This window comes from Mixophyes fleayi, chromosome 10 (assembly GCF_038048845.1).
Source record: "Mixophyes fleayi isolate aMixFle1 chromosome 10, aMixFle1.hap1, whole genome shotgun sequence".
Classification (NCBI taxonomy): domain Eukaryota; kingdom Metazoa; phylum Chordata; class Amphibia; order Anura; family Limnodynastidae; genus Mixophyes; species Mixophyes fleayi.
In genome coordinates, this window is record NC_134411.1 from 2,445,760 (window position 1) to 2,517,848 (window position 72,089).

Below are 72,089 nucleotides of genomic sequence, written 5' to 3' on the forward strand. Positions count from 1 at the left end.
TCTATCAGTAATGTACCTGTCTATGCCCTGAGATAGATGATAAGTAATGCAGAACTCCTGGTTTGTTCTTTCTGGAGAGGGAAAGTTCCTAAATAAAGTTTTGCCATAACATCAGTTTCAGGTGAATTGACTTCTATCTTACAATGTGTCTCTATTTCTGACTTCGTTATAGAAGGTGGCAGCCATTTTACTGGAGCCCATAATGCACTGAAGCTTATGCAAATAGCTTAGTCAATATGGCTTCTGCACCGTAGACAAATTTGATGGTGACAATTGATCACTAAGTGGTGAGTTAGACTGAGACTGGCCCACTCAGATCACTGAGTGCCCCCATGTACATTACTTTCTGTGCATTGGGAAGTGGTCATCTTCCTGTTTCTGTGAGGTCTCTCTGTTTATATTATTGTGCTGATGGATTTTTCGGATGTAGACTCGAAATTTGAGCTTCAAGTAAAAAGGGTCGATCTGAAATTGTTCCAGAACAGAGGATGATGAGGTAATTTGTTCAGACACACAGGATCTGATTCAGATTCGAGCAAATCTTGCATATAAATCACATTTAAAAAAAGAGCGTGGAACTTGTCCGCATTCAAATCCAAGCGGATCTCACGGTGCGTTTCCATTTGAGTTTGGGTGTAAGTACACGCTCTGCGTAAACGTTACTTGTCGTACACGGGCACAGAGAACAGAGTGCGGAACATGCACAAGTGTATGTATAATAAAAGGTCCCATTAGTACACATAAAAAATACACATAAAATAAAATAACAACTCCTAACAGTAAAATCATTTGTAGAAGTATTTATTTTCAAATGTAATTTTTATATTAATGACATAAATAAAGATGATTTCAATGCGTATTGTAATTACAATGCAATCAGTCCACAATCCATCCACCAGTGTGTATAGTCAACCCCACCCATTGGACACATTAGCTAAATCAGACAACAGAGTCACTGGATTATGTGGGAGCAAACCACACAAGATTCTAGTTACTCTGCAGCCCATGCGCCCCGTTCTGTCCACTGCAGCACACGACGTGTTTGGTATAAATGTTGATCAATTGACTATCATGATATAACAGCTCTCGTAACTACACATGGCTGATTGTGCAACAGTTTTGGGAACAAGATGATGTAACTTTAGATTACTGCGGCTGTATATATTAGTTATAGTTAATAAGCTTGTTTATCAAGTCATGGTTGACGAAGTTACATTAATGTCTATGGACATTATCTAATTGTATATATATAATTTGCAACCTTGTATTGCTGTGGTATTAATTAGTCTTGGTCTAAGCAGTCAATTATTAACTCTATCTTGGTTATTGAGCCCTCAGTAGCTAATGATTTATTCTTACCAACTTAACCAGCCATTGCATTAGTGCAGATAATTAACAAGTCATACACCAGGGTTGCAATAAATTTATTATACTAATGAATGCGTAGCAATGAAGAGTGCGCTATAATATCACACTATGTGTGACTTAGTGACGTTTTTTGAAACCATATCAGGTAAAAACACAGATGCTCCCTGGCCAATCAGACAGTGAAAGAAACCGCCAGATTCACCAATAAAATTACAAGTGGTTTCATTGGCCAATTCCACCTGTGGTTTCATTGGATAGAAGCTGTATGATTTAATCGGATTGGATGCTTCCTTTTTATTGGCTGTCCACACTAGTAGGGACATGTGATAGAGAGACCACTGACCACCAAACACGGGGGCTACAAAAGGTAGATGGGGTAATTCAGTTTATAAAGTAAGGTAAGAGGAGGCTGATTTTTGTGAGGGTCCATACATGAATTGGGTGTGTTCAGTGACCACTAACGAGAAGGGAATTATAAATACTGTAAATCAGTGGGGACAAATTACAATGGGAAATCTAGTCTGGATTACTGGTGCCTGAATCCCCCCCTCTAGCTCAGATTACTGATTAATCATTAACCATTATGGCGTTGTAGCTCTTTGACACAACTCATTATTCGACATCTTACTGCAATTTCCTCCATCTCTACCGGATCCTTAATGACACCCAATCATATAACATCACTGCACCAGTTCCATGCTGACAGGTTACCCTTCTATAACGTCACAGTGCAGCGCTCAGTGGCCCAATGTCCGCACCGCTTTCATTATTACGGAACAGGCAGCACTTTATCTATAATAGTCGCCTCCTCTGAGCCTGGGATATTTATACCGCTGCCACTTCATATGGAAATTCAGGATTTTCAGTGCTGCGTCTAAACCTCAGTCCTTAGTCGTCTGCTCTACGGAAACCTGAATAATTCCCATCAGCACAACAGATAAATATTATATTCCGTATAGTTCTTACTTAAGATTCATTAATGTGACAACTAGATTTACTATAACCTCCATCTTCATCAACTTCAAGTCTGCAAATGATTTCCAACTGGTACTCCACGCCGGGGAGTACTCCCTTCTACACTTCAGTCAAATTCTATCTATTGTAAGCATAAAGATCTAAAGAAATTCACAATAAAATAAATTACTGGAGACATTGCCATGTAGCCATACCATAGAACAGCCGATGTTTAGATACCTCTTTCATGCAAGTGGATTCTGTTAATATTTTGTATTATTCTGTCTAAAATAAATGGTATTACAAATAAGATGAAGAGAGGACATCATTTAACCCAGTAAAAATATAAATAATCTATATACACAGACCCCCCCTGTTCCCAATACTCAGTGTCAGCAGTTTTAGGGTCTCACGTTGTCTTTAGCTCAGGTCAGTGAATACTGTCAGCGTTACTGCTAGACGCGTTTTGAGGTGAGATTTAGATTTGAAATGCAAATTTCGCATTTGACTTATTCAGTTCAACCAGACGCAGGAGCTTTCTATTAATGCCGGTTTAGGAATCCACTGCCTTGATGTGATTTGATTGTAAAGTCATTCAGATATCTACTTACAAACCAATTATAATATTTTTGGTTCTTGCAGGAAAAATAACACATAATTTAAATGCAAGCTGGGCCGCAATGACAGAGCAGCTCGTTAATGTAATTAACTTCTCAAAATTTTACATGATGTGTACTGAAAATAGCTCAGTGAGGGGAGTTTATTTTTAACGCCATCAAGATTAAAGTTCCACCTTCAGATGACTTTAATGTATTTGGTCTTACTATATACATTGCCTTCCACCTGTTCTGGGTAGCCTTGTTTTATATCATCAGATAAACTTCTGTATTGGATACAATTGTATCCAGACAGAGGCTTTGTATCGTAACCGGAAGTAATGATGTAAATTGCCCTGAATGATAATACGATTTATTTATATAGCGCCTACATATTCCGTAGCACTTTACAATTGGGGACAAGCATAGTAAACTAATAAACAAACTGGGTAAAACAGACAGAGAGGTGAGAGGACCCTGCTCGCATGCTTACAATCTATTGGGCAATGGGAGTTTGACACATGAGGTTAAGTCTACGTTTTGCATTTCGGTCCAGCCAGACTGCAAAGGTAAAAGTGACCCTCTCTGTCTTTCCTTACACTGGCTCCCCTTCCCTTACAGAATCCTTTTCAAACTCCTCACCACCACTTACAAGGCTCTCTCTCAGTCTACTGCCCCTTATATCTCTAACCTCCTCTCCATTCACACTTCCGCCCGCTCCCTGCGCTCAGCCAATGATCGCCGCCTCTCCTCCACTCTGATCACCTCTTCCCACTCTAGAATCCAAGACTTCTCCCGTGCTGCCCCCCTTCACTGGAACGACCTCCCTCGCTCCATTCGTCTCTCACCCAATCTGTGCTCTGTCACACAACAATGTTGGTCAAGGGGTAGTTGTCTTGAGTGAAATTGTGTAACGGGTGCTAATAGGGTAATGTAGTGAGGTTAAGAGGGTGGTTGAGGAATATTATAAGCTTGTCTGAAGAGGTAGGTTTTCAGAGAAAGCTTGAAAGCTTGTAGACTAGAGGAGAATCTTATTGTGCGAGGGAGAGAATTCCATAGAGTGGGTGCAGCCCGAAAAAAGTTCTGTAACCAGGAATGGGAGGATGTAATGAGGGTGGATGAGAGATGCAGATGTTATGGCTAAACATCACACAAGCAGAAGAGAAACAACAATCGGCCTAATGCAGAGATAGGGGCATGTTGGGCGTAATTTACTCTAAAAAAAGCAACTGTCTATAACATTTACGCCCATGTGCTGAGTCTTGCGTACTTCAAGATGCATCTGTCTCTGCACCTGCAGCATATAATGTCATCATCATCAGCGTGTAACAGGTGTTTAAGCATCTCCGCGCTGGCCTGCTTCAGCCACATTTGTGCTAACAAACTCTTACTATAGGCCTATGTTAGACCGGCCCCTTCCCTCCGCCATCCCATCTCTCTATAAGTGTCAGGCGTGCATGCTTTCGTAATTTCCGCTATGAAACTGGCACTAGTTCAACTCTGCATCAGACACAATGTATTCAGTAAAAGTTCCAGGAAGACGTCTGAGCCTACAGCCCACTTTAACTGACACCCTGCTAAGTTCTACAATAAAATGTCCTGTTCTGGTCTACTCTATATAGGCTGCTAATGTCAGCACAATTGTATATATATTTTTTCTACTGATGGACGAACATTTCGCCTTCATTTTTACCAGTTGTCAGTAAATGACCTTATGATTACACACAGGTTTGGGAGAGTAAGAAGGGACCAGTTCTGACATCACTGGGTTTTCTCAGAGTGTTCAAAGCTATGTACGCTGCTATCTCATCACCCACTGATGCCGGCTACATGAATGATGCACAAATGTTTTTAGAGCATTAGAAATTAGAAATAATTACTCATCCAACCACTGCGAATATTGCAGACCGGCTGCCTTTAGATAAACTCTAGGGGCCTGATTGATTAAGGATCTTAACTTGAGAAACTTCTTATTTCAGTCTCCTGGACAAAACCAATGCACAATGCAAGGGGTGCAAATTAGTATTCTGTTTTGCACATAAGTTAAATACTGACTGTTTTTTCATGTGCACACACATACTTGATAGCTTATTTGTACACTGAAATTTAAAGTTGATATTTGTGTGCTACATGAAAAAACAGTCAGTATTTAACTTATGTGCAAAACAGAAAACTAATTTGCACCCCTTGCATTGTAACATGGTTTTGTCCAGGAGACTGAAATAAGAAGTTTCTCAAGTTAAGATCCTTAATCAATCAGGCCCATAGAGAGGAAAAGCCACCAAATAGAATCTTTTATTTAGCATAAAAAAAGAACAAACTGTTTTATATTAATATAGTTTAATGAAGGCAGTCTCTTTACTTTAAATTGAGGCTGTTTCTTATATATTGAAGCATTTCATATTATTTTATAATGACACATTATTTTGGAGTTTTACTTTAATTTTGTGTCTTTAATACTAAAAGTGTGGTTCGATTTTATTACATTCACAATGGCTGACATAATGGTGCCTTTTTCATAAATATTAGGGGTTATATATGTAATCATCCCCTTTTAATGTCTCTTACATACCCGGATCATAGGCTAAGAGAGCTGAATCCAGTTCATAACTCCCACCTGTCCCGAGTTTGACCTTAAAGAGGGAGGTTGACAGAGCTTCAGCAATAAGTTGGGGGGCAGATCGTGGGTGGGGTTTGGGCAGACAAGAGGAGGGTCTTATTCTTTTTCGATGTTACATATAGAAATGTTTGGAGGTATGTAGTTATCACCCCTCCTGCACAATATGGACCATGATAGATGTAACCTTGCATTCACTTTGCACAAAGAAATATTCTGTGACAAGTAGAAAATACATTCCATAAAATAACTAGGAATATATATATATATTTTAATCGTTTCATATTTCAGCTGAACCCTTCTGAGATACGTTGACACTTTGGGAGGTCATTTACGACGCGCAAAACTGCCAAGACATCATCTCTGATGACATCACTCACCTCTATATGGGCTGCTGCTTCTAGATTTCCACCAAAGCGTGTGGGGTTTCTGGGTCAAGATAGCGGCACTTAGACCGGCTGTTGGGACTTGGGTGGAGTGACGAGCGCTCCTCGCAAAAATCCAACAATCTGCACGTGTGCGCATAGTTTTGCCGTCCCATGAAATGCTGAGATTTCGTTTGCTGAGTGTGATTATTAACATGAGATAAAGGGACGGAGATAGATTGCGTGTTTAGAGGTTATTCTTTGCTTTGCAGGAGAGCTGTAGCCATTTCCACTCTTGAAAAACACTTGAATTTTGAAGACGGTGAGATGATTTGTCATTTATCGATTAGAATCAGCGAATTGAAGAGAAACGCTGATCCTGCCGTGTAAATCGTGATTTAACATATTTGGTAAAATTTGTGAATTTGGCATCCAAAGAACAGACTAATTAGCTCATTAAGGATGTAGTATAAGGAAATAAGTAACAATTATGCAACAAAATGCTGTGTAGTACAAAGCTTTATATATGTAATATGAATAATACTATCTCTATTTATACAAAAATATAAATTATCAAAGGTGGGAACTTTCCCCTGGAGATTTCGGCAGTATATGGAGAGCTGCACACACTGGATCTGATTGATGTTCGGACGTAAGTTCGTTAGCATGCGTATCTTGCATGAAATCGCTCTGGCCATGCTCAGAAATGGACAATAAACCTAATTGCATGTAATTCATGTCAGAATGCAAAATGACACTTACGACTGCTTGAGACTTTAGAGGCGGAACGGGGGAGGGAAGGATGGGATGAACCTAGGCCATGTACAGCCATGGGGTTCTGAAGCAGATGCACTTCCTGGGGTCCTCATCAGTGCGCCTAGTTTCACCCATATCATGTGCACCCACTACAGGGCAGGTGTCAGTGCTGACTGATAGTCATTTGATTACAGACTGCATATATGTGTGTCAGTAGTTGCAGAGAACATATGTATGCAGGATGATAGACTATAAAAACGCATTGTATGTACAGTGCGCATTAAAAGCATCTTTATGTATTTAATGTAAAAAAATACTTCTAATACTTCTAAAACAATGAAATCAAAGTTTTATATATAGGCTGGTTATTGTCGTCCTATCCTGATGTCATATCCTGTGGTTACACCCTGTGATTCTTCCTCCTGCATTGTTCCTGTGATTCTACTGCATTAGGATCTCATCATTCATTCTGCTGATCTGTTTCATATGTGAACCTGGGACTTACCAGTGCATTTCCCTGTATATGCTGCCTGGAATCTTCCCTCACCTTCCATTTACCTGCAACTGCTGAATATCTGGACCCCAATAATCCAGGATCAGACAGCAACTGAACTTAAGACATCAGCAGCAGCAGGTAATAAACAGATGAGCGGATAAGTTTGGTGTCGCGGTTGTTTTAGAACATACATTTTATCCATCGCTAAGGAGAATTGGTTGCAGATCATACTCCGGGATTTCTAAGGAGCTACTATACAGATAAGCGGTTTGATTTTATATATCTGGTACGCACACCACTTCTATTTATTCTGCACGATCAACTTTTGAATATATTTACCCTGTACTACAGTGATTTTTAGTTACCTGCGGTGCAGATACAGACACCGTCCTGTTCTAACTCCTCTGGACTATTTCTGTGTACATTTGTGCTTATATGTTTATATACACTGTATACACCTGAAGGCGCCGCCCTTTTACCATTTATATCCTACTATGTTATCGGACTAACCATCCGCTTTTAAGGTTGGCTGCCACACGCATGTTGTGGAGGTGTTGCTTTTACTATTATATATTCATCTATTTATTTATTTATTGTCATACACGCACATGCAATTTTGTATTTGTGTTATCTTCCATATATTGGGTAAGCGCCATCTGTAGATATCTTGTTTGTTCTCTCTCTCTCTCTCTCTCTCTCTCTCTCTCTCTCTCTCTCTCTCTCTCTCTCTATATATATATATATATATATATATATATATATAATAAAAATTGTATACTTTCTGATGTGACCTTATATTGTACATATACATGTGCGTATACTGCAGTCTTTGCTGTGTCTTTACATACGGTGGTTTAGGTAGGACGTACTTACACCCAGAAACAAAAGGAAACGCCTCTTGTGATCTGCTTTGATTTGAATACAATTGGAACTGCGATCATTCCTGTGCTCTTTTTTGAAAGGGTAACTGGAGAACTGTTTAAATCAAGCAATTATAATGCAACAATTGTGGCATGGGCGGTACAGTACTAATTCTCAGGGCGAGGGTAGAGCTAATTATTTGGGGAAATACAATATATATTTATACAATTACAAATCAGTAAAGAGATTTTCACTGTTGTAATACAAATCTCATCCAGGGTCAGCTTTCAGGATAAAGTGGGATTCTCCGAGAGAGGACACAAATTGGATAGTTTAATAAAAACATCCTTTTTAAAAAATGTTCAGAAAACAATGGTTCAGATTAATAAACTCTTGCACTCCCAGAGGGGAGAAGTATAATCCAGTTATCATTTTTCTGAAATATGTTCAATAGAATATATTTATGAACTATATTCCTGTGGGTAATCAGGCACAAAACGTGGGGTGCAGGACTGTGGCTTGAGAACCATCCAGGGACCTCGGTCTTCCTAATCTGCCATAGACAGTGATCCAGCACAGAATCTACACATATATAAGTACACAAATGTATCATGTAAATATGACCATTGGAAGCACATAGCTGACGAATATCTCTGTGGATACAATGTTGCACAAGTTGTTACAGTTTTATTGTTGGGTCGGAGCTGTTAGTTGATGCCACTTCTATACAAGTTTCGAAATGTGATATGACCACGCCTTCTCCAAAGGGGCGTGATATTGTCTGTTACCTAGGCCGTGGTCACATCTCATGGGGGGCAGGTCTAGCACTTCTGAAGCACCGCCAAGCAACCTCCCCTCGCTTAATCACCTGACTCTGGTGTATGTGACATCCTCTTACATTGGTGAACGGGGACATGACTTCCAAATTTTCAGGACAAGCATGCCAACTGCATCATGGTGGTACAGTCGTGGGTATGGAGCAGGAGTTATCCCAAAGTGAGACCTCTAAGGATGTATACAACATAATTCCTGGCTCCTCCCATGGCCCTCCCCCCTGCTGACACACATGCTAAGTAACACAAAGGAAGCAGAAATGTGTCTCCTTCCTCCATTTTTTCCTTAGTACATAGACCCCGAGGTATTTAATAAACGCTGCAGGAGTGCTCACAAGTCAATCAATTAAAGTTGTTTGGTGGAAACCTTCTTCTCTTTAAACTTATCTCAGCCAATAAATACCATTATGACGTATATTTCTCTTTGCTTAGTAATGTACTAATTTATGCTATTTATCCATGACCAATGTACCAGTCAGAACAGTGTTTCTACTTCAACGTCTGTTTCAAAGAACTAAATGAAAAAATATACAAACACCTATACAGTTTAAAGGGTGAATTGTTTATTACCATGGCAATAATATTGCCAAATGCTTGGATTTTATTTTTTTTAATTATAAGTTTTATGAGCATCGAGCCATGCCATTTTCCCCTAAACGCCTGCCAAGAAAAATACATGGATGACACATGTCAAAATAGTTTTCAAATTAAAAATGTATTTAAAGTAATAAGTCATTAGTTTGTGGAAGCCAAAAAAGTTGACGTGCTCACAGTCACGTAGGAGTCGGGGAACGAAATTTGCTATTTAGAATGAAGATTGAGGCAGCTGAGTGTTCTCTGGAACCAGGGAACATGTTTTGCAGAATGATGGGTACACAGATCTCTGAGTGACAATATTGTAACAATGTATTTTTAGACCCAAAAAAAAACATATCACTTCTCATAAATGCTGATTTCAAATTCACAAATTCCACTAGTTTTTTCGTATCAGACAACTACAGCTTAATAACAATTCCTCGAACAGCAGATTTACAGGCACTAATGTTGCTATAATTACTAATGTTTGCCACTATAGTCATCAGGAAGGGGCATCAGGGGGACTGAGGTCCAGAAAGACAAATGGGCTAAAATACAAAGTGTTGATCTGTAGTTGCATTTTATATAGCTGCAAAGTCTATTAAGCTCAACCAATTCCACAGATAACAAAGTACTATGAATTTCACATAAATTATTTTCATTTATGGGTGGAAATCTGGACTCTATGCTAAAAAGCTGCATTGTACATTGTCCATTGTATAATTGCTCTTTCACATCAGCATTTTTTATTTGCGCCTCATGAAATGTTTAAATGTTGTATATAAACTTGATGTCAATTATTAGTTTCCTCCTGTGATTTTGCCCATTTACGTTGGTTTTCTTTTGTGTTGCCTAAATTGTGAAAATGTTTCAGACATTTCATATGTCATCATCGTCATCATCATCAGTTATTTATATAGTGCCACTAATTCCGCAGCGCTGTACAGAGAACTCATTCACATCAGTCCCTACCCCATTGGAGCTTACAGTCTAAATTCCCTAATATAGACACACAGACAGACAGAGACAGAGAGAGAGACACGAGGGTTAATTTACCTACCAGTATGTTTTTGGATGAATTTTTGGTGAGCCAGCCCTGTTGCTCCAACAAAGGGGCAGATTCTGGACAGTGTCTTTGTGAATTTGGTGAGTGGTTTGGAACGATCAAGGATGGCTTGTTTTGTCCTAATTTGGCCTTCTCAAATTTTGGTCAGCATTTACCATAGAACAATCTGTAGGTGAAAATTGGAGTACAATTAGCTTTTAGAAAAAAGAACAAGTGTAAAAATTGTAATACACAGTGGTCAAAGTGTGTGTGTACGGGGGTATACCATACCTCCACTTCTAAATGTCCAATTTTACCATTGGTAATACATGTAATACAAGCAATACATTATGTATATTTTAATATCATTCTATCACTATACTGCTATAATAAATAATGTCACAGTTAATTTAACTACTCCTCATTGAATAATGATGTGAGGAGGGGAATGGAGGCAGCAGGAAGCCACAGACTGAGAGTTATATAGTGGAAGGAGCAGTGTCCCCAGCAGCACAAAGCAATGATACCAGGGTTACTGTTGCACTGAAGGGGAAGATTACTTGTGGGTGTGGGTGTGGGGGGGGGGGGAGTTGGTTGTTTCAAACAAACCCGTATATGACTCAACCTATATATATTCAGATAGTTTGCTCACTCAACCATCTTGACACTCATAATTAGAGCATAAATATATCTACACCCATATACCCCCCATCCTCTATGTATTATCTTGTGGCGGTCCATGAGCTGGAATAGACCTAGGCTGACATCTACCTCTCAGTATTCTGGGTGTTATCCCGGCTCAACACAGGTTGAAGTTGGGCTCATGTTTTGTTAAGGGTTCCCTGCAGTTTGCCAGAAATTGAATTATTCTGAAGAAGGACGAGAACAGAGAAAGTAGATTTTATATTCTGTGTATGGTCTGTGGTGAATATGGATCATTTCACCTTTGAAACTATTGAGCATTAGAGGTCGGGTTTTACAAATGAATTGAGATCACAGCTCCAGTTTCCTTTTATCTAAGTTGCTGACGGATTGTGGAAACCTTGTGTCCTCCGATTTAGTATCTCCGAACAGACGTATAATTAAGTGTATAATGTGCAGATAATTCTGATCAAAGAAAAAACACACAATATTCTCAAAAGAAAAATGTTTTGGTATTTGGTATTTTAAAATCTGAAATTTTTAACGACTAATTCTCATGAAAGATTAAAACATTTTTTGAATGTAGAAGGGACTTTGGAAGATCTTTAATTTGCTGCTAATATGGACTAAAATGAGCTTTATGGTATTGGGCAGACAGATATTTTTAATGATGTTTCACTGATTTATAATTTTCTTTTACAGACCTTCTCCTCGTAGGTGCTGCATACTCAGACTCAGGTTTTAATTGTGTCATCCTAAATACACTGACTAGGGACTCACCTACAGGAGACGCCTTGATTTTGGCAGGTGAGCTTACACTTACCCCAACATAGCTATATGGTGCACTAAATGCTCCTACTTATATATATGCTGATACATGATGATTTATATATTCTTTGTTTTAGAGCACTGGACTATGTGTTGTTTTCATATATACATTTAATGTTTATATTAAAAATAGGAAACTTGGATGCAAACTGTGAGCAGGGCCAATCTGTTACTGTACTCCACAACGGAGGTTGGTCTTGTCTATTGGCTTCAGATAGTGTTAGCAGGGCAGGTTTCGCAAGCAAATAACAGAGACGAGAGTTCACAGCAAGGAGTCGCATCAATTTTTGGGGGTTTAATTATATATTAATTACAGTGAGACTTGAACACAAAACATTATTTCTGCTACTTTGGTGAATATGTTTTTTTGTAAGAACTGTTTTTGGACTTTGTGGAAAGTTTTTACTCTGCTTTTTATTTTGTGTCAACTTCTGATGTGCGTCACTGCAGTAACAGTGACTTTAACCAACTAGATATCTGCTCGGCATTGAAGAAAGAGACTGGTGACTGGTTTCTTATATTCATTATGGGCCTGATTCATTAAGGAAAGCTAAGCAAAATATTAAGTAAGTTTTCTTACTCAAGTTTTCTGGACAAAACCATGTTACAATGTAAGGGGTGCAAATTAGTTTACTATTTACCTCCCCCTCCAATGCAACATGGTTTTCCCTTAATAACTCACTGTTGCTTAACTTCCCTTACTGAATCAGGCCCTATGACTCTGAACTGTTTCTTCCCCTTTTGTCACTTTTGTTGAAACTGATCTTCATCCCCATTATTTAACTTATATCCTGTAACTGATAAAGATAATTAGCATAACAGTGTAATTATATTTACTGCTGCCTCATGGATGGAGGAGTTGTAATCTGCGCCCCAGAGTGTAATATCTGAGTTACAATCGCCAGCGTCCTGTTAATGTCTGTTGTCCAAAATGATTTGAGAGGAGGCTGAGAAAAGACAAATATCTTTTAAAATTCACTTAATAAAGTTTAATTGGGTTCCACTTAAGAAAACGTAATTTGTAGATGCTTTGTTTCAGCCAGAAGACAACAGAAAAGTAAGAATGATTTGCATATAATTTTATTTAGAATTATGGGTTATGGAAGTAAACGAAATGTCTGGAGTATCTTTTTTAATCAAACGTTATCCAGTGGTAATTGGTCCAATGTTCCCGTATAAGTTGTTTTGTTCTGGAAGATGAGGTTTCCTCTATTTGAAGAACGGAACTGTGACATATTGATGTACAACAAAAGGAACATGTATGTGTCTTCTTGCTGTGGTGTTTGTGATTTTGGATCCTTACTGTGAGGATACCACCCTTAGCTGGGATGGCAGGTACCCTCTGTGGGATGCAACTCTCTCGGGTAGACCAGAATATATCCAAAATAAGGCATTATTATGACAGCACAACACCACAAGACACCATATTATCCCCACATAGTAGTGACCACAGAGGTATATTTATCAAAAGGAGAAAAACCCTATGGGCCATCGAAAACAGGTATGTCCAGCAGAAATAGGGCTTTTCTCTATACATCAAGGTGTTAACCTTGGTGAGACTGTCTGCAGATAGAAATTTAGTGCTGCAGTTTATACTCCAATATTGCAGTTATGTTATATTCCTGCATTCAGTGCTGCAATTAATGTTTCAGTGCTGCAGTTAGCGGTTCAAAGCTACAATTAGTGATTCAGTGCTGCAATTATTGCTTTAGCGCTACATGAAAGTTTCAGATCCTATAAATTTCTGTTTTTAGTGGCTGGACATAACGTTTTTAAAAAATATGATTCAGAGCCTATTCAAAGTGCTGGATTCAAATAAATTATATAAATTAAAAAAATTAATAAATTGAAATTACTAGTATGTTTTTATGCTCTTTTTAATGTTTTAACTGTTTTATATGATTATATAAAAATATATTTTAAAATAGTTCTAAAAATAGAATTTGTTGCCTTATATGCAAATTATTCCACAAATTAAAATGAAGAGAGTCCCTCATCTCTAATTCTTCATTCTTAATTCATCGTGATTGCTTGCAGTCGGTGGGCACATCAGTCGTATGGATCCATGTAAAGTCTGTGCTGTGGTAGATTGGCCTATACCTAAAAATGTTAAAGATGTACAATGATTTATGGGGTTTGCTAATTTTTATCAGCGTCTTTTATAGAACTTTTCTGGAATTATTGCCCCCCATTACTCAACTCACAAAAGAAGTTTCTTCTTTTCAATGGTTACCAGCAGCTGATAAAGCCTTTTCTATTTTGAAAATAAAGTTTACGTGAGCTCTTGTATCAATTCATCCTGATACTACACTTTCATTTGTTTTAGAAACTGATGCATCGGATTCAGCTCTAGGAGCAGTAATATCACAAAGAGTAGGAGAAATGATGTTACTTCACCCCTGTGCTTTATATTCAAGGCAAATGACTGCTCCTGAAACAAACTATGATGTGGGAAATAAGGAACTTCTTGCCATTATAGCTGCTTTTTCAGAGTGCAGAGATCTCTTAGAAGGTGCAAAGCATCAAGTGATAGCTCTCACAGGTCATTGAATTTTTGAATTCCTTAAATCAGCAAAGAGATTGTCTCCCCAACAAGCTTGATGGGCTCTCTTTATGAACCATTTTGATTTCCTAATTTCTTGTTGACCTGGATCGAAGAATGGAAAAGAAGCTCTTTGAAGAGCCCATTGTGAGAATCCTCAGGTAGAGCATGTTCAAACAATAATTCCTGAAATTTTTGGGGGTTCTTTGTAGCAGTGAGCTATTAACAGATATCAAGAATAGTTATGATACTGATTGTACCCTCCTGGATTCTCCAAAAGATTTAAAATTAACCTATAATAACAGAGTCTGGCACCTGACACATCAACTATGTTCCAGAAAAGACAAAGATAAAAGTTACGCAACTATTCCATGACTCTAAATTAGCAGGTCATAGAGGAGTCCAGAAAACTCAAGAACTTTTAAGTTGTCCATTCTGGTGGCCCAAGTGTAAAGATGATGTAACAAAATATGTATCATCTTGTATAACGTGTGTCAGATTTAAGACTCCTCGTACTTCTCTTTTCGGACCCTTACAACCTTTGCCAATACCTACACTTCCACGAGATTCTATTTCTGTGGATTTTATGGTAGACCTTCAAGATCTAAAAATATGACCACTATATTTGTGGTAATCAACAGGTTGACAAATATGGCTCACTTTACACCCTGCCCCGGGGAACTCCAACAGCAAAAGAAACAGCTGATTTACTTATAAAAGAAGTGTTCCGTCTCCATGGAGTTTCTAATAATGTGGTGTCAGACTGAGGGGTTCAACTCATGTCAAGATTTTGGAAACAGTTTTGTAAATCTCTTGGCCTTTTGGTGAACTTGTCCACCACGTTTCATCAGCAGTCAAATAGACAAACAGAGCGAACTAACTTGGATGTTATATTTGTCACCTACAAGATGATTGGGCTGATGTCCTCCCCATGGCTGAATTTGTGTATAACAATTTACAACATTCATCTACTATTTTTAGCCCTTTCTATGCTAGTCTAGGATACCATCCAAATATATTCCCCAATCTACCTTGTGACTCACCAATTCCTGCTGTGGATGATCGACAGACTCTAATGCAAAATAATCTCAAATTATTAAAGGACACATTGAAAATTGCTCAAAAAAAGTTATAACGTGATGTTAACAGATCGCGAAGAGCTGCGCCTGGTTTAAATATCGGTGATGAATTATGGTTGTCAATACAACATTTAAGGATAGGGTACCATCTCCTAAATAGGGTACCAAGTCTATTAATCCATCTAAGATCCTTGCATGGATTAGTTCAGTGGCTTTTCGATTGGATCTTCCTGATTCCATCAAAGTACATCCTGTTTTCCATGTTTCATTACTAAACCTTCAGTTGATAATTCATTTGCTGGTCGCTCTTTGGCCCCCTCCTGAGTTAATTCAAATTGATGATCATGAGGAATTCATAGTCGAAAAGATCCTGGACTCTCATATTTTTCAAGATCGACTACAGTGTCTGCTTCGTTGGCGGGGGTATCGTTCAGAAGATGACTCTTAGCAATCTGCTGAGGATGTTCATGCTCATCTTTTGGTAAAAACACTTCATCGATAATCGATAGTATCCTGGGAAGCCTGGTCCTAAGCCGTCCGGAGGACGTCAATGAGAGGGGGCATCCTGTTATGAACTTGCCGATAGAATAGTCCTCCTCCAAGATGGCCAGTTATGTTTCATGAAGATTACATTTTGGAACTCTGGTATGAAATTTGCCCTTAGAATATCCCTTATCCAAGATGGCCAGGACTGCTTCATGAAGATTTCATTTTGGATATCCTTTTCCTGTGTGGGCCTATAAAAAACACTTCCTGTTTGAAGCCTGTGCTTGTGTATTGTGTTGGCATCTGAACTAGATGCTTTCACTGAACCTTGCTCCCTTTGTGATTTGGATTGCAATTGTTTGATACTTGCACCAGACATTTCTCTGCCTTGAGCTTATTGACTTTGCCTGTTGGATACTTCAGATTTGTATATTTAAATAAATCCTGTTTACATCAAAACTACCTGGCTATTGGATCAGAAGTGTGGCAGATGTGGACCACGTTTCTATGATCCCCTTCTTTAACTAGCAACTACCTATGTACATCTTCAGTTGGGTGATGCCTCAGCCTGCTCGGGACTCTAGTCTTTCTCATATTGGAGAAGGAAGAGAAGACAAACCTTCACTACTGGTTGACTGGATCCATCATAGCTATTGGAGCAGCGTGGCACAGAGTAATCAGCCTCTGTCCAATCAGGTGACGCAACACACCTCTGGTCCGGGCAGCTTAATACTTCCGCTCAGCCGTAATAACAGGGCTTTATAACCCAAGTTACGACAGAGGGTCATGGCTGGATACAGGTAACATGGGGGCCCCAAGAAGAGCCATTGGCTTAATGGCTCCTTGAGGGATGGGTAATAATAGGCATATGGGTTCTTCAACACTCAGTATACATCTTATTTTCCGCAACCACAAAAGCTAATGGGTTACCCTAACAAACTGCCATTATTCAGGTCTGTTGATATAATTTCAATTTCTAAACTACTAAAACTTCTTACATTGTGGCATTATTTTCCACACAGTTCTCTAATTTGCAATCGCATCCTATGACCCAGCCTATATCTACAGCTCTAAACCTCATCCACAGCCACTTAGGAGTATTATTATGTAGAATTACCTGTATGACTGTAGCAACATTAACCTTTATTCCTGCTCTTAGTAGGAAACTTCTCTCATGTGAACTGATAACATTGTGAGACCTTCACCACATCCAAATTCAGCGCTACTCACTTTATATTAAATGTACTTTCCCCAACAAAAGTCACCTCTACCGCGTTACACATTTGTCTCCTCCTGATGTCATATATCAATATCTCATTATATGCCTTTCTGCCACATCCACCAAAAAAACATTAAAGTACACAGGCAATTAATATGAGTTACCATAAATAGACCCAGTGTACAACAATTACATAGGAAAAAAAATCTTTCCAACCCAACATTTAATCCTACTTTAATCCTAGTCATTAGGAATTAGGCATGCAGAGCTGCCCGGCCGTGCTTCTAAATTACAATCAAACAGTTACCAATTACACAAATTATTGACGGTAGATCCTCTTTTCAACTGCAAATTAAGGCTATTAAGAAAGGCTCCTTTTTAATGCAAAAGTGACTAATTAACCAACGGATGGGAAATCGTCAGCCCAGATATCAAAAAAGTGCTCGGCGCACATTGCGGAAACACAAGGGAACCAATTAGTTTAATTATCAAAACAGCTAATTAAAATTGCACAGTTCCTAATTACTTCTTTGCTTTTCCCTCTAATTGACAGCATGGAGATAAATGGGTTGGCAGTGGAAAAAAAAAAAGGGAGAGAAAAAAAAAACAGGGAAACTTCAGCGAATATTTGTGCTGACTTTATCTCTGTCTGTGTGGGAGCCCTTGAAAGTGGAAAATTAATGACCTTAATTCTCAAAGAGTTTTTCCTCTAACTGAGCTCCCCTCTGTGCTCTCTCCGTAGCCCCCCATTCTCTCTCAACTAACAATTTGCAGACTAGAAGTAAAGTGGGTTTTGGGTGTAGCCTTCAATTCACCACCTAATGTCGTAGCCTCTCGCCTAAGGGGAGAGATGGGAGAAGCAGATGCAACTCGGAGGTGAAATGCATCATGGGCCGGCCGTGCAGACCTAGTTCTCCCCTTCTTCTTAAAACCACATTTTCCTTTGCAGATTGGGAGCCCGGTGACCTTTATATGAGTCCCAAATGAGTTGATTATTGAAACAGCAAAAAAAAAAAAAAACTAATTACAGTGGAGTGATAGAGGGTGTAGGGGAGAGATAAATAGATTAAAGTGCTAATGAGTATTCCACAGATATTCAAGTGTGGAAAGAAAAGGAACATATTCATGGCGGGGAAGCGCGCTTGTCTTTATGATAAACAAGGGAAGAGGTAGAACAAATGCTGACATTGGATCATTTATTGCAATGCTAAAAAAAAAAAAAAAAACATGGAAGTCACCAGGTTCCAGTCGTCTGTGCTGATTGCTGAATTTAAACTCTGTGACGTGATTGGGGAAATGTCACTTATGAGTTTATTTGTCGTTTGCTGAAAATTGACCATGATATTGGCAGTATTTGTCTATATATCGCTGCAGCTTATACCGTAGCGTTGGCCAATGAAATGCAACTGCCAGATACCGGGTCCTGGACTATACACTGACAAGTAAGAGGTATTTGTCAGTCACAGGAATGAAATATCCACCAACCAGTGTAGTTACTACGGTTTATCAAGCTGCATTTAGAGCTTTTGTATCCTGTCAGAGATAGGCAGACAGGGACTTGTAGTTCCACAGCTGGAGAGCTGCAGGATGCCAGCAATAACTGCTCTAAATGAATCATTGTGCTGAATACCTGCTCCTCTATGGGTAAATGCAGGCGACTAGCAGAACATAAGAGGTGAAAGACAAACCACATAAACATGAAGCCTTCTGTATGCTGCCCCTGAACCATGTAGCTGACTTTAGGGGACGAGAAGAGAGGCGAGTTTTAGCTGTGTGGTGGAAATGACGAAGCTGGAGAAATTGGTAGAAAAGTTTAGAGGAAATATCCATTCGTGATTGGATGTCAGTAAACAAGGGGAACACTACCGTGGAGGTGAGATGATTTAAAAAAAAGTACCCCTTGTGAGGTCCACGAGGAGAATACTTTAGGAGTAAAGCCAGGGGTGAAGTCAGAGGAGTTAAATAAAGGAATTAGGGGTGAGGGATGGGGGGAAAGCCAAATTTCTAAGAAGATGAGTCCCAGACCACCAGGGAGTGTATAATGATCGGATGAAGCGAGACACGTTTTGGTCGACGAGCCCGTGGGAGCCATAGGAGAGTGGATAAAGATAGCATGCCCAGACTTTCAGCCTCTATCTCAACCCAAACTCTGGAGGGTGTTGAACTACACCACAGAACGCATTGAGCAAGCTGAGCGGAGAGGTAATAGCGTCGGAAATCGGGAATTCCCAGTCCCCCTCCCCGCGGGGCTCTCTGTAAAAGTTTGAAACGGACTCGGGGGCGCTTACCAGCCCAGATAAATTTGGATCATGTAGCTGACTTTTAAGGCTGTTCCAAGGCCTCATATTTTGGCTGCAGAATAATATTTTATCGTTAGAGAGATCTTGAGTGTAACTGGGGTGAATCGCGTATAGATTGGGCATTTGGGGTCCTCCATAACATGCTAGGGTGGTCTAGGGGTGTGTGGCCTATTTCTGACATTGAAGACGGTGTCTGTTTGCCTCCGACCAGTCCCACCTGCTCCTTTTGACTCAATCTCTCCTTCACACAATCTTTTTTTATCAGTCAGTTTTTCTAAAGTTCAAGTTTGCCCACCGAGAGGTACTGTGATATCTGCACAGGATGGAAACGGTCACTTATTCTCTTAATACGAGTATTTTAATTAGCCCAGCAGGGTTTTTGTACTAATCTCAAGCTACACTGGCCTTTGGCTAATGTTATTTAGATCACAAACAGGAGATTTTTCTCCTCCATTCCCTGTTTAAACAAGAAAGCTTCTCTTGCTGTATTGGATCCTAGTGGATATAAATCATCATCTCTCTTGGTGGTTTCAGTAAGTTTTTTGTTTTTTTTTTCCTTTTCACCGAACAGCTGTGATTGAAGTGAAAACCCATTTTTTTTTTTCTATTTTTTACTGTTCCCGTGTCATTACATTGTGATTCTCAAGAGACACTGCTTGTGAATGAATTAGGTTTTTCTTTTTATATTAACTGCAAGAGTATTCTAGTATCAGAGCTAAAGAACTACAATAACGCACCTCAAAAAGAGTTTGTGCCTAATTAAAAGATGCCTAATCCATAGAATGATATGTCAGCGGCTTTGAAGTCCGCTTGTAATTACATTTGGGGAATGTGCGGCCTGGCTCGCATAGAAACTGTTGTGTTCTATCGGTGGAGAAAGAGTGCGGAAACTTGAGGAATTGCAAAATAGAACACATCTGATACAAGTGTAATCAGTGAATGATAATTATACTTTTATTAAATGTCAACATTTTTTTTTTTTAATTTAAATAGTTCGTCGAGTTTTTACTGTGCATTTTTGCCAGTGAGAAGCTTGTCCATGTGAGTGTTCATAAGGGGTAGGGCAAATAAAACTGACCTAGTTCCTGCCCCTTCTTAAGTTCTGTGTGGAACATTATTGAATGAGCCTAATTGCAGAACAACCTCCTGTTGTGACCACTAGAAAAATGGAAACTGAGGAGTCAGCTCAACCTTAAGGACTGTGGTCTGAATACCGTAGAGGCTACCGATATCCACCATAAAGGTGTATGTGTGGTTCTTCAGAATTGAATATTGAATTTGTGGGTAATGGCAGAACTACCGTTGGTGCAGCAAGTGGGGCCATGGAGATAATGGGGCCCGCTGCACAGAGATACTAGTGAGCTGTGGGCCCCAGTTCCCTCCTTCCTGCTTCCTTGCACCAGGGCCCACAGCTCGCTAGTTCCACCTCTGTGGGTAAGGTCTCTTGTTCTGGGGGTAGCTGGTTAAACCCATAATTAAAAATGTTAGCGCTTGGGGCAAGAAAGAAAACTGAATCCCCCTTGCTGTCAAATTCAACCAAATAAATCTAAAATGTTAATTGCCTTCCCCCCTTTTCAGATTTGCACCCTGGACGCTGGCCTCTCTCGACAGCCCTAATTACGGGCCTGTGGCTGGTTCTTGGTGGTCTTGGTTGGGTAGTCCTCGGAGACATCGTGTTTTGTCTCCTGACTCAGAGTAAGTAATCCATGGCCACTTGGTATTAAGCATCCAGAGAAAACTCTGAGGAGAATCCTTCTTTACAGGAGGCAGTTTGCCTCCTTATATCAACCCCTCTCATGTCCATGTCTTCTAGTGTAGGTGCTGCCGTCAGGGTCTGGGGTAGGTGAAGGGATGTTGAGCGAAGGTGGAGATTCGCGCAAATTGAATTTTGTGGTGGAACAGACCGTTCCACAAAGGTGCAAAGTTCTGGCGATCTCGGAGTTCCAGTTTTGCGTCTCCATCTGAATTTCATAGACTATAAATAGAGCCAGGAGTTTGGGGTGACCACGTGGATCAATAGGAAGCTTCCTCACCCACAATATGGCCAGAGCGCCATCTGTCCTCATCCGATCTCCAATGAGGAGGTCTGGGTACTTTGTAACCGCCCTCGGACCCCCTGCTCAGTCATGGCCAGTGCCAGTTAGTGAACAGATAATCATCAGGTGTCATGTGATGGACAGCGTGGGCGGGACCTAAGAAGTTACTGCCCCCCAGGATTCTAGCTCCCTCTATGCGGATCTGTCTACACCATACCTGCCTAGGCGTAGAAAAAGTTCCTTAATAGCGCTAGGCTTTCTGATACAGAGGCTGCTTACGTTTCCTAAGTTATTGCACAAATAAACTCAGCTACTGTTCTAAATAAGACTCGCCCCTTGTATCAAGCGCATTATGTCAAATAAATACATGTACAAAGTAGTTTATATGTTTCCCCGGTGTATTATGTTTTCTGAAAGACTTGTAAGTGTAGGAACAGAACATGGACAAGTACATAGATAGTTAGATCATATTTTCGTCCTCCGTTATAGTGGTGTAACTCAGAAGAAGATTTGTCATGCCCTTATCTCATTAATTACTCTGAGAATTAAAAGGGGAGAAGAACCCTGCTCGTCTACATGAAACATGTACAGCAAGGCGGCAGCGCTGTGTATTTCCACAGCAATATTTCTGTACAGCAGAAATCCTCTTGAGAATGTCACAGTGAATTATGTGCTCAAGATGAAAAGTAAAATCTGTGAGTCGTTTGTAAAAATAAAATCACATTGTATAAAATAAAACAAACAAATAAAGCCTTGACTAGAGAATTTTTTCTTTAATTTATTTTTTCCTGAAAGTTTTTGTTTACTTAAGGATGCAAAAAGTAAGTTGCATAAAAGAATATCTAGGGGGAGGGGAAACATTCCTCCGAGATTATTTCTTTTCTGAAATTCTTAATGTTTTCTAACTAATAAAGCAAAAAAAAATGATAAAATGCTCCAATTGTCCACATACAGAGGGGACAGCTGTTTAGTAATCTGAGCCAATGTTCATGAGAATGGAGCAAATTACTGAGGCTTGTGGTACGGAGTGATGATGTCACTGGCATACCTTCCAAGTTGGGACACAGCCACTCCTCCTCTAAAAGGGGGAGTGGCCAAGGCAATGTCCCTAGGGACGTGATTAGCGTTTGTGAAGTACTCCCCGCCCTCCCCTGTCCTAAAAACAGTCTGCCTCCCATCTTCCTGCACGTGCCGTCTGCGGGACTAGAGGACAATCCTCTCAAATCAGGACCGTACCACAGAAATCAGGACAGTTTGGAGGTATACACTGCTTTCTAATGAAATCTTGTTACTATTACTTCAGCCTACACAATGGCTACCTCCACTGTATATAGGCACAGTTTAATACCTAGTATGGCATTAAGGCCATGTAGAACTAGGTTACAACTCCCATTTTATCATTTCAGTTAAGGAACAAGGGTTCTGTCGTCATGGAAACAACATTGCTCAACATTACTATAGTGTGACGTGTATAAAAGTAGCTATATGTCCACCCAACACTATACGTTTTAAATGAGGCTTGCTATTATACAGTGCAAAACGCTGTGAAAAACATGTTCAAGATCTAAAGTATACTGAGAGATAAATACAGATATCTCGTAATACTATATAAACAACGCAGAATGTTTTGTTTTTATAATAAATTTCCACATTCTCATCAGACAGATACTGTGTAACCGCTGGTCCAGACTTAAACCATGGAAGTAAATATATTAGTGTATACTGTGTATAGTAGTATGGACCAGGGGTGATATTCAGGGGGTATCGGCTGGTACGAGGGGCACCACTTAGTAAGATATATCTTCCAACTATATTTGATTCGGGACAAAAGTCATTTTTACACGGGATACCGGGAATGTCCGCTCTAATGGGGACTGCTCACCTGATCGGTTTGTATTTATTGATACATGTAAAACAGACGGGACTTTTAGAAGCTATGAGACGAATATAAATGTAATGCTACTAGACCAACTGTGACCCAAATAACCTGCATTCTAGTAACCGATCTAAGTAAATCACCGTTAATTGTTCTAACTTTTATACGTACTATAGAATGGATTACATATCTGACAGTAGATCACAAGAGACCATGCTGGGGCCCCACTTGGGAGCCCAGTCTGCAGATTGCACATCTCTAGTGTAAAGGAAAAGAGGGCATTAATAACACAGCCGATCCGACCTTTGAAAATTGCACCCCAGTAAAATGTGTCCCAAAATATATTACATTGGGAGTATAAAAAGACAGTATATACAATATGTACTTCATATTGTTCCCAGTGACCTAGCAGTGTGTAACATGTTTTACTCAGCATATTGTATCCAGCTATGCCCAGCATGCAGCACCCAGCAGTGCCCAGCATATTGTACCCAGCAATGCCCAGCATGTGGTACCCAGTGAGTCACAGCATATTGTACCATGCAATGCCCAGTATATTGTAACCAGCATTGCCCAGCATGCAGCACCCAGCAGTGCCCAGCATATTGTACCCAGCAATGCCCAGCATATTGTACCATGCAATGCCCAGCATATTGCACCATGCAGTGCCCAGCATATTGCACCATGCAGTGCCCAGCATATGGTTACCAGCAATGCCCACCATGTAGCACCCAGCAGTGCTCAGCATATTGTACCCAGAAATGCCAGCATGTGGTACCCAGTGAGTCACAGCATATTGTACCATGCAATGCCCAGTATATTGTAACCAGCATTGCCCAGCATGCAGCACCCAGCAGTGCCCAGCATATTGTACCCAGCAATGCCCAGCATATTGTACCATGCAATGCCCAGCATATTGCACCATGCAGTGCCCAGCATATTGCACCATGCAGTGCCCAGCATATGGTTACCAGCAATGCCCACCATGTAGCACCCAGCAGTGCTCAGCATATTGTACCCAGAAATGCCAGCATGTGGTACCCAATCAAATAATATTTTACCCAGCATTGTCCAGCATATTGTACCCAGTGAATCACAGCCTAGTGTAACCGGCAGTGCCCAACACATTCTTTACCAAGTCTTCATATCACATTTTCCTATTAATGTATCCATTAGCTTTGAATGAACTTTCCACTCTATGAGCTCCCATTATATACGTGCTCACCAGTGTAAACTGATGGGGGGAGTAGTCCGAGAAGAACAGTTATACACAGTGTAATGCTCTCTCTATAACCACCTGTACACTCTTTTATCCAGGTCACTGCCAACGTCAGTCATTATGTGATGTATAAACCGCCATGGCGGCATATGAAGTGTAGCTCAGAGTGGGAGGAGTCTGTGCGCTGAGTGTTACAGCTGAACAAATGAAATGGGCGAATATAATAAATAATTTTCTCAAAACACAAAACAAGTGTTTATGTGTAAACAGAAGCAATTCATCTATAGATTATTACAAATATTTACCAAATTGTGTGTCATGTCTGTGTTACTCCAACATATCTCAGTTTTGTCAGAAATGTTTATATAACATTCTAAAAATAACATCCAAAATCCACTTTTAACCTGTCAAAGCAAAAAAAAAAAGCAGTTAAAAAAAAAGCAGTTAACGCCCAATATTATGTGCGGAAACTGTAATCACATCCATGTGCTGCTAGCGGCTGATTTCACCTGGAAAAATGATCTCTTCCCCGTGAACAGACGTCGTACGCCAGCGTCGCTCACTTGTCTTGGGTCCCATTTGTTTTACATTTTTGTTATTTTGATGTTTACATGAGCTCAATTTTCTGGGCTTCAGAGATAATGATCATTTTAAGTGCTGGATACATCACTTCAGTCTCCGTATTCCTTTGAATCTACATTTAGACCCAGACATTAGAGAGTTGTTATTATATCCATATAATGGATTTATGGAGAGAGAATGTAACACTGCACAGATGATGATGGGCTATAGTAATTTGATATGTAATTTTTTACAATGCTATTTATATAGTTCATGTATTACTTTGTACTGGTAACACAGCCGTCCCTGGGTACCAATTGGTAATTTTCAGATAATAAATGTGTACAGAACAAACAGCCCTTGTTATTACAGTCATTTATTTATACCTTATTAACATTTTGTATATGGAAGTAGGGGGTCATATCATATATGTGCTCTAAGGGTCCTTAGTCTGCCCTGGGACTCAATAATAACAAGCAGCGTTTGAGATGTAATGGGCGAGGCTACTTTGAAAATGGGTGTGGCTAAGTACAACATAGGCGGAGTTACAGTAAGAAATAGGTTGTGAATGTGTAGGATAGTTGTTGAATGCAGTTGTAATTGGGCTGAATATCTGGTCCCCAAACAGCTTAGTAACTGGATGTATAAATATATGATAATAACCCGTGGTGTAATGGCGTGAATCGCACCATCATGACGCAGTGGGCGTTGTATTATGATGGAAAGCGCCATCACTCTAGGTTCTGTCGACCACTTCATGTTCTGTCCCGGCATCAGGAGAGTCCAAGAGGTCACCCACTATTTTGGGAGATTCCGAGAGAGTTGGCGACTATGGTTAAATTTACTTTTTTTTTCATGAGACCATTTTTAGACAGCGGCAAGCGTTTATTTGTAGCATAATTCAAGACATTTACAAATAAATATATGAAAGTACATAACACATATCTATGTCAGGAAAAAGCACGTAGGAGTTTCCAATTTTTTTTTACATAATAATGTAAAAATAGGAAAATGGGAACAGAGGAAAGACCCAGGGGTGTTTGAATCGGGAGCTGGAGAGCCTGACAGGCCAGAGAACACTGCTGGTAATAGTGACTGTAAACAACATCTGAAAAAGAAATGGGTGTTAGGCTTCCCTTAAAATTTTCCAGTGCCTTCGAAACAAGAAAGTAATAATGGCTCCAACCAGACATATCGCCAACTTTTTTCCTGACCCCTGCGCACTCCCACTACCCCCCCCCCCCCCTCCCGCGCCTCTCCCTCGTTAACTTGGTTTGGGTATTGATAAAATTAACTGCAGCAATCAGATATTAACAATGACATTGTATAGTGCTAGTTATAATTAGAAATACACTCAGTGACTGTTCAAACTGCTCACCGGGCTTTAACTTATTAGTCAGACTATTCACCTGTGTAACATTGTGTTACATTTAGTAATACAGAGAGCTGTATATTATTGTAAGAGACAGCTCGGTACAGGTTGGTGTTACCTGGCTCAGAGGTAACCCTGGAAAATATTATTAAAACTTTGGCAATTGGAGGAAGTTTCTATGGAGGAAAGTTTCAGAAAATCCCAAAGGAGCAATAGCAGAGTTGTAGGATGTGAGAACAGGAACAGGAAGTGCCAGAAATGTCGAATTGGAAACAGGAAGTGTTGGGAAGTCCCAAATAGAACAGGAAGTATCAGGACATTAAAGGAAATGTCAGAAGGTCCCAAAGAGTGAGAAAAGCCACAGTCACAGGAGGTAAGAACAGGAGCGGGAAATGTCCGACGTGGCAGCAAGTCCCAAATAGAGAGAATAGGAAGTAAAAAGAGGAAGTGTCAGGATGTCCAAAAGAGTAAGTATAGGAAGTCACAATAAGTAAGAACAGGAGCAGGAAGTATGAGGACATTTCAGGAAGTGTTGGGGAGGTCAAAATAGAGAGAACATAAAGTAAAAAGAGGAAGTGTCAGGATATTATAGGAACTGTCTAGATGTCCCAAACTGTTAGAATAGGACGTCATAGGGAGTAAAACAGGGGCAGTAAATGTCAGACATTATATGACATGTCAGGAAGTAACGATAGGGAGTTGTAGGATGTAAGAACAGGAAGTGACACAAGTTTGCAGAGTTCAGAAGGAAGTGTTAGGATGTCCCCAACAGCAGAAAGGAAGGAAGTGTCAGACACTACAGGAAGCCGTCCAAAATAGTGATGATGGGATAACAGGAGGTGTCAATAAGTCCCAAATAGAACTGAAAGTGTTGGACATTAAAGGAAGCGAGACCAGAAAGAGTCAGAAACTAAGAGATTTATATTTAAAATGTGGTTTTGCATAATATAGAAAATAATTTTAGCTCCTATATTTCCTAGTCCTATAAAGAATACATATTACATACTTGCAGACAATATTGATTAAACCCAGCAACAGACACTACATTAATAGTATTTAACTGGCTTTAAACAAATCTTCCAACCCCCTCTCCCCAGAATAAACATATAATTTCTGGGCTTGTGCGATTTAACACTTGTTTGTTTATTATATTAATGACAGCATAAATTAAGGAAGTGCAATATAAATTTGATTTTAATTGTTTCATACACACGCCAGTGGAAAGGAACTGATTGGATACAGTTCACAGACGCCATGTTAATATGTTATTTTCCTACACCGATCGTTTTGCATATTCTCTCTTTTCCTTTAGAGTTACAGGAAAGTGCTGTTTAGCCAAGATGAGCAGAAATCTGCATACAATTCTCTGCCCTGCACATAAAATAGTAATAAGGTCCAGTGTTAGGTGTGTACGCTTACTAGACAAGGAGTCTTTATAATTTATACGCCATCTGTTTGAGCTTCTCCACTGCCTGACTGTAATGAAATTTTGTCACAGGAGAACTGACTGAGGTGAATGGAGATTTCATTCCTATCGCTGCTTCTCTATGGAAAGCTGGCTGGTGAGAACTTTTAATGGAACTTCTGTAATCAGAAGACACTTGTATTAAGTCCCCCTACTATAATGAATCTCATGAAATGTTAAAGCCTATGCAGCGTGCAGACGGCTAAGATTTCAAGGATTTCGACCAGCCCCATTTGAGGCATTCCTCTGGGACACAGTGATTACTCAAGTTTAGCAGTCTATTGCCTCGTCTCTCAATACCCAGTCAAGCACGAAATTCTCATCTTTTTACTTAAAGAACAGTCCAAAACAGAGTGCGGCTCTGCTAGCGCCATCATTGGGGGTAATTCTTGTGTTTCAGCTAAACGCAGATCACTGAGCGAGCCGTCATTTTCCACAAAATACAGATTTCCTGGAGAACTAACAAAAAGGCAAATTGCAGACACTGTTATGTTGACATTGTCACAAATTGAAAACAAAGATTTCACCACAATTTAGTGCAACCTTGTTTCTGTTTTGCAGGATTTAATTACTTTCCTGCTAGAGGGTCCGTCAAGTGTGTCTTGTTATAGCAAAGCGATGTGTTTCCAACTCTTCTGGCGCAGAGGGAGTTAATAAGCAATCCCAGGAGGCACCTTTCCCTATATTTATTACATTCCCTGCTCCTTAAGGCTTTGCAGCGCTGGTAATTGAAATGCACTGCTGGTGAGCATCCTGGAATGAATTAGTGGGATGTAAACATCAATTAAAACTTGGAAGTGTGAAAAGCATTTTATTATTTTATTGTTTTTTTTTCTCTGCCCCCCTTCCTAGCTCTTTGCTATCAACAGTGCTATGGTTATTGAAAAAAAGACCAAACAGGCTAAATTAGAAGTTAATGAGACTTATCATATAGACTGTGTGAAAGCAATTTCCTGCAAGACAAGAGCTCTGAGACTAAAGCCCTTCTAACCGGCCATTGAACGTCACGCTGTAAAGAGGTTTCATTCTCCTGCATAAAGCGTTTCAAACATCTGATAATAGACTGAGCACTTTCTAAACAGACCACGGCCTTTCTGCAGACCACCAACAACAATCGTCTGCAATTTTGTATAATTAAATAACACTCAGGCCTGGAAAGTGTGTTGGTCTTGGGAAAATATACAGCGGTTAAAAGGTTCTGATATTTCAACATTTCCGTCCAGCTCCCATTGTCTGCAGTGCTCACAGAAACACATGGCTTTATCTTGCATGCAGCAAGGTTAATTAGCTGGCTGGCTATTAATTAAAAAAATTCAAGGAACACGGTGAAATATATAGAGTGCATTCGGTGTGAGCATGATGTACAGTTTATAATAGGTGTATGTTGAAATAAGGTTTAAATTTCTTTAAGTCAAACATTCTACGGTCTGATGTGTGAGTACTGATGTTGTGTTTTATTGCACGCTAATTTTAAGGGTTATTAAGTGTCAATTATTAAAAACATGGAAGGAAAAATGCAAATACTGTTTCACCCCTCTACAGCAATCTAGTAACAGACAAAGAGTATTTTAGTGGCCCCCGTATAACATAGACAGCATTCTAGTGACCTCTATGTTATACAATACAGACAGCACTATAGTGATCAATATACAATACAGACAGCATTCTACTGACCTGTATACAGTACAGAGCATTCTAGTGACCTCTGTACTATACAGAGATTATTCTAGCAACCTCTATACGATACAGAGAGCACCATAGTGATCTATATGTAATACAGACAGCATTCTCTTGACCTCTGTGTAGTACAGAGATCATTCTAACAACCTCTATACAATACAGAGTGCATTTTAGTGAATTATACAGTACAGAAATCATTATAGTTACCTATATACAATACAAAAAGCATTCTACAGATTTGTACAATATGGAGAGGGTTCTGGAGACCTCCATACAATACAGAGATCAATCGAGTGACTGATATACATTACATAGAGAATTCTAGGGCACTATATAGAATTTGGCCTATATACAATAGAGAGTGCACAGTGGTGTCTAATACAGTGAGAAAGCATTCTAATGACCTCTATATAATGCAGAGAGCAGCATAGTGTAGCGGGAACTTAATGGAATGGGTTTCCATGGCCGAGCAGCTGCATTCCAGCCTCACATCACCAAGACCAATGCCAAGCGTCAGATGGAGTGGTGTAAAGCACACCGACACTGGACTGTGGAGCTGTGGAAACGTGTTCTGTGGAGTGACGAATCACGCTTCTCTGTTTGGCAGTCAGATGGGTGAGTCTAGGTGTGGCGGATGCCTGGAGAATGTTACCTGCCTGACTGCATTGGGGCAGCACAGTGGCCTAGTGGTTAGCACTGCTGCCTCACAGCACTGGGGTCATGAGTTTGAATCCCGACCATGGCCTTATCTGTGTGGAGTTTGTATGTTCTCCTCGTGCTTGCGTGGGTTTCCTCCGGGTGCTCCGGTTTCTTCCCACACTCCAAAAACATACTGGTAGGTTAATTGGCTGCTATCAAAATTGACCCTAGTCTCTCTCTCTCTCTCTCTGTCTGTATCCCTCCCTCTCTGTCTATGTCTGTGTGTGAGTGTGTGTCTATATTAGGGAATTTAGACTGTAAGCTCCAATGGGGCAGGGACTGATGTGAATGAGTTCTCTGTACAGCGCTGCGGAATTAGTGGTGCTATATAAATAAATGATGATGATGCATTATACCAACTGTGAAGTTTGATGGAGGAGGGATAATGGTAAGGGGCAGTTTGGGCTAGGACCTTTATCTCCAGTGAAGGGCAATCTTAATGCTTCACCATGCCAAGTCATTTTGGACAATGCTATGCTTCCAACTTTGTGGCAACAGTTTGGGGAAGGCCCTTTTCTATTCTAACATGACTGTGCCCCAGTGCACAAAGCAAGGACTACAAAGACATGGTTTGATGAGTTCGGTGTGGAAAAACTTGACTGGCCCACACAGAGCCCTGACTTCAACCTCATCGAAACACCTTTGAAATGAACTGGAACGGAAATTGTGAGCCAGGCCTTCTTATCCAACATCAGTGTCTGATCTCATCAATGCTCTACAGAATGAATGGGCACAAATTCCCACAGAAACACTCCAACATCTTGTGGAAAGCCTTCCAAGAAGAGTGGAAGCTGTTATCGCTGCAGAAGGGGACACCAACTCCATATTAAAGTATATGTGTTTGAATACATTGACATTACAGTCCCTGTTGGTGCATTGGTCAAGTGTCCGAATACTTTTGTCCATATAGTGTATGGACGGCCGGGTGCTTCATTTACCTGGGGAAGAGATGGCACCAGAATGCACTGTGGGAAGAAGGCAAGTCGGCGGAGGCAATGCTCTGGGCAATGTTCTGCTGGGAAACCTTGGGTACTGGCATTCATGTTGATGTTACTATGGCATGTACCACCTACCTGAACATTGTTGCAGACCAAGTACACCCTTTTATGGCAACAGTATTACCTGATGGCAGTGGCCTTTTTCAGCAGGATAATGCTCCCTGCCACACTGCAGGAATAGTTTGAGGAATATGGCAAAGAGTGTTGACTTGGCCTCCAAACTCCTGAGATTTCAATCCTATCGAGAATCTGTGGGAAGTGCTGGAAAATCAACTCCGATCCATAGAGGCCCCACCTCGCAACTTAGAGGACTTAAAGGATCTGCTGCTAACATCTTGGTGCCAGATACCACAGGACACCTTCAGAGGTCTTGTAGAATCCATGCCTCAATGGGTCAGAGCTGTTTTGGGGGTACAAGGGGGAACTACACAATATTAGGCAGGTGGTTTTAATGTGTGCCTGATCAGTGTATAGGTGCAGATACCAAGTCAATACATTGTGAATCAATGTCGCCAGGGGTAATAAGAACTGTGGCGGCTGAAGTACTGCAGCAATCATCAAAAATGTTGTTCTTTGATAAATAAGCCCCTTTGCCTCTATCATCTGTTATTAGTGCGGCATAGATGACATAGCAGAAGGTGAGCTATCGCCTGCTTAGGATCAAATAGCACTTTACGTGGCAGTAATTCAATGAAATTACGTCATAGTTACATTCATATGGAGACGGGAAGCTGGACTGAAAACTTCATCTTTATTTCATTTGCTGCAAACGCTGGGGGACTACGTTCCACTGTCTGAATGTGGATTTATAATCGCGTCTGTTTAATTGGCTCCATCACTTCACAACCAATGAAAGCTTTGCCCAAAAAAATGTACTACTTGATTACTGGAGCATTTGATTACGGCACCTCTGCGCCTCTCGCTCCTCAGTACTGTGATCATGTAAGCCGCCTGGGTACCTCATTAGCATGGCGCAATACGCTGGAAGATTCTGCCCATGCTACACATTTTATCTATAACCTTCAGGACGTGTAATTACTGGGACACTTATTTTCATGAAATTGTTGTGGGGGGTGGGGGGGGTTTCATTTTTTCGTCTAAGCAATACAAATTCTTTGAGAATATGCAGTGCTAGGTAATTATCATGGTAATCAGGAGGACTGTACAGGTCAATTACATGAGTTGAGTTATAGCATTGTGAAACATTAGGAATTTTAGCAATGGATAATGACAGTTAAGCCATTATTATCCCATAATGCTTTGAGAGTTTACTTATCCAAAGCTAGAGCGGTTAATATCAGCTCGCTGGAATTATACACTGAGCATAGGAAAACAGGTTAATGCTAGAATATATTTATTATATATATATATATATATATATATATATACATATATATATATATATATATATATATATATATATATATATTATACAAATGATAAATGTATATCTATATATCTTGTAAATGATTAAATCCCTACTGAAGGCTTCATCTCGGAGGCTCACAATAAAAATGTGCAGACCGATGGGAATGACGCTACCACTTTACCAGTAGTGATCAGTACTAATTCTGACTTTTTGCATTTTGTTTGCACTGTGCTATCTGTACGTTTTAAACTATTGGACTAGAGTGCAAGCTCTTTGAGATAGGAACCTTGTCAACTTGTATTGCAATATTAGAACAAGCTGTTATTTTTAGTTTAGGTGCCTTGTGTGCTTTAAGGTTCATTGTGTGAATATATCCATAGTGGGCCTGATTCATTAAGGCACGCAAAACGTCAGGATTGTGTGGAGGTTTTTTTAAAAAACAGCCATAAATTGTATCCAACAAGGAGCCGATGTAACGATACGTCTGTTGATGCTCTAGGTCCGCTCTGCTCTACCAGGATGAAGGATACACCTAGCACATGGGGAATATTAAGTCCCAACAGGACACACAGAAAACAAAAATATTCAATTAATGTCACCTGTTAATAATATGGGGCCTGATTCATTAAGGATCTTAACTTAAGAAACTTCTTATTTAAGTCTCCTGGACAAAACCATGTTACAATGCAAGGGGTGCAAATTAGTTTTCTGTTTTGCACATAAGTTAAATACTGACTGTTTTTCATGTAGCACACAAATATCAACTTTAAATTTCAGTGTACAAATATTCTATCAAGTATTTGTGTGTTACATGACAAAAACAGTCAGTATTTAACTTATGTGCAAAACAGAAAACTAATTTGTACCCCTTGCATTGTAACATGGTTTTGTCCAGGAGACTGAAATAAGAAGTTTCTTAAGTTAAGATTCTCAATGAATCAGGCCCATAGTCATTAAGGACAAAACATTTTTTTTCCATTTTTACCCCATAACATACATTTATTAGAATGTTATTAATGTCTACTGTACATAAAATACATTGTTACAGTTTCTCCTGATACAAACACATGTTCTAGCTGTATACACAGCCGTCATCACTAGTAATCAGCACTTACACCTGACCCGTAGCTGGTACAAGTGATGTGAAAGAGAATCACATAACTAAGGGCTGCCCAAAGCTTGTCTCAGACGCTGCTGTGTGCTCCAGCTTTGTACAGCCTTACTATACATTAACTATGTGCATGCGCCCATGAAATCGTAGACCGTAGTAAGGGTCCTTTGCGCTCGTCGATGAATTGGACGTTGCTGTGTTCTCTGGTGTATGGTTTGTTTCTGGGCGTGCACAGAGCGATTTTACGCAAAAGACAGCACGTATCGGCATTTAGGTGCCTTAATGAACTAGGCCCCGTGTGTGGCCTCCCCCAAGGTGGGATAGTCTTCTGTTTCACTGTGCAGGTTTCTGCCAATTAATTAGTTTTATTGTGAGGCCTCTGATTGGCTGGAGGATGTAACACCTTAAGCCCGTCAATGCGGTATACAGTTACATGTGCTTACATGGGTGGGCATGGCGAGATATATGAATGCGGTGAGTGTTGGAGTAAATTCCAGGCTGCCTGCACCTCGGGGGCACCGAGTAATCTATGACATATTCATACAGACCCCCCTCTTTCTCATGGTACAGCCTGGGACTTGGTAGGGGGAAACCTGGGCTGAGCCACAACTTTCGACCTCTCTAAAAGACAGAGGCTCAGGCAGATTATCACAGTGGACCACAGCCACCCATAAGCACAGACTACATGGCTAACCCTGAGCTAAGCTCCACAACAACCTATATACTGCCAGCAAGACCAATCCTGCTCCTGGCACAAACATCCAGGATTGGTCACTTAGCTGACTTACAGCCTGTCCATTCAGGTTCAGAAGACCAAACCCAATGTGAGAGTCCCGGAAACACCATGGTTAGTTGCAGGTTACCACTGATTCCTTATGATCTCTAACCTCTAACTACCATCCTACCAGTGGGTGGGTTACACTCACTAAGCTGGCTCCTCTTTGGTGAGCACCAGTAGCCAATGTAGAGTTGGGGTCTTCCCCACATATCAATGCCTGACTTCTTATATCGGTGGGAGGTTTTAGTCTGGAAATAGAATTATGGAAACATGATGTATCCTGAATTTTGTAGATTTACTGCACAGAGGCAGAAATAGAGCGGTACTGTGTGTGTACGCTGGGATAATTGGGACTGCTAGAAGCTGAGAGATGTGGAAGTTTTGCAGTACACTATCCCCAGCCTGTCTGACAACACTCCTTTAATTAACTTCACTATAGCCAGAGCCCCTATGGCCCTAAACGTCGTGACCCGATTTTTGCCAAGTTTACTTCCCAGGTGGTATTGTGTGGGCTGGACCCCAAAGGGGAAGGGGGTACATCAGCCACTCAGCACATCTTTATATGCATGCAAGAAGAAAGTGGGACTCTTGATACCAAATCTCAAGTCTTTTCTGTTGTCGTTGGAAGTGCTCGGACATACTCAATGGACTCAAGGCAGGTCATTATAACGGAATGGTACGCAGTGGGCTTAGCGATTTAGAAGGGCGTGCCCTCCCCCAATTAGAGACACATACAAAAATTGCTTCCCTATGGTTTCGTAAATTATTGAGAAACTATTTCAAAGATATACATCTTCAAAGGTCACATTTAAAAACGAAAACAACTTATTGCAGGAACTTGTAGAGGTTATAATTTTCTTTTAAAGACTAGTATTTATTTATTTTAAATCCTATGCGCATTTTCTGAAGCCTGTACTGATGCGTAGTCCTGAAGATTACCCCCTATGTGTTCATGAATTGGAAATCAGCTGCGAGAGTGTATATTTTTTGTTCCATTTAGTGGTCTGGCTGTACACCACTATCCGGCACATGCATAGAATTCATAAACACAGTAAAAGTGGCCTTGATGAGGTGTGAACGGGAACAGTAAATTGAATATTGCAGGCAGTTCTAGTCAAACAAAACTCTATGAAGAGAGAAATGACTTATTTTGGCCAAAGCCGCGCTACATAAATCCAGCGTAGGACATCTGATCTGTAACGGTATAACGCCACACTCCAGCGTTTACTGAAAGGCGCAGATTACATTTCGCTTTCCTATCGACACATTTTGCTATGTTTTCAGAGAATGAATTTTAACTGCTGCGCACAATAGGAGGAATTCGCTTTCCGACTTTCGTAACCAGGGTATTGTCCAAATTTGTTTTGCTGTATTTTCTACTAGGTTTGACGACACGTAAGGAATCAGTGTCCTGAGAAATAAACTAATACTAATACAAGGGAAGAAAATAGGAAGAATGAAATTGGCAGTTTGGAGATGAAGCATCTGGTTTTTCTGTAGACTGGAGGGAGCGGATATTTTAGCCTCAAACGTTGTTTTCCATTCCCGCAGCCAATGGGTAAACGTTGCCAGGTTTTGAGGTGAACGCGGTCACCATTTCTATTGTATGAGAAAAGCCAAACCTGGTGGGGGGGGGAATGGGATAACTTTCTGGTTTTCGGCAAGTTCTGCCTTCCTGAGATACATTTCGTAATAGAATAAACAATAAGGAGTCTTCCGCTTGCTGGGTATTTTGGAAAACTCTTCAATGACTATATAGTGAGTAAATAATATTCCTATATTAAATAGCGGAGATAGTATATTTATAATATTACCAATAGTTGTTGTTTTTTAATAATCCATATTGCAAAAGCACAGAAATACAGAACAAGTGACCATATGCTATACATATTTTCCTTACATCACATAGGAACAGTATATCTTGTATATTCAATATTGGAACACTTGCACTTTGTTCAAATAACTCACAATTTCCTCTAAACATAAGTTGAAATTAGCAGAAGTATTTAGTCTCCACAATTCTTTCTCAGGTAATATTACTTTGTTTTGATGATGAATTTAATACTATATATACGTTTAAGGCAGAAAATAGAAAGAAATGGCACTGACAAAGTTATTGATACCCCAGACTTTATATTTGGTAGGACAACCTTTGATTACAATAACTGCAATCAGCTGCTTCCTATAGCCATGGATGAGCTTCCGGCACCTCTCAGTCTGCTCCACTCTTCTTGTACAAGCTGCTCCAGTTCTCCCAGATATCAAGGGGTCTTCTCTCAACTGCTGTTCTCAGAGCTCTCCGCAGGTGATATGTGGGATATAGACCTGGACTCATTGCTGCCTCTTCAGAACAGTCCAGCGTCTTGTGTTGAACCATTGCTGGTGCTTTTGGAAATGTGTTTGAGATCACTGTCTTGCTGGAAGACCCATGACCTTCAATGGAGACCCAGATTTCTGACACTGGTTCCAGAATGACCTAGTAATCTCCGGAGTTCATGAGGCCATGCACACATTCAAGACACCCAGTGCCAGAGGCAGCACAGCAAACCCCAAATCATCACTGACCCCCTCTATGTGTGACTGTAGGGAAGGAGTCTTTTCATATCACTTTCTGTAGACAAAGAGCTGATGTACTTTTCTCTGCAGTTTGATTTGTATTCTTGAGATTGTCCATGTTTCCATGCCCCTATGGAGCCGTGGTCACGCCCCCCCTGTCCCGCTGCTGGGGACTTGCATGACGGGAGGAGCCCGGAGCATCTGCTCCACTCGCTCCGGCTACGCCATGCCCCTGGCTATTGGTAAGTTATGTTTTATTTTGGCTTTTCTTCTTATATAACTTTCCAATCCTCTATTTGTTCATTTTATCATTTCTCTCCAAGCAAAGAAACAGATCTCAGCTTCCCCTCAATGCAGACCGGTGAGAATTGTACATTGATCTGTTAAACCCAGCTGGTTGATTGATGCCGCCACCGCCTCCAGGTTATCATCCCTCCGCCAACTAAACCCTACTCCAACGAGTAGACACAGCGTAACGTATTCCGCAAAAAACACGTTGTAACTCTGTAAAACACCATCAGTGTCCCACTTCTAAGAAAATACTGAAAAACCACCAAGAATCTGTTATTTTTACATGTCATTAAACCAAGTGAGCGAAAAAAAATTATCAAACCATTCTGTGTGTTTTGCACTAATTACTTCTTGTGGTTTAAACATTGATTTCAGTGTTGGCCTTAATGGGCTTAATGGATGGGACTTTTACCATTATGCAAGTGTCTGTCTTCATCCTAAACCATCTATAGATTACTTCTGTCCCTAAATATATTACCATCGACAGCCCTGGTCATACAGCGGACGGGAGAATACTTCTAGTGATGCCAGGGAAACCGCGCTCTCACAATTTGTTTTCTTCTAAGAATTTGTCAGTGGGTATTGTAATCAATTACATGTATAAATTACACAGCCTGGGGACCTGACTGAAGGCGAGTCTCTCGTTATTACAATTACATATACAGGCTCCATGTTGTTTAATAGCGAAACAGCAACAATCCTCATTCCCAAGAATGATAATAATACGGCTGTATTGTGAAGTAAGTAAATATTGCAAAACTTGTATTTATGGGTTACTGTTTTCTGACAGACGATGTAATGAGGGGCTCTGGTAAGGTTTTAATGACGGCACTCACAATTTGTCACCCTTTTATTTCTTATCAAAGCCAAAATTACCCGAAGGCAAATCCTTGTTAATAATTAATGAGCACAATCACATAGGTATTTTAAGATTATAACTAAAGGTCTACTCTACCTTAAATACAAGCTGCATTGTACAAAAATACTGCTAGTAACGTTCACTAATAAAATGATTCTCACATAATAATAAGTCCTTCTTTTTACTTCTTTTTCTGCTAATAAATAACAGACACAAAACCAGAGCTTGCCAAATAAAGCAGTTGGTGGCTTAGTAGTTCTTCTGCCTCTCAGCACTGGGGTCATGAGTTCGATTCCCGTCCATGGCCTTATCTGTGTGGAGTTTGTATGTTCTCCCCGTGTTTGCGTGGGTTTCCTCCGGGTGCTCCGGTTTCCTCCCACACTCCAAAAACATACTAGTAGGTTAATTGGCCGCTATCAAAATTGACCCTAGTCTCTGTCTGTGTGAATGTTAGGGAATTTAGACTGTAAGCTCTAATGGGGCAGGGACTGATGTGAGTGAGTTCTCTGTACAGTGCTGCGGAATCAATGGTGCTATATAAATAAATGGTGATGATGATTAAACTACAAACATGTACTGTATGGTTGGTGGAGGAGGAAACGATTAGCAGTTTGGCTAGGAGCAATGCTCCTTGTATCACATTTACCCTCTTGATATAAATTCATGGGGAATCATTTCACCTGGGTGCACTCATCTTTAAACTTGGGTGTCCCTTATCTCAAGCATCCGAGAACCAAAGCCTGACTCTTTTAATGATAGAAACCGCCTCAATTTAGAGTTTGTTGTGGTTTTATCAAACCAGCTGGTGTTGGCACCCAAAGCACCAATCAAAATATTCCACCGGTAAACAAAAGACCGCAAGGCAGTGAAGCCGAAGGGTACTGGTAACCAACCAAACCATCCCAACACCCCAACAGCAGGTCCAGTAAACAGGTCTCGAGCAGGTATTGGCGTCCAAAGTATCTGCAAGGAAGCTCAGAACCAGGCAGGGCGGACGGACTGGTAGTTTATAATGTGTCCTAAGTGACCTCCCAGAGTGATGTGACATCACGTGGGCGTACCCCAGGCTCACTTAGCCTGTCCTCTTTAACCCCTTAGAGAGGGGACAACGTTATGAACACAAACCTCAGTTTTACATTTCCCTCAGGATCAATCATCCTTCAGTTATAATATACTGTATATGTAAAGGTTTCAGGAGCGCTCAAACAGATGATATCAAAGGACAATATCTCGCTGTAAGGAAGATGGCGGGCTCGTGTAGCGTTCGGAGCATTTGGAGGAATGACAAACACATGAAAAACAAGGCAAATTAAATATAATTGAATACAAACATCAGTTGTTTTCCCCGTTACGGATCAAATGGGAATCTTCATTCCTGCCATAGTCCTAATCTAAATAACAAGTAAGTAATGCGAATAGACAACCGCCTCACTAATGAATTAGGTACTGTCAGCTAGAGGGGTCAATATGCATTCAGCCAATTAGAATAATAATAGAATAATTTATATTTATATAGATGTTCCAATAATTGGGGGAGAGGAGACAAGGGAACTAGCAACTTTTGTACTGAATAACATGCAAAAATAAGGTTGCCCACAAAGATGAGACCTTGGCGGACTCTTAAAGGCTCATTTACAAACCATAAAGAATGCGGATATGCGCTGCTTCTTTATTTGCTACTTGTTCAACATATCATCTTCCTGGTCAAAATCAATCTGTACCTAGTTCTCAGTTGTTCTGTATCCACAGGAAATGCACAGGGTGATTTGCCCCAACCCGCCACCACCAGCACAAAGTACGTTGTAACCAGGTGAATGGGTCGGGTCTGTTTTATCATACACTGAAGCTGCTAACAGGGCAGCAATTATGTAATCAGGCATTTAGTGAGTTCTACTGAGCAGGACAAGATAAGACTATACTGATTGGTGTAGATATAAGTACAGCGGGGTCCACAGTGGGTTTAGTAACTCCAGCAGGATTGTGACCTCATGTTGGTGACTTGAGAAGCTGGGAGTTGGGGGAAGGGAGAGTCTGGATGACGTACTTGCCCCTTATTCATGCGCCCTATTTGCCTTACAACTAACCACATCAACCCTTGTGCAATGTGTGTCAAAACCACAATCAGTTGCACCAAAATGACTGTAGCACCTAGTTATGCACCAAAATGTATATTTTCCTGTCCTACCGCGCCTCTCTCCGACCACTCAGATACCCCCTGCCTCCACCGTACAAGTCGTCTGACAGTGACAGCCTGGTTGAGATGGACGGCAGATAATCCTAACAGTCAGGAAAATGCTCTGGAATTAAATATTTACCGTGGTTGTTGCTTTCTCTGCACTTCTGAATAACTACAGAGAAATAAGTGCGCACATCAAAATGTCAGAAACTATTACATGCCGCTCAGAGTCGACTTGGCCGGATTTTAAAAGCTACATGATGAGAGCTGGAAGTGAGCGCTGAGTAATAGTGTGAATAACATGTCGGTACATCAGGGGGGGCGATGCCAACATCATAGTGTAAAAGATGTCTCTGCAGGTCCTGGAAAGCTCACAGGAGCCCATGGAACAGGAGTGTGCGGCAAATTTATCAACGGGTGTTTTCTCTGGCGATTTCCGCTTCGCCCTATACATCATCTGCGGCCGTACCTAGTACGGATCGCTGCAGTACACGGTGGCGATAACAGAAGAAAATGATTGAGCAAAATGCTTTACTCTTTGAATGTCAATGGCTTTTATTTTATTTTTAAAAAAAGATATTTGTAATCTTTTTTTTTTGCATTTTTTTTATTAGTTGAACTGACAGACCAAATCTGGGTTTTTGGTACCACTGCACCAGCTACCCGGCTCACGCATGTGCAGACCACCAGCAAAAGAGATAAATTTACCACTACGGGATAGATTTCATCGATAAACTGCGGTGATAATTTGTTAACGGGTAGCTGGCGCAGTAGTACCAAAAACCCAGATTGCGGTGATAACTTATCACTGATAAGCCATAAGAAATCATACTTATTGCCGCACACCAAGGCTGCCCCTAAGTCTGTCTTACTAGAGAAATGGGGTTTGCATGCAGACGTATAATACAACATCACAAGCCCCATGTGATACTATATAACAATTCAGTAGGAGACAATGAACAATCTATTGGAGGTCATTTCCAACCATGAAATCAGGAGAAAGGCTTCATATCCACTGGCGTCAAAATATATGCGTTAAATAGTGTTTTTTTAATGCTGTAACAATGCAGGAAAAGGGGGGGTATCACTGGAAGTACCCCCCCCCCCCATTCATACTTGTGTTTGCGAGCATTGTATTGGAATTGCAGTTTAGTCTTTGGGGTGCTGCCTGCTCCATTTGTCCCTTCAGCGTTGTGTGTATTGAGGTGAACGTGGCTATATATATGATTGTGGCGGAATACTCTTTGCTGCTGTATAAAAGTGCATTGGATCAATGTGAGAGTATTTTACCTTTTAAATGCTAAACTTTCCATCATACTTCTCTACTTTTGGAACTGCCCTCCCAGCGCATGGGCGTGACCATGTGATTCACGTTGTCACACCCCACTGCGCAATAACATTATTGCGTCATCAAAGCCTGTTCTCTTTACAAGACGGGAAGATAAGGACACAGTTTAGAGGCATTTTCCAGGTGTACAAGATGCTTATAAACCACTTGCTAACAGTACACACAGGTGATTTCAGTGGATGTAAATCTGAAGCTGGAACGTGCATATTGCTTATTATATAAATAGTTGCTATTTATGTTACATTAAATAGAATTGTCCTATAACTCTGACATTACAGGAATATTGCCATCATTTGCACTCTAGCGTATAAGATACCTTTATATTAAGTTTGATTATGATCATTATAACTATTATTGTCTAATTGTATAGGGCCACCATATTGCGCAGGCCTCTCCAGAGAATAAGCACTAATAATCCCAGACAAAAGCCTGAATTGCATTCACTGTTCACTGCTGGAAGAGTAAAAATGGATGAAAATGAGCCGACGGAATTGCCCAGCTGCGTTCTTATTGGCTCGTTGTCAGATCCATATTTCAGCCACAAATAAAACATTTGGGAAATAAATTCCACAGCTGCACTAAGAAAACATATTGCTTCTAATTTGATTTACAATGGACTGCTGCCTCTAAACAGCATTACTCTGGGTAATCACCAGCAGGATGCGGGAGAGGGGAACAATGCAACCGAGACAGACACTGGGACGCTCTTCATCTAAGGCACCTAAATGGGTATAAATTAAGTAATTAAGTAGGTGAAGACGTGCAACCTCCACCGGCCACTAGAGAGCGCCGTAATGAACGTCAGTCTCTATTTAATCACATAGGTATTATATTGTTATATAATTATCCCAAGATCCTTTGTTTTGCTCTTTTCTGAATGATCTGTAATCATTTGTTTATAGTGAAATAATAATTTAATTTCTCTCTATGTGCTTCATTTGTTTTTATTTGATTTATTTATTTGATTTATTTCTTCCTACTTTGATTAACAGTGTGAAAAAAAGTCATAAGGAATAGTTGTAGCAAACCTAATAAGGAAGAGTGAAGGTGTTGCCCTCTATTAGAGGTAATTATTAATTTCTAATTAAATATCATCATCATAATCAACATTTATTTATTTAGCTCCAGCAAGCTTACAATCTATAGGTCAATGGGAGTTGGATACATGAGGTTAAATCTACTTACTGCATATTGGTCCAGCCAGATTGCAAAGGTAAAAAGTGTTTTGTATGTTATGTGATCAAGTCACACAGCAATGTTGGTCGGAGGGATGTTGTCTTGTGTGAACTGTGTAGAGGATGGTAATAGGTTAACCTAGTGAGGATAAGAGGGTGGTTGAGGAATATTATAAGCTTGTCTGAAGAGGTGGGTTTTCAGAGAACTCTTGAAAGTTTGTAGACCAGAGGAAAGTCTTATTGTGTGAGGGAGGGAATTCCACAAAGTGGGTGCAGCCCGATAAATAATAAAACTGCAACTAGATAATTTGAATCCTACAAGAAATATGGCAGAATTCTTGATAAAAGAAACAGGCTCACAATATATATTTGAAAATGATTTATTAAAAACATTTGACAGTAATGTTTTATCAACATTAAAAATCCTATTGTACTGAGACTAGATCTATATTGGTAAGTCGGATATTGCATATACAAAAGTACACATATACACTGCACGTGTAATCAGAGGTATGGTCAGTTCCTCTGGGTGTATTGATCTTCTGTGGTTCTTGTCACTTAGTAACAGTGTAACTCAAAGTCAGTGCTGTATAAACTCATAGAACAGAAATACCAGATGTTTCAGCCACAACTGTCAGCTACAGACATCTTAGGAACTCATCATTGAATTTCATAAAATGATCAGTATAGTAGCGTATAATAAAGGGGAGAGTGGCCAGATCACATTACCCTTTACCGCCGTACTCAGCAGCATATAGAAGATATACTCTGTAGTAACACCTCGTCCTCTGGTGGATAACGTAAGCCGTACCGCCCCTCTTCTCAGGCACAGTATATTAATATAAAAGGTTCAATAAGGTAACATCCGGCAGTCAGATCTTCCTATATTTTACTATTTGCAGAAAAGATCCAAATCCCGGACGTGTTTTGTCACAGTGGTGACTTTCTCAAAGAGTGACGTATATAGCACAATGAATGAACACAGGTGTGATGACATGTTACAGGACTGATATAATTGCTCTCCAATATATAAGTAATGATCTGACAACTCACCAAATAACAGGATATATTTCACAAGTGTTAACATATATTCACATGACCTGTGTATTATATCCATATATTATACTTGTCAACTCTCCCAGAATGTCCGAGAGACTCTTGAAATATTGGGTGATCTCCCATGAGAGTCTAACAATCTCACTGAGACCAGGCTGACATTAAGCGGTGGACCAGGAATAATAATTTTTTATAGCTTCATCTGCCATACTGGAGAGGGGGCGCCATTTTGTTGTAGAACACCTCCTGTTTATTTTATTTACCTGAAGGAGGTGGACTACAAGAAAATGGCCACTGCACACACCTGGGTAAAAGGAGCACTTCATACAAGACACTTGCTATGTTTAAATTTAAACTTGTGTTTTATAAGAAATATTGTAGCTTCTATTGTGATCAGCATGTAGTTTCATCCCTTCTATAAGATCTGGCCAATCTGTGGCTCTCGAGGTGTTGTGAAACTACAAGCCCCAGAATGCTCTGCCAGATGATAACCAGCCAAGAGCTGTCAGGGCATGCTGGGACTTGTAGTTTCAAAAACACCTGGAGAGCCACAGGTTAACCAGGCCTATACTATATGAACATATAATTCCTTGGAGGATTCTGATATAGTAATATTTCGTGATGCCTTATTCCTATTACCCAAACAAGGCACAGCCCCGTATGGAATCTATACACATCCCTCAGATCTTTTTCATTTTCTAACTTAATTCTTAGAGCTCATGTCATTATTGTCACATTTAATCCTATAATTATGAATACAAACAAGACATTACAAATAAACCAGGGCGAGATTTAATAGTAAAATGTTATCAAAATCATATTTTATTTTAATTAAGATTGTCTGTCATCTCTGTTATTGAAACATTTCCCCGTCTTGGCCCAGAGTCCGTCCACGTTTGCTCGTCTGCAATCTGCAATTTCAGCCTGGAAATTATGGGCTGGCGAAGGGTCACCATAATTTGAGCTTATTTTATAAACTCATTTCTGCTGAGTGATATTCTGGTAGAAGTAGAGATAATAAATCACAAACATGTCCCCCAAGATTGCATTGTAAATGTCAAACTAGACAGGAAATTGTAATTAAAGAAAGGAAATTGCTACAAAGAAACACTTGATCTTAAAATGAGCTAAGCAGAGAATTGTATAAGCATTTAATTATACTTCAATTTCTCCTGACTGCTTAGCGGCAGCTGAATATCTTTTTATTTTAACTCTTCTTCCCAACAACTTTACTAAAACGCAGAGATGGTGCAACGTGCTGGCATATAAGCCTCTCACAGAAGCTGAGTTTATGTTTCCAGTTCATGTGACACTTTTTATGTGACTTTAAACATTCAAATCCAACATTAAAAATACATAATAATAACGTCATAAGCTATGATGCATTATTTATTTACAAGGAGCTGCAAATGTGAACGTTATCTTCATACATAAGTTTAGAAAGACTGTGACTGACAGTTACAAACCTCTAAATCACACCTTGAAATCAATCAAATATGACCCATAGAATGAGGACTAAAGAGTGGTCTCCTGCCCCTAGTGGTGGGTTTATAGAACACATCTGTTAAACTATCTCAGTATCGATACGATGTAGTGAGATTACCATAGACATGAAGTATTACAGGTTCCTGAGTTTCTAGGAATACAGACTTTTTAAAATGAGACTTTGATGCAGAAACCATTGTGCTTTCATTGAGTATTTTCTGGATTTGTAAATTATGCCGGATCAGTACAGTCATTTGGTTTTCCATATATATGGTTTTGTGCCTATATACTATCTTTATGCCACACAATCCTAGAGCGTTCGTTTTCACTTGACAATTTTGGTGATATTGAAATAAAACATGTTGATGATTTTTTAAAATCCTGTATAAAATATAATATTTCTATATTTTTTTACAAACCAATTCAGTTTCTTTTATCCACAACCCACATCCTGAGTATACTAGTAAAAATGCTAATGAGAAGCCATTAGTGATCGATCCTTGGAGAAATTAGTGAAGGATATTGGGAAGCACCGTAGGTTAGAATGAAATTACAGAGATAGTCCGAGCTGCCGAAACAACACTCTGAGTACCGCAGAGAATCAATGAGCAAATTATGAGGAAAAGCCTTTATTGTCAGAGGTCAGACATCTGATCCATCATCATCATATCACCACCTCCACTTTCATGTATTTTTTAACTTTATCCAGATGTCAGTTACCTTTCTCTTCCTCCACTTCAACATCATCTGCATTATCATCAGAACCAGAACCTTGCATTAGCTCTTCAGAATTTGTTAATTTGCACACTTTCAGCTGCCAATGCTGTTAACTTTTTGTTATGATTAACAAGTGCAGTTTGTCTTCACTAGTGACCCAAGTGACCACATTTCTTCCGTTTCATCCAACTGCTGCTGTTGGTGCTTCTGAGTTTGTGTCAACAGGGACAGTACGTGAGGACATTATAAACGTCAGATTTCCAGGTGCTGCTGCTGCAAACTGGAAAGGGTGTGTGTGTGTAGGGGGGGGGGGGGTGTTCTTTTAATGCCACCAATGTGTATAGCAGCTTGTTTGACAGAACTTGTGTGATTCGTTTACCTCATCATGACTAGATGGTTTTCTGCCAGTGTTAGTAATAATAATCTTGGTGCAGCAAATCAAGAACAATTGTATGAATTGCAGCTGCTGTATCTGTCATTTTACTAAATAATAGTTTATTATTCTGCATTTATTAACTCATTTACGCACACCCACCAGTCATGCTTTTATCGTTGGCAGGAATAGCTATGTTTCCACTGCTAATACAAATGGCTACCACTCATTCCCGAGGGGCGCTGTCCACCAGGATTGGGGCTGTCATTAGCAGTGACGTTTCAGGACTCCGAATAGATAGCCGGCAATGATTATTAATGGTTAAAAAATGTTATTACTTATAAAATGTTGTACATGTTTAACCAACACATAATAAAGATGATAAATGTGTAATTAGGCTGCAAGGTTATATGTTTTTAAAGGGCTACTGTTATGTTTTACCCTATATTTTTACCAGGATTGTTTTCTAAAAAACAAAGGTGTAAAAACAATATTGAAAACTGACATATTGAAAAGCAATTCACCAGCCATAAAACACAGCTATTCACATGGACTCAAAATGTGCTTTAACATTTTGAACATTTCTGTTTCCTGAATCAATATTTCTATCATAGTAATAGCGACACGAACATTTAATTAATCTCATCTGAAACTGCCAAATACAAATATTAACAAACATTGCTAAGGGATATGTTGACATTCCAGTTATGTTATCTCGACAGCTTCTATAGGAGGATGAAATCAGACATTGTATCAATATGATACTAAAGCAGTCTGGAGTCACAGATCGACTCTCTGTCATTAACTAATAACGAGATACCGGCTGACTGACTTCTGCACTCAAAACACTTTCACTACAATACTTAAATGCACAAATCTGTGTCTAATATCTCCCATGTGTTCCACTCCAACGGGGGAATTGCGGCTGATGAGCCTCCCTGTGACATTTGCGCAGTTATTACTTCTATCCTGAGATTAATATTCTTGGAATAAAGGAAAGATCAGGGAGATTTGGAAGTTTAAGAATTGATCACATTCAGATTTATAAATAGAAAAAGTTTCTGTGATTACCGGGGAAAACTAAACACGGGGACAGCGGAGGAAGAGAAAGAGAAAAATTAACTTTAAATAATATGTATACTTTCAAGTGGTTTATTTTACATATATTAGGTGCAAATATACATATTATCCAAAACAATATGGTACCTGTGAGCTTAATTTAACAGATACAGAATGTCGCCCATGGAAAGATCCTGTTTAGTTTGGTTGCTCTGGGTAAGAGACACTTTGATGCCGCCTTAAGATTGTCTTCCACCAAAACCTCAAATTGTATTTTGTGTTACCTTCTCTGCAGCTGTTAGCTCTGTGCCAACAGGATCTGAGTACTAGTTGACGTAACCTGTCCATTGTGCTGGTGCTGCTACTGGATGCATGCATGTAAATAGGGACAGCACGGTTGCTTAGTGGTTAGCACTTCTGCCTCACAGCGCTGGGGTCATGAGTTCAATTCCCGACCATGGCCTTATCTGTGTGGAGTTTGTATGTTCTCCCCGTGTTTGCGTGGGTTTCCTCCGTGTGCTCCGGTTTCCTCCCACACTCCAAAAACATACTAGTAGGTTAATTGACTGCTAACAAATTGACCTTAGTTTGTGTGTGTTTGTGTGTGTGTGTGTGTATGTGTGTTAGGGAATTTAGATTGTAAGCTCCTATGGGACAGGGACTGATGTGAGTGAGTTCTCTGTACAGCGCTGTGGAATTAGTGGCTCTATATAAATAAAAGATGATATAAACTACTTTCTAAGTGACTTTGTTGGTTAATTATTTACTTAGTTTTGCTCATTGATCTCTCTTTCCTTACTTTTCATCAGAAATCTCCTGTTCTGTCTGTATTTCCACCCAATACATTGTCGGATCTTGATTGTTTAGCAAATACTATAACCATAGCTGTGTTCCATGTTCCATCACACCATAGTCTCACATTTTTACTTTTATGGTTTCCTTTTATTGGTTCCTCTGTCACTTCTCCAGCAGCTGCAGAACTGCTCTTACACTTATCTTGGAGTATAAAGTCCATGGAGGTGATAGCAGTCTTGTCCTCGTGCATTTGCCTAAAAGTAACTGGGGCTGGAGAGACTCTTTAGACTTTTCTTAAGTATGTGTAACCTTAAGAGTCTGTAATTCTCACTCTGCTCTCCCGTTAGCCTGTGCAAAATGGGGACTTCATGGTTCAAAACACCGATTCCTTTGCTAAAGCTTAAAATTCTTGTGAACTAAGTTGTGGAGCATTATCTGATATGAGAAATTCTGGAATCCATACATGGCAAATGGTGATTTGAGCTGAGTCATGATTGCCAAACTTGTGATGTCTTTTCTTATCCAGTAAACTTCCATGAACGTTGAACAGTAGTCCATCCACTAGGTGTTCCTGCTGGAACTGGTGAATATGTCTATTCTATGGGACAGTGGTGGCTCCTTAGCTAATCTGCCAAATATATATCATATTCATAATGTTATTCATAATGTTACCAGACCAAAAGACAACATTATTTCCTCATCTCCTACAGCTCTCTATTCCTAAGTGACCATCCTATATACGATTCAGCATTTCCTCCTTAATTTTTGATTTGATAATTATTCGATCCCTTTTGAAAGGAATTCTATTCACTCCTGTGATCTCATCCTTGAAGTTCTAGTAGTCCTCTAACACTTGTTCTTCTCTCTGCGCTACGGAATATGTTGGCACTATATAAATGATGATGATGATGACTGGCTTCCAACATTATAATTTTATTAGAGTTTCATCATCCTGAGTCCATCTTTTAGGGATTATGAATTTATCCCATGACAATGGTACCTATCTTTATTCTCCTCTGATTGCTCTTTCGGGTCTGGTAGGTCTCTTAGTTGTGCTCTAGACAACACGTCCAGATCTTTTCCAGATATATATAGTATGTATTTTACTTCCAAATGATAATTCTGTTAATCACAATTTCCGGGTTCTAGTTGGGGAACAGCTCAATGTTTTGTTAACTTCCTAATGGCTTCAGGTGGTTTATGGTCAAAGTCTTTCTCTATACACAGACTGATCTACTATCCGTTCCTCCCATTTCTATATAACATAATCTCCGGTCAGTTCACAAAGTGGCTCATTATATAGTTCAGAGAAATGTGGAATACATTCTGGTAAAAATTACGACCATTCCTAGGAAACTTTCAACATCCAGTCTACACTCAGGATCGGGCACTTTTTATTGCTTCAATTCTGCTCGGATCAGGTTATAAACACTGGAATCTATGTGACTCGTCTGTTTTATTTTCTCTAGGACAGATTTGCATTTTTTTGTTCTATTTACAATTGATACGTCCCTGTCCGGGACTTGCCTCAGTCTTTGATTATGCTGTTCCTTTATCTCAACCCAGATCAATATGTCCTCAGTGTAGATTTCTACTCCGTCAACACCCGCAAATAACTGCTACACAGTTTTATGAGACACCTCTGGTGCCGAGTTTATCCCAAAAGGGAATCTCAAGAACTTATATTGGCCAAATGAGGTATTAAATGTACAGAGACGTGAACTCTTGTCATCTAGCATTAGCTGTCAGACCCCTGCACTCAGCCCTGTGACGTAAGCTGCTGTAGAACCCTAGAAGTGATTTCACCCACCGTGAGAAGCTGGTTAGGTCCAGCTACACTCAGGTCTCTGGAATCCAAGCATAGTCTTACCCTTCCATTGGGTTTTTCAACAACCACTGAGTAATAACTCATTTGGCTGGCTTTCCAAACCTTCTTATTGCATACATTATCTCCATTCTCTCCAATTCTGCTGTAACTCTTTCCCTGAATCTGGCTGGTATATTTCTTGGTGGATGAACTCCTGGTGATTTATCTGCTTGAATACTGTGCGTTCCTTCCAGCCGGTCCATACCTGGAAACATATTCAGTAACAACGTCCAAATCTTCGCTGTGCTCTTACTGATATAAATTGTACGGTATACAGCTGAAATATAACTTCTTATACAGGTCAGAAGTTACCTGGACAGGTACGTACTGCCCGCTATAAGTCAGAGTAACCTCTGTGTTAGCGCAGGTTTTGCAGCAGGTTGTATGTTCAGTATAACGTGGCCTTTTTTCCAGGTTATTCAGATAAACTGTTATTTTCTAAATGTTTCCGTATATTTATATGGAATGAGAATCTGCTTCATTTGCTGAGTAAATAATATCATCCCTAGATTGTTCTACTGATCGGTGGGGAGTTTATCAATTATAATTGCGGAGTGCAGGGCAATTAAGGTCAAAAGTGCAAATGATGTTTTGTGGTGGTGCGTGGTGGTGGGGGGGAAACCAGCCTATGTTCCATGTAGACAGCTTGCACAGAGTGGGTTGGTTAATGAATTAATGTATGTTATGTAAAGTCAGCAACAGAGTCTCGGGGCAAAATGCGTAGGGTTCCTCCCAGTCTGTGTTTATTTGGTACTGTCAGTCAGGCAGACTCAGAGATGTACAAGTTGGACTGATTATTACAAGGACACCAGGAACACAGACTCCAATCACTCCATTGGGATTTTACAAGTAAGAGTTTTTATACCTTCATTTAATAACATTGGGCCTGAGTCATTAAGGAAAGTAAGGCAAAAAATGTTCTCTGGGACAAACCATGTTTCAATACAAGGGGTGCAAATCAGTTTAATATTTTGCACATAAGTTAAATACTGGCTGTTTTTTCATGTAACACACAAATACTTGATAGCTTTATTTTTACCCTGAAATTTAAAGTTGATCTAGGACATGCCCTATCCCAACTATAAATCTGCCATCAGATTTTAAATTTACCTCCCTCTCCAATGCAACATGGTTTTGCCCAGGTGCAAAGTTACTCCTTTATTTTGCTTTGCTCTCCTTAATGACTCAGGCCTGATATGTTCATTGGTAGAGTTATGGGAGATGCTAGTTACTGCGTAGTGGTAGATGGTAGCACCTAGTAATAGTTTAAAAGCAGAAGTCTGAAATCATGTGACCTTCATGTGTGTTCCAGGGTGGAACATATATTGTTTGTAACACTGTGGCTGGTGGATGCTCTAGAACTGGTGATCCTCGGAGATGAGCTACAGCTGATGACCCTTTGCACTATATATAGTCAGGTAATTATAATGCTGTATTGTCTGCTGTGCTATGTAAATTTGTCTTGAAAAAGGTCTGGATGTGAGAACGAAACAGCGGCTATAAGAAACTGGATTGAAAATAGAGATTAATCTATATGTTATAAATGGTGAGTGCCCCCTTTACTTTTTAAATATGTACCAGCTACTGTGGAGCAACCAAAGCTGGATTTACTTGAAGATGTGAGTGCATTGTTTTCCAATAATATATATATATATATATATATATATATACACACACGGCAGTTTAATAAGCAGATTCAGAATTATTTTTTTTATAAGCAGCGCTGTTTTTACAATCAATGGAAGATAAGTTAGTAATGTTCTCTCCCCACTACAATATCCCACTATACAGTTATTATACAGCCTGTTGTGCCATTAGTGTAACATTGGTGCTTTGCTGCAATTGAAAAGTTATTTGTATTTATTAATTGCCATAGGTGCAAAGTTCATGTTATTATTTCTGTCATTATCAGGAAAGAAAACCTTTTAGTTAAGAACACATTAAATGAGACTGTAAAGTGGCTTCTGCACCAAACTCAATCCATGTAATAAACACATTAATGTGTAGTATGTAATAATTATTATTATTATTATTAATTTTTATTTATAGGGCGCCACAAAGTATCCGTAGCGCCGTACAAGGACAAACAATGGCACAGTACAAGGTGAAACAGCACAGTACAAGTAACAGTAAGCACTATAACTCTGGGGGCTCAGGCACAGCATGAAAGAGAGGGAGGGAGGGGAAAAGTGAGTACAGGCAGGTAACTATGGCCCAAGAGGGTGGGCACGGATGACAGGTTGAGAGTCACTGAGGGGAGCGGAGAGAAGCGAGAGGAGAAAATAATATGTAATAATAGTCTGAACAACCAAAAGACCAGGTCAGTCAGAGGTGGCTGAGACCACCGGGGTCCTGAGGGAAGTGTTCCAATAGAGACGTCAGTATACAGGGCCTGATCATCCAATACTAGGCTGCAGCTTAGGGTGCAAGGCTTTTGGAGGGGAGAAACATATTTCAGAGTGCACAATTGTGACAGGGAGAGTTATAAACTGAAATTAATTTTAAAATATAAGAGAATAGTTGTTCTCCAAAGTAAAAAGAAAAATGTAGTGAGGTTTTAATCTTGACATATTCCCATGGTAATCACAATCACAATAACTGTAATGTAATGTGTAATCTAGTGATACAACAGGTATATCTACAGGTGTAACATTTTGTTTTATTGGAACGAGATTATTTAAGTGAGAAAAATTGATGGAGGGTTTTCCGGGTACTCAGGCGGTCCCAGTAATCACAATGTATCTCATTACTTTCACCATGTTGCTTTTGCACCTTCTATTGTTTATTTTCATGGGAAAATGCGTTTCTGACCCTGGTGACGAGGTGGAGCCCAGAACCCCTCAGAGTTTTGGTTCATCTCCAGCGTTTATGAACCTGATAATGGACAATTAGGTAAACGCCAAAACCTGGTAAATCGCAGGAATAAATACAGGAAAATACCGTTAAGATGTGTTCCAGACACTGTCATCCTTTTCAGTCCCTGATTGACTATTATCACCTAATTAGGCTACATGACCTGGAGTTTTATACAATTCACGTTTTTCTAATGCTAACACAATGTTGTGATAAAGGATAGAGAGGACTTTTTATCCCATCATAAATGATTAGTGTGAATGTGAAACAGTTTTTGAAACTGGGAAAATTGAATTTCGCGTCGGCCATCAGAAGCATTTGGCTCAAGGTCAGTTAACCTTGCTAATTAATTCTGTTACTAAATTGTTTATACAATTCTGGTAACACTGTGAGAGCTACATAAAACTGCATTACTGCTAGGAATAAATGGGAAATGCTGGCTACTGTTTCATTGTTAATATCATACATAATTAATAATAACTCTTTGCAAAGTCTGTTTCTTCAAATAGACTTTTAAAGCTTCTCAGGAGATAATTGCTGCACAAAATTTCAATGAATATCTGATGGTTCAGCCGATCCGGATTGCTGATTGAATCATTTTGTCCAAATTCTACAGATGATAATGACAAGCTGGCGGAAAGATGCACCCTCAGTAATTTACCCTCTAAAAGTCAAAAAAACATGTTTTCTTATAATTATAATTAACAATATTATGCAAAATGTTTCATTACATATTTACAGTATGTGAACGTTCAGCTCATTAAGAGAACAACCTGCTCACTGATCACAAACTGTATATAAAATGAAATGTATAATACAAAACTCACTGTGCACGTGGTCCTATCACTCGTGTAGAATAGATAGGACATTGGATAAACACAGCTGATGTTCAGTACTTGCTACAAATGGAATGGGCCACAGGACCAACACTTTATACTGTAACTTAAAGGTTAAACTCATAGATGAAAAAGGAAGAATAGACCCTAGGGGTTATTTCTATAAAAAGGAAGCTTATCTGGTGTGTATATACACTATATAACACTATATATCAGGGCCATCTTAACAACATTATGGGCCCCCAGGCAAAACAGTGCACTGGGGCCCCTAGATATAGATATATAGATGTATACAGATATAGATATAGATATATAGAGATAGAGATAGATAGATGTACTTGCTCAGTGACCCTTGTAGGTTTTTTTTGCAGGTTTTTTTCTTTTGCAGGATTATTTATTCTCATTAAGAGCCGTGCCTATGGGGCCCCCTTGCCTGTGGGGCCCCCGGGCAGCTGCCCATCGTGCCCAATGGAAAAGATGGCCCTGTATATATAGTGTTTCAGATGGCTGACAGCGTGGGTGGTCATGTGATCACATTCTACATCCTGGAACATGTAATAATGAGTTAGAATGGTGACGTTAGTTAGTTCCCGTTATTCCCTAAATAAGTGACATTTGTGGGACTCTGATGTTACTGATTCATTTAACTGGTTCACAGAGAATCCAAACAATACAGGCAATAAATGCCGTGCGCTTTGTCAGGTGTAGATTCCTTACACATTGGAGCTTGCAATCTAGTTTGTGGTACTTGGGACATAGGAAAACTGTAACATGTTCACAGTCAAAGGAGCCGATGTTAGGATTGAAAGAGATTCTCCGGCTAGTCTGTTAGGGGGAAATTTATTAAAACGCAGATTCACAAAACTGTTTTTTTTTTGTTTTTTTTTCTTGGTGGTTTTATGTTCTGTTTATAAAATATGACATTTACTAAAAGCAAAACTGCACAGTTTTTCAAAGCGCCAGTTCTAAAACCGTCCTCTCCATTTTTTTTGCATGGAAAGAATACCTGACGTCACACATCCAGCGATTCTAATGCCCCTGACACGTGGTGCCAGACACTGACATGGGAAGCTGTTTGTGGCTTCTCCTTTGTGCCAGTGTCAGACTGGCAGTGTGGTGCTCGGCTGTGATGTCACAGACAGGCGCCACACTCACGTTCTGATGTGGGGGGTTCTACTAGGGTGGTCCCAGGATTTTCATCGGCCCTGGTGTCCAGTCCATCATAGAAAGTGTAATGTCAGCACGTCAGAGGTGTTTATTCCCTGCACCAGGGGCTGCCTGGGCTGGTGGGCATAGTGGGTTACCGTAGGCTGGGTCACTGGGCCACCTGCATTTTTTTTACTTTAATATGTTCCTAATAGGCTGCTGATTCGAGTCTTGCCCCCCCAGACTACAATTTGCCAGCCCTCCCCTGCCCTGCACCGGGGGTTGCTGGTTGATGTAGTTTTCCCAGCAGCGAATGATGGAGGAGTGCGTCAGGACTTCTGGGGTGGGTGCAGGTAAACAGAAGGGTTACATTAGAATAACTTTTTATGCAACACTGAAATCTTGCTCTTGCCTTTGTGCATCATTGTACGTCACATTCTCTCCGTGTTTACCCAGCTCTGTCCATCGTATTGTGAAAAATTGGCTCATCCTCCAGCACGGTTGTACAGTGGTTAGCATTGCTGCCTCACAGAGCTGGGCTCATGAGTTTGATTCCAACCAGACCCCTGTCTGTGTGGAATTTGTATGTTTTCCACGTGTTTTTATGGGTTTCCGTTTCCTCCGGGTGCTCCGGTGTAACATGCTGGTTGGTTAAAGTGCACCCGTGTGTGTGTTGTAGGGATTTTAGATTGTAAGCTCCAGGGACTGATGTGAATGATTATGCTCTGCACTGCGTAATATGACTAGTGCATTAGAACCTATAATAAATAATATGTACACTCTATAAAACAGGCGATGAGGTCACAACGCGGGGGGCCGTGGCTTTTAATAAACTGCACAATGGTTCTGACAAGTCCTGATATCATACTATAAACATACCATTGTGTGACGTGTCCTTATATCAGACAATAAACATACCATTGTGTGACAAGTCCTTATATCATACTATAAACATACCATTGTGTGACGTGTCCTTATATCAGACAATATACATACCATTGTGTGACAAGTCCTTATATCATACTATAAACATACCATTGTGTGACATGTCCTTATATCATACTATAAACATACCATTGTGTGACATGTCCTTATATCAGACAATAAACATACCATTGTGTGACATGTCCTTATATCATACTATAAACATACCATTGTGTGACATGTCCTTATATCATACTATAAACATACTATTGTGTGACATGTCCTTATATCATACTATAAACATACCATTGTGTGACATGTCCTTATATCATACTATAAACATACCATTGTGTGACATGTCCTTATATCATACTATAAACATACCATTGTGTGACATGTCCTTATATCATACTATAAACATACCATTGTGTGACATGTCCTTATATCAGACAATAAACATACCATTGTGTGACAAGTCCTTATATCATACTATAAACATGCCATTGTGTGACATGTCCTTATATCATACTTTAAACATACCATTGTGTGACAGGTGCTCTCCAAACTACTGGAAAGAAGAAAAAGAGAGTTAATTAAACAACTAAAATAGAAAGTTACAATTTAATATCCTAATCCCAATTAATATTTTTTTTTTTATAATCTGAGCCATCAATTCTAATGGACTAATCAGGGGAATAATCACTCCATAAATAAATGTACAATTGATGAGCCGGAAATTAACAATGTATCACTAGATAATATGAACTGATGTCACAAAACATTGTCTGTACAAGCAGCTATATTTCTTTGCTTTTCTTTTCACAATTTACGTATTCACTTGTGCACTATAGCACCTATATTTCACTTTTTATTGAATAAATTAAATTGTTAAATATAAATGGAATAAAATTGTTTTTAATTATAAGAAGGCAAATAATCTAAGATTATAGACCATTTACAGGACTCAATGTGCATTACATCCAAATAAACTCTCATTTTCTTCTTTACATTAGATTGTAACCAGTTTAGTAGTAGTAAAAAACATGAATTATATCCTAGTAATGATATTAGAGGGTTAATGGTCCTATATTTAAAAAGTACATAAAATAGATGCAACCGTACTCTCTTAGCTCCCCAAACTACGTCAAAATATTTTCAGATGACCAAATTGAGACTCAGGTTTGAATAAAATGGGAACCTGGTGATGAGTTTTTGGAGTTTTCAGTGACTTATGCAAGTTGCCTAATCCCTGGCTCTGGTAGAGCAATAGGGACTGAGGCTGCGATCCCTATGCTTCTGCTTGTGCCCATCACAATATGCTCAGTCCGCCTGAAACTACCACACTAAGATTAGTAGGAGCACTTGTTCTCTGCATTATAACTGGTCACTTGTACTCCAACAGTGTCCAACCGGAGCTCACTGAGTAATCACCTGACACATCAGCAACCAATCATAGTGCGGACTGCAAGCGCTCCTGCGGATCTTTGTGTCTGGCAAGGGCCAATCACTCAGCACCAGGTGGTGGGAGGAGCAACACTGGGCACTTTAGGGCGGGTATAGCATAGATTTTATACCTGAGTTATGTGCACTGAAGCTAGACATCTGATCCCTCGTGCACACTCCACAAGAGATACATTTATCTACAGAAGTTATTAGAAGTTAATCCTGTTATTTATTGCAAAAGATATGGAAGAAATTCATCATTACTTCAAATAGGAGATCAAGAACATTACTTTTAATAATTGATTTGCTCAGGGACATGCTCTAAAATTGGCACTGATAGTCGCTGATTAAAATGACATTATACACGTGGTCCTGAAGATTAGGCTGCGATGCCCAGAAAGTGACAATGCCGCCTTTTCATCTAGAAACTGAAGGAGAGTTTTGGCCTGGTTCCTGTACCATGTGCTCCGTTTCCTAGGGAAGGAAAGAAGAATCCCTGAGATCAGCGGGAAGAGGAACATGTAAGAGATGAAACGCAAAAGTCTTTGTAACCTGAATGGTGAGGTGATCAGTGGAGTTTCCTCTCCGTAAGATGGAGCCACATGTCCTAGCTCGCTACGTAGGAAGCGGCTCACTGACACAGGGACTATAACACTAATCTCATCTCCCTGCACAAATACCACTAGGGTCAGAATGCGTGTCCGTGCGGCGATTTTATGTGGCACTTGTATATATATATTATATTACTGTATAATATATATATAATACTTATATTATATATCGGTGTACATCCCATTCTGTCATTGGGAAACACCCTGTGTGACACACGAATCTCTTGCCCACTATTACATTAGGGTCACCACCTTGTAGATGACATTGTTTCCATTTTTGTGGTTCTTACAAACCTCTGTCGTCACTAATTCACAGGTGTAAGGGGGCATTGAGAGTGTCTATTTCATGTTTTACATTTGTGTTCTTCTTGCTTTCATCCATTTGTCATTTGTGGGTATAAAAAAATGCATTTTTGCACAACAAAGTTCCTAGTAACGCACACAAAACGCTGATAGTGTTGAAGACTCCTGGTCATATCTCCAAGGCCGCAGGTTAATTTGCAGGTAGAAAAGGCTCCGCTGGCACCCACAATCCTGGGTTCGCCCCCGAACTGCTCAGTCTCCACCCCTTGATCCCATTTAAATATCTCTTTGCACAACACAAAACCTTGTCTTTACATATGAACACAGTACAATCTGCTTTACTCATACTTACCTACATTTTGGACCCCCCTCTGGGTCCTAGGCGCAAGTGCAGGGGGTGTGATGTCGATATCATCATCATCATCATCATCATTTATTTATATAGCGCCAACATATTCCGTAGCGCTTTACAATTGGGGACAAACGTAATAAACTAATAGACAAACTGGGTAAAACAGACAAAGAGGTGAGAAGGCCCTGCTCGCAAGCTTACAATCTATGGGACAATGGGAGATTGACACATGAGGTTAAGTATACATTTTGCATCTTGGCCCAGCCAGACTGCAAAGGTAGGGTGACTCATAAGCTAAATGATCCTGTCACACAACAATGTTGGTCCGGGGGTAGTTGTCTTGTGTGAAATTGTGTAACAGGCTATATTCGATTAATCAGATCCGCGATTGGCAGAGGTGAGGGCGGCCATGATGATACGATTTGCACTCCTTGCTACACTCCTAGAACGTCTTGGAGACTCCCACATTTCGGGGAGTCCTCCCTACTCTGCCAACTTTTACAAGAAGATCAGGCGGAATCCGGGAGCCTACTAGGACTGCTCAAAATTCCAGAGTCTCTCAGACATTCTAGGAGTGTAGACAAGTACGGCAAGACTTCGCCACGTTCAAACTTAGGCACCCACCCCCCCCAGCCCGCCATCTTGCCTCACTAGTCCGCTCCCTGCTTGCTATAACAACAGGCTCACTAGGTCACCAAAGGGTATTTGCTCCATGAGGCCACAATTTAGCAGCCTTAGAGATGACTCTTTATAACCTTTTGCCCAAACCCGTGAAGCATCTCTCTGTAATAGCTCTGATTCAGTCTACTGAGAACAACAGACTCCTTTGGACAAAGCTGATAATGTGTAACAATACGGAAATTGCATCAATGTACTGTACTGTATTGCTCCCCGTCCAATCATATCGTGCATTGTGTATATATACCTTGGAAACGTTTATGGATGCAGACATGGAAACTTGCATTCAGAGCGTGTGTGTTGTTTTATGTACTAAACAACCTTTTGTAAAATGAAAAAGCCAATCTGTAAGTCGCTAGCAGAACAACACATCAACAACTGTTAGAGCTGACTTGAAGGTTAAATATTAGGAAGGAAAGCAATTTCTCTTGTCTGTTCAGCTCAGCGGTGTGTTAGATTGCAGTTGGAGTGTGCTTATGGAGTATAGGATATGAAGTGCGCTAATCAATCCCTGCTGCTTCATACAGAGATTCTCCACATATCAGGTCCCTGCCCTCCGGCTTTCCAAAAGCCAATTCCATAAAAATAAAAATTGTGACCTGCAGCAAGAGGGTGAAGCCGAGTTTTCCCCTTGTGATTAATCTCTTCTTGGGTGGCTCTCAGAACAGGAGGGGAAAAAACATGCAGACTTCAGCCGTGTGCAAGAGGTTTCCTATTGAATGAGCGCAGTCCTCTGTAGCCAGCTTATCAAATGAAAGAATTCATTTTTTCCTATATTGCCTCATGTTGACATTGAGAAAATGAGCTATCAAACGCTATGATTAAACTTCAGCTGACATAATTGTCGTCCGAGCAGCTGCCTGCTACTACTGCAAAGCATTTTTTAACCAGCGTTGAATGGTTGGCTAGTAATACTCCATCTGAGCAGGTTCTTGCTGCTAGCTAAAGAAACAGGGCTTGAAATTAACTTTTTCCAATCCGCAGACAAAATGAAACAGAGGTTTTGCAGCCAGAAAAATGGGATCCGCTCACAGTTTCATTTCATTTTTGTTGAGAGACCATAAAAAGAACTGGTTTGAGCTTTTGAAATATTTTCATATTTCTTTTAGAGATTTACAAAGAAGCTTTTGGTGCAATTTCACCAGTGTCAGAAAGTCTGTTACATAAAGAGCGACATCCATTCATCCCTAATACCAATGATTGGGGAGGAAGGGGGGGTAGTCCTTATTTTGAACCCAAGTCTTCCAGTCCTTCATCCCTTTTAGCATATTTACCATGTTCACTGGGGCTCTTAAACCATCAACTAAAAGTGGGTCAGTGCGCTGCCTACGTAGATTGCAATGACCGAGTACCCTAAGCGGCTCATACAGACCTGCAGAAACCCATATAAACACATTAGGAGGGGTATATATCTCAGGTGCACATACGTGCTGATTATAAAAACCAGCCACATAAGCTGCGGACGTAGAAGCGGACGCAGTGTGAGATTGTTGTGGTTTTGCATATGGGCTCAAATACCCTCGTTTTCTGTGCTCTTTTTATTTCAAGAGTAATTGAAATTGGCCTGGGGGGGGGGGTAGAAACTGTAACCGTGATTTGCATGACCCATTGTACATGTATGCGCTCTGAGGTGACTAAGTCACGTTTACTGTGTAGATTTTCCGAGATTTTTTTATAGTATTTACAGCTTTATATTACAATGTGTTTATGTCATTTTGGATCTTGTAGTTTTACTAATGTTTTTCATCACTTTTTCTATAACTGTAATGTGAGAAAAATATTACTTTAAATACATGATTGTGCTCTATGTGAAATGCTGAGTGTTATAATACACAGGTCATCTTACACTTTATAAAGTACAAGACCATTCACTGGGGCATCTTTCATTCTGCAGAGATTCTAATTTCTCTATGCCAGACTCAGGCCTTGTATGTCTTGCCAGATCCTGTGGAACTATAAGTCACAGCATGTCTGCCAACTTCTCTTTTTATCACATTCTAAAACATGAAGAAAGTCACACAATCTTTTCAGATTATTTGGTCCAGTTGCAATATGTCCCAATTCCAGGACATTTGCAGCCAGCCATCGGTGATATACTTTTGCCACTTAACGAGTACTAAAAAAAACCCTCTTATCGCTGCAATTTATCAATAAAATCTCACAGGGGCGGCTGAACGATAATGGTTAACTTACTACTTCACAGGGCCAGTTGATATGCACATTTGTGGCCCAGTAGGAACACTTTGATGTATATGGAAAAAATAAAGAAAAAAAAAAGCCCCAAAAACACTCATTTACCCAATAATAGGGCTTTTTTCCTTTTTATAAATCTGCACCCCTTACATGTGTAATACTCTGCAAATCACAGGTATATTACTGCATGCATTCATTCAGAAAACTAAATCTCCCAGGCTGCCTCTGGGAAGCTCATTGCAAATTTCGTCAGCCATTTTGGGGTGGACAAACTGCAAACTACAGCCCCAGGCTGCTCACTAGATGCACAGACGGTACTAGGAGCATGCAGAGCCAGTTAGACACAGCAACAATTTGCAAAAGCCAATGAAAAATTGACAGTTTGGGGACTGAATCAGCTAGAAGGCTCCAGGAGATTCTTGGGGAAAAGAGGAGGAGCCAAAACAGACTGCTGGAAGCTAGTGAGTTGTGGCTGCTGGAAGTGAGTTGTGTTGTGTGACTCCTGGCTGAGCTAATGTAGGATTGCCCCACAAAGAACCATTGAGAGCTGTTGCTAAACTATTGCCTGAGGGATGTTGCAGCAAAAGTATGTAAAAGCCAGCCCAGAAGGAAGCATATGAATACAGAGAAGTTTATGGTTACTTTGCTTTGCTATGTTCAAGTTATTTAAGTGAAACTCAAACTGTGTTACTAAAACCTCTGACGGGGTCTGTAATATTGCTATTGAGAGGTTATGCTACTGTCTGAAGGAAGAGTTTATTCCAGCCAAATTTGCTGTGTTTAAAGTTATTTGAAAGCTGACGCAGTGTGCAAGGGACATAGAGTGAAATCAGTCGCTTGAGTTTGTCTGTATTGCATCAGAAGTTTGATTCCATTGTGAAACTGCTTGATATGGTTGCTGAGGAGAAAATTGCAAGTTGTTTAACTCTACAGATGCTGGGAGAGAGAGAGATTATTGATGTTATCTTGTACAAGTAAATAGGTTTCATATGCCCATCTGAAACTTTCCTTTAACCTATGGATTACAATTTACCCCCTGTGGGTTCTGTCTATAGTAAAGTGACCCTAATCTACAGTCATTTTCTGCTAAAGTATCTAACCTGAACCTGAATTAATCCTTGTTGCATTTCTACTGATTGTGTGTGATAAGTGTTGTATAATTGCACTGAAAGTCTATTGTGATTGATTTGTCTAGGTAAGTGTAATTGTCTAATTAACCCATTGGCAAACGGTTGTCTCTGAAAGTATTTATGCAGTGAAACCCATTTCACTAAAGCACAGTGCCTAACTTCAAAGTGAGATATATTTATTCAGTGGCATATGTATTGTAGATTTATGTTTTCATATTGCTGATATTGTTGAAACAAGATTCCTAGTTTGTTATTTATTTTGTGACCTGTTGAATAACCTTGCAAATTGAAGGTCACGTGGTATTACTTTAATACACTACTGCTACTTATCTGCCGCAGTGGCAAAACCTTACACCACAAGTAAAGAGAATAAACCGACGAGTATATGCAGTTTTATCCCTGTGTCCCTTGTTTCATGCCATCACTACTGGGGGGGACCTTTGTCTATCTACCATACAACCGGGCCTGTGGAATCCTAGCTTACACTACTTCTGGGGCGCTAACCACCTGACCAGGGGCGGATCCAGACTATTGCTATACCCCGGGCAATTTTAGGGGGGGGCATCTAGGCCCCTTTCTAATTTCTAAGGCTGAAGGCGGCTGCACAGTATGTGCATGTCCGCTCGGCAGTGACAGTGTGCTGCCCCGCTGCTCTGATTGTGTTTAAAACACAAACAGAGCAGCCGGGCAGCACACTGTCACTGCTGAACGGACCTGCACAGTGTGCAGCTGCCGGCAGCAAGCCCCTGCTGGATCCGCCACTGGACCTGACCCGTTACACATGTAAATCACGTCATGTGTTCTGCAGTACGGTGGCTAAGTGGTTAGCACTTCTGCCTCTCAGCACTGGGGTCTTGAGTTCAATTCCCAACCATGGCCTTACCTGTGAGGAGTTTGCATGTTCTCGTCGTGTTTGCGTGGGTTTCCTCCGGGTGCTCCTGTTTCCTCCCACACGCCAAAAATAATACTGCTAGGTTAATTGGCCGCTAACAATTGACCCTAGTCTGTGTGTGTGTTAGGGAATTTAGATTGTAAGCTCCAATGGGGCAGGGACTGATGTGAGTGAGTTCTCTGTACAGCGCTGCGGAATTAGTGGCGCTATATAAATAAATGGTGATGATGATGATGATATGAATATACCAGATGTATAAGGAAACAAGCTGGACCGGCAGTCTTCCAGTTGTCTTACTGCGCCCCGGACATCACCAGTTACTTTATTTTCTGTGTTTACATGTTTAACAGCGCTCATTCTCTTCCCTCATTGTCCCTGCAGACCGGTTCCCTCAGCAGTGATGTACTAAACCGGAGTGTTAGAATAATTGCAGGAGATAAAGCAATTTCTCTCTTAGGAAATTCAATGTATGGAAATGTTCTTTAAATACAGCCATAACTCACGTTATGTTGTAATGCAAGAGGATAAAATGAAAATTGTTTCGTTTTCAGTTTTAAATATTTAAGGTTGCTATAATAGTTTGAAACTGTAAAGCAGAAAATGAGATTACTATATACAAAATCAGAATGTTATTGTTCTCTATCTAATCTATGTTTACATCTTTTATATTCTAAATTTTTTGCATTCTGTTTGCTTGTGTGCGCTGTCCTCCACCTTACAGCTTAGAAATATCTAAAAAAAATACACCGTCTGGCGTTTGGTGAATGATCATAGTAGAGACAATAGACTTTTCCAAAGTGTGCGATGGATAATTCAGTTTTGGAATATAACAATAAAACATAAGGGCATATTTATCGGATATTAAATGTCGACAGTGAAGATGTGTACACCAAAATGTCAACTTTTATAATGTCTACACAGTTATAAGGTTGGCAGTCATAATGTCTACATGTTCATAATGTCGGCATGTAAAATGTGTGCAGGGTTGTAAAATCATCAGTCAAAATGTTGACATAAATCCCAAGATTTAAAACGGCACAGCAGGAAAATAAAAGCATGGGAAAAAAAATGGCAACAAATGTTAAAAACAAAAGGCGTGACGCCCCCACTCCCAAAACTGCTTGACCACCCTAGTGCTGCCAGCCAAGGCTGGTTGTAGCAAAATATGTGGGCAAGAAGCATGGGGTCCCCCTGCCTTAATGCTCATGGTCAGCATGGGGTTGGATTCTCGAGGTAGATCGGGTCCGCAGAAAAAAAATGAGCCCCCCCAAGGTTTAACCTCTTCCTACACCTCTGTGGGTGTGGGATAATGATTATTTGATAGTAAGAATCCATATTGTCCCGGTGCACTGCAGGCCCCAGCATGCCCAGGCTGCCATTAAGCGTTTGGGCATGGTGTCCCTTGTAGTACTAAAAGCAGTAGAAGACCCATGGCTGCCAGGGCATGCTGGCACTTGGGGTACCACAAGTGCCAGCATGCCCTGGTACAAAGGGCCCGCTGGGACCTGTAGTGCTCTAAAAAAAAATGTAAATAAAACGGTCTGCTGTAAAAAGACTTTGAAATAACAACACCCCTACACTGCCCTCATTCACCCACTTTATCTCTAAGCTAGATCCAGGCTCTCCATCTGTAATACATCCAGGGATCCTTGACTTGGCAAAATAAAATAAACCTCATACGTGACGCAATACTAACTGCTAAGAACGCTAAATCATAAATGAATTCTTACGGCAGTACAGTCATATTTATAACATGGGGATTTCCCACGGCTTGAACTCAGGGCTTGCTCCTTTTGCCAACATCCCCTGCTGCTGTTCCTCACCTGCCACCACTCTCCCCTATCAGACATCAGAAGACAGAGGAGAGAGAAAGAAAGATGAAATTACATTCAATTTGATATAGGTAAGTGCATGTACAGTAGTTTTATGTAATATTGTTATTATAAATATATTGTATTTTTTAGAATTCAGTGCAAAATATTTAAAATATAGATAATATATTATTACTCATATAAAATGTTTTATTTTCTTTTAACTTCTTCAAATGACTAAAGTTTAATTTTTTAGTTAATTATATGGATGCCACTGTTACTTGATCCAAATCTTCCGCTGCCTGGCTGATGTTATCACTTATTCACAGACTTCAGACTGGCAGCGGGGGAACTGAAAAAAGCAGATTTATTGGAAGAAGCTTTGCAGCGCTGAGGTGCTACAGTGGTGTCCATATAATGCTCTCCAGTGGCTGACCTCGCCCCTCTAGCGGCTGACCTCACCCCTCTAGCTGGCCACGCCCTCCTGCACAAACTATATTTTATTGGCCTATCATTGCATTCACCCAGTGGGTGCTTCATGCCCCAGTCCAATACTGCAAGTAGTGGAGTTTCCAGTCTGACATTGACCTATAACATGCAACACAAGAGAAGTGGTACTATGCAGATGTATATACTGTAAGATTGATTATGTAATATATATATATATATATATATATATATAAAACTAATAATATAAGAATAGTTGTACTGTGCAGTTAGTCACTATTTAAAATTGGGTAATTCTTAGGGTATAACACAACATATCGAATAAACCAGACATTTTAGTAATATTGGAACTGTGCTTTTTAAATTATACGTTTTTATAAAGAAGGAGCACATCTAAGTAATTACTCCAGATTTGTCTTGTATGGCCCAGACATTTGATGAAGTATGTGACCGGACATGTGCGCGATAACTAGAGAGGCGAGGACTGAGTGGACGCATTCAGCTGTTATCCGGAGTTCTTCCCCTCTGGCCCCGCTGCCGTCCATTAGCCTGAGTTTAATTGGAAGGAAAATATATTTTAATCTCCAGTCCTTCTCTGCAACTTCTTTCAAACAGGCAGTTACTGGAAATAAGTATCCAAATATCATCCAGAAACTACTTAAAAACAGAAAAGTTTGGCCTCCATTCAGGAATAATAATTGTGAATAATATGTCACACCCAATAGCACAAACTTCTCTGCATGTAGATGAGGAAGGTACAAATCCCATCGCCAGATTCCAGCTGGTCTTGGATCCAGTCACAGTGACGACATCTCTGCTGTTTGGAAGAGCTGCAGTGAGATGGGACAGTAAGTGGCCTTATTCTGTAAATAAAAGATTATACAGAGACCTGAGAATTATTCTGGTTAAATAACCAACAAACAAGCTGAGATACATTCCCCACTGGGGGGCGGGGGGGGGGGGGTTTCTCTCATGGGGTCTGTGGCTGACACTTCATATTGGCAAGATAGCAAATTTGACTTGTGTTAATTAATGTCACAATCAGGGTCCTATAACAAGCAGAGTCAGTTTTAGGAGGTCAGACAGAATAACACTAACCAAAGGGCCACTGACAAGTTGTGTTCACTGGAATTCTGTGGACGTTTATCCCGGGGTAAGACCACAACGTCTGTCCCATCCGCAAGTCTACTGGATGAATTCTGATGCTGTCATTGGCTGCCTCTAATATTCTTCAGAGGGAAACAATCCCAATCACAGCAAAGGCTCTGAGAATTAACTAAGGGCAAAGAAGATTTATATCTAGTCATTGACAGCCAATCACAGCAGATGGGATATTCGGATTGTATTTTTCATCTTCCGTCTAGATCTACGTCCTCCATAAACCAACTACATAAAACAAACAACAACTTTATAACTTTATGTTTATACATAATTAGAATTATGCTAAATCTTCTTTTTAAAACACCTCAAACACCAAAGAACAACGGTAAATGAAGGATCAAATGTCCAAGATTAAGTAAGTGCAGTGTATTTTTAGCAGCTTTCACTGGGGGCTGAAAGTTTGCAAAGTATTTAGAGAAAAAGAAAACATTTAGCATATGAAAACCGGACTAAGATTCTTCAAGGCTAGAAAGAAATGTGATTTAATTTAATGATAGTGGTGATATATAAACAGATTAAAAAAAATAAGAATATGCTGAAGAAGAGTCCAAGATAAATGCATTAATTAAGATGTAGTTGGCAAAGTTAATCCAATATTTCCTGTAAACCTAATTAGTCTGGAGCCAGTAAAGCTGCACTGAGCGCAAGAGGCGTAATTATCAGACATTCGTGTAGTGAGCAAAAAAAGTACAAACATATTTTGGAGATTTTGTAACGGAATGGATAAATGGTTCAAGTTGTCCCAACCTGATATTCAGCATCCTGCATGGATCCTGTTTATATGCATTTAATAAGTATAAAGATGAGAAGCAGAGATATAGTGGGCCTCATTCATCAAGGAACGCAAAACAAATGCAATGAGCGTTTTTTGTTTTTTTGAAATCACATGTACATCGGTCATACGCACGTCCGTATTCAAGAAGAAGCAGATGTGAAGATACGTCATATACATTCCTCGTTCAGGCTCACTGTGTCACCGAAGATGGGTAGAAATTCTACCTTCCGTCATGTATCTGCCGACTGACAGTTATTACACCGTCAATAAGAAATAAGTAGAGATTAGTAAAAATGAGATGGACAGAACAATACACACTGAGGTGTCAAACCAATCAGTTTAGGATTGTTGGTCTCAGACCTGAGGTCTCCCATCACCTGTACTTCTGGAAGGTGATTGGTGCCTCATTGGTGAGGCCTGGGAACAGGTTACAGAATCATTTTATAACAAGACCACTGCAATGTATTAGGAATATAATGCCAATTGACTGCTATAAATGGAAATGGAGATCTGCTATTTTAGATACAGTTGCGTTGCCTATATAGGGCTGTAACAATCTCTAAGAGGAACAAGGGGGGCCAATGGCTACTAGTGATATTTGGTACATGGAGTCTAATGTCCCTCATAGATTTAATGGATGCTCGCACTTTTCATGGCCTCCATGGTATTGTCACTATATATCAGCCTGATATCAGACATAGTCAGGGCAATAAGAGTCCAAGAATGGTCAGATCATAGCTCAAATCCAAAAAGATAGAACAGAAGGCAGCAATACCCCGTTCCTGGGGCAATGGGTACATGAAGAATGGTGATCACTGGGCGTACTTCCCGACAATCCCGATTTCAGCTGGGCAGTCCCTAATCGACAACCTTGAAAGGAGCGGGGCTTATACTGAAATGGCCGGAGCTTTGACAAACACTAGAGCATTTCAAGCTGACTGAGGGTCAGTGTTTAAGCAGATTAGGGACGGGTTATTTAAAATGTTCGCTCATATGGATGGGAACCTAGCATCCCAAATACTATGCCATATTGGGTTATAAAGGGCTCCTGCGTCTGGCTTTTGGGCTTGTGGAGGCAGCTGTTATGTAGGTTAAACCAGTCCTGAAAATGCAGCTTATCCGATCTCTAGGAAAAAGTCACCTGACTGTGTGCAGTGGAGGCAGCCATGTTGTGTAGGCTGAACCAGCCGTTTACTAGGAACTAGTGACATCACTGATGATGAACCATAACTGACGGTAGACTCAGAATATGGATTTTTTTCAACAAAACGGCAGCCCCCTCTACATATATTGGGAAGAGAGGTTTTTACTTCACTTGATTGGTGGATTGTTTCGCATTATCCAAATACTTCAATTACAATTTTGAATAACTAGTCTCATCTGTGCAGCACTCACAGTCTTATGGTCGGCCTCATATCATTTCAGGTCAAAATATATTCAGATTAATAATAAATTGTTGTGTTCATCACTAATGTTAACATTTCATAATGCTCCACAACACATCCATTGAGATATACAAAATGTCTGCCTCCTGTCTGCAGGGAGCCATGTTGTTCCTGTCAGGTACATTATTCTTACCATTATTTACTGATAAACTGCCAACATACCGTATATCACAGGGTGTTATATTGCTCGCGGTCAGGGAAAGTTTAGAAAATGGATTGAACACAATAAAATCTGTTATTTCACTTTCTTGTCATGTTCTGTAAACATTAAACAAAAAGAACTGAGTGATCCGTGGTAAACACGTAGCGTAGATTCTCGTCATCCAGACGATAATCCTCCGTCATCTCCCCCCCGAGTCTCCGCCAGTCTTCCTACAGCATTCTTCTCCGCAGTTGAACATTTTAGTCAAAAGCAAAATTATGTATTCATTGAAAAGATTATCTACAATAATCATTCCTGCTAAAGAGCTGTGTTTAATTAGATTTGTGGAAGTTGTTGAATTGAAGCCTTGTTTGTATAATTTCCTGCTATAACACTTAACAGGTTTTAAATGCGTTTGCAAATAGGCCTCTCGTTTTACTGACTGTGGATGGTTTTTTTTTCTCCTTGTTTAAAGGCCATGTTGTAGGTTTAGTGGTGGCGCAATGTAATATCTAATCAGGCAAATTAGCACTGATGAAAAGACTCATGGCCATAATAAAATGCAGAGGCGCGTCTCAGGAACTGATCGCACCATATGTGCACTAATTACCCAACCAGGAGCGCTTCATCCGCAAAATAAATAAATATTTATTAGTTTGTAAACAAATCAAGATGAAAATGAGATGAGAAATTCCATTAATTTTACTTACAAGACAATGAGAAGCTAAACGACCTTTCAATTAGACGGAGGTGTCCTCTGTAAGATAATTCATCTACCTGTCGTATGATGGGGAGAATTTAAATAGACATGTTTGTAATGTCGATGACTGGTGATGACTATATGTGTACTGACATTTACACACCGCGGAGGGGCAAGTACACCAACGTCTCAGGGTCTTTAATAAGCATAAATAGAACACAAACACGGATGTGGGTTTTTTTAAATGGAAAATTATAACCCGAAACAGACCAGAGGATGTTTTTTTTTTATAAGCCGGGAAACTTACATTGCTCCTGACATACAGTACAGTCATCTATTAGGAGCCTTTGTTGCTGTAGATAAGTACACATAACGTTATAACAAATGGTGATTGTGAAGCAGGGGGAACAAAATACAAACCGTGGTCAGACTAATTTACCATCACACCAAAAACTGGATACTGTTTCCCAAGATTTTTACTATTATTAATCCGGGATTCATGGTTAGCCGATAAGACCTTCAGTAAACAAACAGTAACATGGATTTAGTTGCTGTTTCAACACCAGAGGTACCCAAAGCATAGACACCACCAGATTATATAACTACCAGACCAGCCACCAAATCCCTTCCCAATGCCCATCTACCTCCACACTGAACAGCACACACCTCATAGAGAGCTGTCCCCGATCCTGTGTCTGATCCTGAGGGTGTGGCTACTTTGTAACTAGTCCCTCCTGATAGTCTGTCTCTGATACTAATGGTGTGGCTACTTTGTAACTAGTCTCTGCTGATAGGCTGTCCCTGATACTAAGGGTGTGGCTACTTTGTAACTAGTCTCTCCTGATAGGCTGTCTCTGATACTAAGGGTGTGGCTACTTTGTAACTAGTCTCTCCTGATAGGCTGTCCCTGATACTAAGTGTGTGGTTACTTTGTAACTAGTCTCTCCTGATAGGCTGTCCCTGATACTAAGGGTGTGGCTACTTTGTAACTAGTCTCTCCTGATAGGCTGTCCCTGATACTAAGGGTGTGGTTACTTTGTAACTAGTTTCTCCTGATAGTCTGTCTCTGATACTAATGGTGTGGTTACTTTGGAACTAGTCTCTTCTGATAGGCTGTCCCTGATACTAATGGTGTGGTTACTTTGTAACTAGTCTCTCCTGATAGGCTGTCCCTGATACTAAGGGTGTGGTTACTTTGTAACTAGTTTCTCCTGATAGTCTGTCTCTGATACTAATGGTGTGGTTACTTTGGAACTAGTCTCTTCTGATAGGCTGTCCCTGATACTAAGTGTGTGGTTACTTTGGAACTAGTCTCTCCTGATAGGCTGTCTCTGATACTAATGGTGTGGTTACTTTGGAACTAGTCTCTTCTGATAGGCTGTCCCTGATACTAAGTGTGTGGTTACTTTGGAACTAGTCTCTCCTGATAGGCTGTCTCTGATACTAAGGGTGTGGCTACTTTGGAACTAGTCTCTCCTGATAGGCTGTCTCTGATACTAAGGGTGTGGCTAGTTTGTAACTAGTCTCTCCTGATAGGCTGTCCCTGATCCTGAGGATGTGGCTACTTTGGAACTAGTCTCTCCTGATAGGCTGTCCCTGATACTAAGGGTGTGGCTACTTTGTAACTAGTCTCTCCTGATAGGCTGTCTCTGATACTAAGGGTGTGGCTACTTTGGAACTAGTCTCTCCTGATAGGCTGTCTCTGATACTAAGGGTGTGGCTACTTTGGAACTAGTCTCTCCTGATAGGCTGTCTCTGATACT

General features: G+C 40.1%; 2 long non-coding RNA genes across 2 annotated transcripts; both read left to right on the plus strand.

Annotated features, from left to right (window-relative positions):
• The first annotated feature begins 337 nt into the window (after positions 1–337).
• LOC142103556 (uncharacterized) lies at positions 338–51,895 on the plus strand. Its single transcript, XR_012679393.1, has 3 exons — positions 338–496; positions 11,812–11,916; positions 51,797–51,895. It is a non-coding gene; the product is annotated as an uncharacterized LOC142103556 (long non-coding RNA).
• LOC142103343 (uncharacterized) lies at positions 42,949–46,621 on the plus strand. Its single transcript, XR_012679328.1, has 3 exons — positions 42,949–43,023; positions 43,080–43,170; positions 46,544–46,621. It is a non-coding gene; the product is annotated as an uncharacterized LOC142103343 (long non-coding RNA).
• Positions 51,896–72,089: the final 20,194 nt, after the last annotated feature.